Here is a 60,948-nt window from a genome sequence, read left to right on the forward strand (position 1 = left end):
TTAATTTGTGTTCCGAACATGAACGAAGGTCTTACGGGTGTGGAACAACATGAGGGTGAGTGATTAATGTCAGAATTTTTATTTTTATATTTTGCATTATTTTATTATTAAAAATATATTTTGGTAATGTTCAGTAGATTGTATAGCTAATTTTCCTTGCATTTTAGTAAACAAATGGTGCTGTTTCTCTCATGGAAGATGAGTCAGTCTCCATAACTTCATAAAAACGGGAAGACACATTGTGATTTCCTCTCTGATGTTTTTGTTTTGATGGTATCTTGTCATCTAGGACTTTCAAAACATCAAAAATCCTGATGACAAGAACTTCTTAGCTCTTCTGGAGAGCTGTTTAGTTTGTACAATACCTGGACAAGTATTTATTTATTTGAAAAATGCAACTAACTAAATAAAAACTATAACTACTACAAGATATTAGTTGAAATTCTTGAAAGTTGGATCTTGTTTTACTAAATCAAAAAGCATTGTTCCAAAAAGAGCCCATGGCAAATTAGCATTGTGGATTTCCCTAAAAGGGATGTCATGCTTGAACAGTGCTATTGCAGTGAAATAAATTTATAAATTCGCCAATTATTTTTGCATTTGGCACTTGGTGACCAGTTACCAATGGCTGGTAAACATAAATGTATGAAAGTACATTTCCTTTTAAAAATGTTATCCAGAAATCACTAAAACTGTGTGAAGAAAACAAGATGGCAAAAGAGGGCCAAATTGAGAAAGGCAAGAGGAAGAGGGCAGAAGAAAAATGAGCGGAGGAGAGGGGTGTAGAGGAGTGGGTGGGTGAGTGGGAATGAGAGCCGCTCTAGTCAGCTCTTTTGAATAGAGCGAACATGACGGAGTGGACAGGTTATATGGGAAACCCTGAATGGGGCTTCTTCCCCCTAACATGATAACTTTGATCCCTTGTGCCTTACACTGCAGTCAGCAATATTGACTAATGGGTCTGGGTTAATACTTTAACCAACGCACAGCATGGGGCAGCTGGGGATCTCACTGCCCTTAGAGATCTGCATCTCAATCAGTGCAGCATTCCCCAGCATACAGTACACAGAGACCCGGCCCACAGGAACGCACGCTGCTGTTCAAGTGGGTTTAGGAGAATCAATGTGTGTTACATGAAAAGCTTCCTTGTATGATAGCCATATTTCCCTTCAGCCTTCATAATAAGACCTCAGTAGTTGCCAATTCAAGTATAAGTATTAAGTATAACTTTATTTTATTATCTTTTATTAAGCTGTTTTATAATTTCAGCATTCCATTCCATTAGGGAAGACTGAAAGATAAGCCAACAGAAAAAAAAGACAGAGAGGGAGAGCATGACACATCAGCTCTCTGACAGCAGGGGGAAATCCTCACTTCCTGTAGATGACAGGACGCACAATGGTTTCACTGGCCATCCATATAGAACACAGAGCGAGGCAGGTTAATGATTCAGTACCCTCAACTGAGCCAGAAAGAGAGAGAGAGGAAGCTGTGTAAAACATCAATTATCTCCACTTACAACATCATTACATAAGCTCAAGTTAAGCTTTTTCATTTTCAGACCTTTTCTTGGAATCAGTGTAAAATTGCATGTGGTGTACAGCAGGCATTTCGTATAAATGTATAGCCTTCATCATCATATGATTAACTCATTATGTCATATAATTAACTGATTTCATTAGAGCTGTAGTTTGCACTGAGTAATACAGTCCTTTGTTTCACCAGAGGGACAAAGTTAACCATCGTGACAAATTACTGACATCAGCATATTGTCTCGTTCTCTTTCTTTTCCACACACTCGCACACCACCGGGACACTTACAGGCAAACATGCATTTTATTGCTCATTTAAACTGTGCATGGACTAATGACATCCCTGTTCTCAAGTCACTGGACAGTGTCCAACTGACCTTCACCCCCTGAAGTGTGTGAGCCAAAACGCAGGGTTACAGGATAATTTGGACGATCAAGCATTCAATAAGGTCAAAGTCAATCAGTCTGAAAATTAACCTACAATCTCCATTATCCATCAGGAGGATAAGCAAACATTTACACTGGTAAACAATTGCCAAGGGTAGAAAGAAATTTCTATTTATTCCCAGAAAGTACCACTGTACTGACGGCAGTACAATAATATGCTTTGAAGTAACTCCAAGTATAATATATGCATGCCTCAGTATATAAATATGATAATCAAACAGTATGATGGTACATATGAAATGCTGTTTATATCTCATTGGGATTAACTTTGTAAGTACAAAATGACAATTCAAAGATTCAATTCAGAGCTGTTGACATTCTCAAATAAAATTATTAATTTCTGTGACAATGCTTATACCCAACTAACAAAAATATGTTCAAAGAATGTTTTGCTAATGTTGCCAAAACATTATTTCTGAATGCTCTCTGACATCCAGTTTTTTAAATGTTTTAATTTTTTTATTTATTCATTTTTTTTTTCTTGGTGATGCGAACGGTAAGGGAACATTCCATTTTATCATTCTTCAAACATTATGGGAATATTACTTTTGAATGTTCTCTGAAAGTTCTGAAACAAGTAGTAACATTTAAAAAAGTTAGATGAACTAAACGTTTCAGAAAAAAGTTCCATTAACGATGTATAAACAAGGTTTTTGTGCTAACGTTTTGAAAACATGATTAAAGATCAGATAACTTTAGATAAACATTCTATTAACATTACTGGACAAACATTTGTTTATAACTTTGAGAGAACCTTGCCAAAGTTCCCTGTTCCCTGTTAGCTGGGTAACTACAAAATGGATTCATGTGCAGCTTCAGACAACAAAACACAATGACAATACATTAATTTCAATTTGTTTATCTATTTCATTTTATATATATATATGTGTGTGTGTGTGTGTGTGTGTGTGTGTGTGTGTGTGTGTGTGTGTGTGTGTGTGTGTGTGAAGAACATCGATAACCGGGGTGGGGGAATCCTCAGTCTTTTCTCTGTTGATTTGGGTCGTGAGAATTTTCCAGTCTCATCTTTTCCTCTTTTTTTTCTTTTCACATCTGTATTGCCATTTCTTTTTAAACAAGATTCATTCCAACACCCACACAGTCCTGAACCGTAGTTGGTCCAGAAAGGAGGGAAGCCCCCTGTCACTGAGTGTGTTGGCATTCAGGTACACAGAGGTGGGAGGGGGGAGTGAGTGTGTGTGTGACAGAATAGGATGTGCTTCGTCACTCGATGCAAAGAGTAGACGCTTCCTATACATGGCAGCTGCAAGACTCCAGTAATGTATCACGGTCAGCAGAATCATTGATTACTGCTGGGGTTAATCATTGATTGAATGAGGGGGGGGGGGGGGGGGGGGGTTAAGGAAGCCTCCATGGGGACACCGTCAGACCGGTGAGGGGGCGGCAGCCCGGCGAGAGGGCCCGTGGCAGTTCCATTACTGCACTGTGGAATTGTGGGTATATTTTCTATCAATCCTCATTGACTATGATGCGACTGGAGCTGTATGTAAAATAAAGGCCACCCTACATATTGACATAAACTTCCACCTTGTGTGGGTGTATGTCACAAAGCCTGTCAAGAACATGTCCAGGTCATATTTCACTCCAAAATCACCTGTAATGGGGACAAAAAAAAACTCATTAGTGTAATGTGGAAAACAAATACTACTATTATATGTAATCAAAATGTTATAATAAGATTTTCACTACAGTATTATGTCAAATCTAATGAAAACCATTATTGAGAATAATGAGAATTACTTATAGACTCAAAAGTAAAACATTTAAAAATGAGGAATATTGAACTGAATTGAGTCAGCTTTATTGGCTGAGCCAACATAAGTATAAGTATTTCTGAGCCAAGGAATTTGTCGGCATTATAAGGCGTTCCCACATTGCACATTTACACATACAGACACTGCATCGTAGTAATTAACAGCATATGGATACCAAATACAGTGCATAACCAAAAAAAAAAAAAGAAAAAAAAAATGTCCATGTCCAAAAGCCCAGCATACACGATTGGGTGGCCATGCATATATAGTAAACACAGTGATCAGCAACAAAAAGTAGCAAAATAAAGCAATTAGTCTAGAATTAATCTAGTCATTTAAAGGGAACATTAAATAAGTACTCCACCTAAATATTGGCCTTAAATGTAAAAAAGAAAAAGGAGTAATGTAATTATACACAGCAAAATTGCCAGAGTTAATTCAATTCTATGAGAGTTAATTTTAACACTTCACTGGTGTATATATAATCCACACTGGCTCGAGGTAAATTTTCAAAACACTTTCAAAAGTGTTAATAAAGTAACACTGACTCAAGAGTTAAACATTTAATACTTACCTATCATTAATTATTCATACTTATATACAATACGCACTGTTCTAGTCATACATTATAAAACAATTAAAGACTTAATTATTTTAGGTCCAGAGCTAATTAGTTGCATAAAAAACCAATACAAAATAACAACATACTTTCACATTTCATTTTTAATGAAACACTTTTAACTTGTGTACAGAAAAATGTTTTGTTTTTGTTTTAAAAAATGAGTAATTAAAACACTTCCTAGACAAAACAATGGAAAGGCACAACACATGTATCCTCGTTTGGTCCATATGCATTTTGAATGTTAGGGTTAATAATACTTAAGATCATCAGCTTTCACAACAGCATCAAACTCATTTCCATCAACAACTTTGAATGCATAACAATGCTCAATGAAGAGCTCTGTAACAAGTTTTTCAACCACAAAATAAACATTTTCACCCAACACAAGAATGTTGGTGATTTTACAGAATACTGGCAGCTCATCTTTTATCTCTGTGCTTATAGCAAGACCAGTTCTATATTCAGTGCCATCAAGTTTAGTCCAACTGAGTAAATGTCTGTCTGTAATGTGATTTGCAAAGCATTTGCCAAGTCTTCACCATTTTCATAGTCACAGAGAGAAATAGTTCATTGGTCCAAATTCTTTCCGCTGTAAACTGAGCATTTCCCAGTGACTTCCTATTGCCATTTGACGTTTTTTTCACAAGCGACTTTGTGATGTTCTTGAAACTTTTTAGCATGTTTTTGAAAAGTTTGTTTTCCTCAAATCGCATGCTCCAAAAGTGCAAAAGAGGTCCTATTTTCCTTATGCACAAAGGATAATGGACCATAAAATAATGCTTCGGTATTAACCTTTTCTGAGGATACACCAATTTGAAAAGTTGATGGTGCTCACTGATCAAGTGTTTCAAAAAAACAGTCATACCATAAGTAACAACAGGCGAAAAGACACTATTAATAATGTGCAGTAAGATGAGCAACAAGTTCCAGTTTGGATTTCCTGGAGGCTCAAGGTCACCAAAAAGTAAGGGTGTGTTTCGCACCAAACATAGTGTCTGTATAGAATTCAATCCAATGGAATTCTAATCCAGTATGTGATAGATGTCATGTATTTAAAATCTCTCTATAATCCATTCTATATAATGGAGTAGGGTGGAATTTTGCTGCATATAAACAGTTGTAAGACATATTTTTCTCAAGCATGAACACCTCATTAAACCATATATCTGTCCCTTCAGGTTATCAAGTGTACCACAAATCTGCCTTGAGAGCAAAAAGCCATGCACAAAGAACAAAAAGAGTTTCCTGCCATTTGTGTGGATGAGAAATGCTTCCTTTTTCTGAATTGTTTAGACAAAAATTACCTAGAAATTGATGTTCCTCCGGATATATGAGTGCAAGGTTACACTCTCCCCATATAAGTGGAGATGCGTCATTAAACATGATGGGAGACAATAGAGTAAATGAGTGATGACTGATTATACTCACTGTATTTACAATTAATGGCCTGACCTAGATAGATAGATAGATAGATAGATAGATAGATAGATAGATAGAGACAGACAGACAGACAGACAGACAGGCAGACAGATAGAGAGAGGTGTAATGGGTAGAGGGGGTTTCTGCGGGGGACGGTCTACATAATCCTCCTCAGAATGGCCGGACTTCCTAAACAGAGGCAATGTGGAGCCGGATCTTCTCTCTGTCCACTCAGCACAAAGCATTCAGTCCCCTGAGCTGCAGTTAATAATTCAATAGAAGAAAAGTGAAAGGGAGGATGTGTCTGACTGACAGCATGAAGCTGCGCAGAGGAGAGCGTTTACTCAGAAATCTGACAAATATGTTTAACACAGTAAATAAAATGTATATGCTCAAGAGTGTAGATTAAAACAATGTGGATAAAATACTTTTAATAATAATAAAAAGTGAAAACATTTTAGGTAGCATGAAAATATTTTATGATTATGACATTTAGTGGGTGACAACATACAAATGTTTATTGATGAAAACAGATTCTCTGTCAATATAACAGAGAAATAATGGTGACACTTTTAATACAGTGTCCTTGTTATATAGTACTGTGCAAAAGTCTTAGGCACGTTAGTATTTTCACAAAAAAAAGGGTTTATATCTTTATATCTTTATATATATTTATATCTTTTGCTGTATTGTGTCAGTAGGAAATATCAATTTACATTTCCAGACATTCACTTTGCCTTTATTTGTAATATCCAGTGAGATTTATTTATGCACAAGGAGTCTGACAACAGCCGGTATGCTCCACACAGAGATTTGATGGATTCTCCAAGGGTCTTGGAGACATTGCCACAGTTTTTCTGGATTTAGTCTGTCTCAGTTTTTTACTTTTTCTTCATGTAATCCCAGACGAACTCGATGATGATGACATCAGATCTCTGTGTGGAGCATACCAGCCTTATTACAATTAATGGCAAAAGGAATGTTTGGAAATGTAAACTGATATTTCCGATTGACACACTACAGTAAAATATATAAATAACTGGCTTAAAACCATTTATTTATTTGTTTATTTTTTTGGTGAAGATACTAACGTGCCTAAGAGTTTTGCACAGTGCTGTATGTTACATGTACTTACTGTAGTAATAACAGTAAATTATACAAAATTGCATGCAACTAACCCTAAACCAAACCCTAATCCTATCCCTAATGCTATAGTAAGTACATGTAGTTAATTAATATTACTTAGTTCTTAAACTAATAATTACACTGTAACAATGAAACCTTAAAATAAAGTGTAACCGAAATAACATCCACAAAAAAACAAACATCGTATTACTGTGATTTATGGACTGTATTAATACTGTGGTATTCTTTGAAGTACCTTGGAACAAGGCACAGTAAGCAATTCTTGGATTTAGTACAAAACTGTCCCCCTCAATTGAAATAGTGATCATTTTCTGGGCCCACTCTTCACAGTTTAGGCCCCCTCAAGTCTGGAACAAAAGGTCTAGTTGTCCCCCGTTTTTCGGCACCCCTGCCTTGGAGTACAATGTTAATACCATGGTACATGAATATGGTGATCATTCAGTACTACAGTTTAAATCAATGCAACATGGTACTAATATCTGATACAATCAGTTTACCATGGTACCACTGCACTTTAGTACTTTTTTGCAGGGGCAGATCCACAGTCCAAAGGGCAATCTTCTGTTATAGCATTAACCTCAAATGCAGTAAACAAGTCCATTAATCTCTGACACTAATACACACATTAATGAATGAATAAATAAGCCATGTGTAATGGGTAATTACTGTTGCGTGTTGCATGGTGTGTCCTCACATGATGTCCTGACCGTTTCCCTGCTGTCCTCTGACCCAGATCCTGTGCCAGAACTCCTTCCTGTCTTTCTGTCCCTCCGGGAACACGCTTCCCCTCGGCCCGCTCGGCCATTAGGGGAAAACTTTAAAGCTGTGCTTGTTTTCCCCTCTTCTAGAACTCTCCCTGAGAACCCCATGACAGGGAATGTCAAAAATGTGCACATGAGAGACAAGTTTGGGTAAGAAAAGAAAGAATTGTATGAGGGAGGGCTGAAAAACACGGCCATAAAGATGTCAAAGAAAGGAAAGAATTTGCTGATGGTACAAATAAATGCAGGGCAATGAGGAGTGCTCCCCGTTATTGTCCCTCCACCTGGGTAAGGGTGTCCTCCGCCTGGAGGGGCAAGAGCGGTGTTAATGTTTAGCCGGGTACCCCAGCTTAACTGAAAGAGCATGACAGACTCTCATCAAAGCCATGCAGAAAGACAGATTCGAGAGCAGAAATTGTTCATTTCAACTCCAATAACAACTCCCAGTTTTGTTCGTACAAATCGGATTCGGTTTTCAAATCTAATCTTTAGGACTCATAGTGCACATTTGGCAAATCAAATCTGTTTTTTCAGACAGTGTAATCAGAATCCATTTCATCTACACTGGTTGCTATAGTGGTGAAGCATTAGCTTAATGCCAAGAAACCAGTGAGAGTAGCTTCACCTTTATTTATATACTGTAGCTCTTTATACAATACAGATTGTTTCACAGCAGCTTTACAGGGATAAACAGGAAAATAATGATTCACTGATGCAAACGGAATTCAATTCTTCTGTTAAATGATTAGTTCACGTTAAAATGAAAATTACCCTAAGCTTTACTTAGGGGGGGGGTATTCTATTTCATGCATTCTGACTTATTTACACTGTTAAAGAGTTGCATTCTCAAATTAAACATGGCCGAAGTTTCAAAACACGAGCTGGACGTATGACAGAGTATTTCTGTGCCAAATCCACTACTTCCGGTTTCGGTACAGGATTCGAAGAGAGTTTTTTTTCGAGTGTGTCCTGTATGACGTCAAAAGATAGTGGAATTCCTTGTATAGGCACTTTTCCCTGATAAGCGTACGCACACACATCACCCAGAGCAAGAGCATACCCATCAGCGCGCTTCATTTGGGATACAGAAGCCGAGAGATTTTTCAACAATGGCTGTGTCCCAATTCAGGGGTTGCACCCTTTGAAGGCTGCAGACATCATTGAGGCAGTCTCATTTGAGAAAAATAACCGTAAGATTGCAACGTAAGAAAGAAATGACAGTATTTTACACCTCACAATGAATATCAGTCAATTTTATTATGGTTACTTTTCTTAAATATGACATCCTTGATGACGCATGCAGCCTTCAAATGCGACCTCCGGAGGATGCAGCCTCCGAAATGAGACACAGCTCCTGTCACCAAAGGAGTGTGTTTTTGGTTGTGAGGGAAAGATTACCTTTTTCAGCTTCCCAAATAACCCAGCATTAAGGGAACAGAGGATGAAGTTTGTTTTTCCGAGGCAGCAACGGAGTTGTGCATGTATGTTTGTTTGTTCCCGGGATTTCGGTGATGAATGCTTTGTAAACAAGTCCCAGTTCGGCGCTGGATTTGCAGATTGCGGGTGGTGAGTAAAGCTGCATCAGATGTCTGTGTTTTGTTGGCAATCGGCGCGCAAGTGCATATAATGTAAACAACCCAACCTTTTGTTTTGTTCCCTTTTTATTTATAATGATGTCGCAGCTAGCAGACGATCTCTACACAAAAGCTGCGCGCTCGTGACTCTTTAGCTTTGCCCACAGCACTGACGGCAGACACACCTCCAGGATCTCAGCTTTTTTCGGAAAGACTCGGTTTAGCGTATCTATCTTTTATAAATATGACAAAACTAAAGACTTTTCGGAGATATGAATGATGCATTATTACTCTATATGTACTCAAGATTAACATGAGATTGGCAGAAACTGTGTGTGATACCCCCCCTTTAAATATCCTGACGCGTCCAAGCTTTATAATGACAGTGAACGGAACCAACAAGTATAAAGCTGAAGAAAGTGCATCCATCCATTACAAATGCACGTCGCGTCAATTACACTTTTTTCGCAAGTTGAATAGGGAAGATGAAGGATGTAGTGTAAGTGTTTTGAACTGTGAGAGTTTTACACTTAAGTTGAATACGGAAGGCGGTCTGGCAGAAGCTAGATATTTTACTTTATAACTTGTTAAATATGGATATTTTTCTTACACAAATGCATCACTTCGCCTCAGAAGGCCTTTGTTAGGCCCCCGGAGCCGTGTGGAGTACATTTATAATGGATGGATGCACTTTCTTCAGCTTCATACTCGTTGGTTCCATTCGCTGCCATTATAAAGCTTGGATGCGTCAGGATATTTATTAATTAACTCTGATTGTGTTCATCAGAAAGAAGAAAGTCATATACACCTAGGATGGCTTGAGGGTGAGTAATTCTTAGGGTAATTTTCGTTTTAAAGTGAAGTAATCTTTTAAGCAGCTCTGAAAAGAAAATAGTGTTATTGTTCAGTTTAAATCAGTGTTGATTCAGTTCTGTTCAATAACTGTGTAAAGATAATCAAATATGAAATTAATTCAATTCAACTATAAAGCAGCTCTGGAGAAAACAATGATGTCATCATCCAGCTCAGTTCAGTTCTCATCCGATGTCAATGCATTCAAATTAGTAATATTGCTGAATATTAAGTGTCCCCAAAGCCAAAAGGACAGTGGCAAGGAACCCAAACGCTATCAGGTGATATGAATGGAGAGAAAAAAAAAAACGTGAAACCAGGCTCAGTCAGAGGGCCAGTTCTCCTCTGGCTAAACGAAGCAACATGGTGTGGTTGTAATTCCAGGGTGCATCACAAGTCAGATTGTGGATTGACATCATTCAGAATATTTCATCCAGTTCCTTCTGCTTGAAGACTGGTCTAATTGTCAGTGAGGACGAAAAAAATTATCTTCGACAGTTCAGACTGACGTGCACTAAATTGATTTCAAACCACTTATGGATATAGTTTTTGGTTTTCATTTGGATTTCATGTGACGTTCCCAACCCTGGTCCTGAAGTTCCACCAACTCTGCATATTTTGCATATTTCCCTAATTAAATTCAACTAAACTCCTCAGCTTGTTAGTAGAAAATCCAAAACCCGCAATGGATGTGTTAGATAAGAGAGAAGTCTAGAATGTGTACTGTTGGGGATACTCCAGGACAAAGGTTGGGAACCACTGGTCCAGACTAAAAACTAAATGGATTCAGATATGCCAAAAGTCAGATTTTTGCTGCCTGTCTGAAAAAAGCCTATATCTGCTAATGTGACACCCACAATAAAGCGTAATAACGCCCACGTTGATCTTTCCAATGACGGCTCTGTCAAACCGTCAAACTACCTCAATCAAAAATCAACACTCATGCCTACCCTTCTTCAAAGCCGTCTACCCTTGGCCACCCGCACTTCATCTCAACGACTCACTACCTGCCTAGTTAATTATTGAGCAGATACGAGAGGAGGAAGGTGTGTGGCAGCAGTAAAGAAAAGAGGAATGACAGATCTGCCTGCGTCGTCTCTTCTCAAAAGAAGGGAAAGAAGCTCCACCATAGACAGCTGAGCTCAGAGAGAGCGGAATGGAAACGTTCAGTCGAAGTGCTCTGGGGCGGTTCGTTATTGTGACGTGACAGTTTGTTTCACAATTTACACCCTTGAGGGACACCGTTGATCATACCAGCTATTTGTATCTTTCATCAGAATGTAAAGCAGATACACCATTAAAGAAAAGTGCTGTAGAGAAAGTTGCTGCAGTCATGGAACACCGTTGCTTTCTTTTTGTTCTACGACAAATGACATGTAACTGGGATATTCAAGAACTTTTTAACACATTGGTGCTTTGATTAGTTCCTTTTAGATTGATGAAACTGGAGGATTTCATCAATATCACAAGGCCTAAATGACATTTGCAGCCGTACATAAGCGATCTTTGATCACACAACAGTCAAATCTGTCACAATCCTCTGTCAGAATGTCACAGCTGTCACTCAGGATCCAAAACGCCTTACATGACAACTATAGAATGTAATTTAAAAGAAACAAAGATTTGCACAACAAAATTGGCAGTTCAGTTCTTATTGGTATTAGTCTTCAGCACTGTGAAAAATGTTTTGTCAAATTTATAGTTCAGAATTGGCAGCTGCAGTTGCCAGAATGTTACCATAAAGAATAAAGTGACAGTGTTTCAGGCAGTATAGGATGACATTGGGGCGACTGTATATTTTACAGATCATATGTATAAAATAAATTAAATCTGCTTTGTCATAAATATACCCTAAAAAGAAGTACACCTCAGCATACTTTTAAAAAGAATACAGAAATAACACATGTTAAAAGAATATACTTAAAGCTGGTTAAAAATTATCCAAAATAAATTTTTAAGCAAGTACATAACCAGCCAGTGTTCCAAACTATCTCCTTACCTTAGCCTGATTCACAACGGTAAGCTTGTAATAATGTTTTCTAATTCAAGCAGTACTGGTAGGTTTCTGTGGGAAATTCAAGCATGCAGCCGTTCGTCTTTGCGTCATTACGTCACGTCTGTTTACATAAAAAACGAGTCCCAGCTAGTAGGCTATATTATGTGAGGATGCTGCAGGTGACGGATCATTTATATCCTTTCTCACAGCAGCTGGAATAATTAAACTCATCATTTTGATGGTGGATTGTATGGTATGACAAATGGACAATTAGAGATTAGACTGTACAGAAATTGAAATCTACAGGTAACGCTTATACACACTAAATACACGTAGTCACACAATGCTGATGTTGTTAACATTAACAATTTGAGAACAAAATATAACAATAAAAATAATTTGCAAGGTTTGATGTGATATGAGCCATGCTAATGCACAACCCACGATAATTCCGCAAATGACTGCAATTGTAGGTTTCGAACAGAGGTGGCGACAAAGAGGCAAAACTTACAGACTGCAGCTTTAAGTGTGAACTGAATGTAATGTTTTCGGACACATACCTACAAATAAATGAAAATGTATTATAGTTTAAATTTATATTAAATGCAATTAGCTGAACTTAAGGGTGCAATCTCATACTTCTATTGTCTTTCAAATATGGTTCAAGTGTACTGCTGATATACTGAAAAGCATTTATGGTATACTAAAATATACTTGAATGTCATTTCTATTAAAACTTGTATGTTATGTATTTAATATATTTGTAATTACACATTTTTTTACATTTAAAATATATTAACTTTTAATATAATATTAAACACACCACACTTGAAATTATAATTATTACAATCACTTTGGATGTGCTTTAGTATGTTAGTCAACACATCAAAATAAGTTTAATTCTTTTAAGCATGACAAAAGACTATCAAAACATAATGAATAAATATGTACTTTAAAGTAAAACATTAATTTGACATTATTACCATGTGCACTGTGTAGTTAAGTGTTAACAAACATAGTTAAGTACACTTAAATGGACTTTAAGTAATTGATATGTTATTTGCAAGTACAGTTTTTTTTTTTTTTTTTTTTTTTTTTTGAAAATATACTTTTAAGATTTAAAGTTCACTACAAGTGCAGATTCGATACATCTTTTTCACAAGGATAATGATAACCACTAACCCAAAACAGGTGGTAAAATAGAAGTTATAATTAGAAACATATGATACATTGGTATAATATCCATCATCATAATCATTTAATATTTTAAGGTATAGATTTTACATTTAGTCATAAAGAATTTTTTAGAAAACAACAATTTTTCTTTATAATACTTATTATAATATTGATAATTTGGCAATTGGCAGACATGTCCCCCATCTCTCTTGAGTATCTACACCTGCATTTCAACAGTAATGCTGTATGTTGTTGAGAAAGAAGTAAACTTTAGGCTGGCGATTTCATAAATCTCTCTCTTAAATGGTGATATCCCTCTCTCTAATGGCTTGGTAATTGACGTCACACCAGGCAGATTCAAGGTGCTTTCACTGCTTTGACAAGTTAAGTGGGGGGTGGAGGGGGCATGGGGCCATTGTCTTTCAAATGAGCTGTCAAGAGGGGGCGTCCCGTCAGCAGTTTGCCTTAGTACCTGCCCGTTAATAATTGAGCCGTGAGCTTGTGGAGGTGTATGGCGTTTAACAGACAACTTATGTGCTTTGATTGACAGATGAGCTAACTGCGACTTTTTTCCCCTAAAGAATAAAAACAGAGGCAGGAGACACACCAGTGATTGAAATCAAAGAGAAATGGGAGGTCTAAATAGAAATGATGAGAGAGTATTTGTGTGTGTTCAGATGGGTTACTTATTGTGTGGTGTGTGTGTTCTCAAGGCATTGTAAGCAACTTCCTTTTTGGGTTCTTGTTGGTGGTAAGTGTAACTGAATGGGTGCTAGTCCATGACATGCATGTGTGTGTGTGTGTGTGTGTGTGTGTGTGTGTGTGTGTGTGTGTGTGTGTGTGTGTGTGTGTGTGTGTGTGTGTGTGTGTGCGTGCGTGCGTTTATAACTTCTGTTCCATGCAGAAAGAGAATGATGCACCCAATGTACCTAAGGCATAAGTTTCAGAAGCCGGGTGTCATCAATCACTGGTTGCAATGTGTCCGCACTAACCTGGTTTATGACAGCCAGAACAACATTACACTAAACAAACCTGTTTTATGGCAATAGTGATTGATTCCCTCTCTATTTCCACACTGTGCTTTCTCACGTCACACATGCCAGAAATCACTGTCAAAGCAGTAGACTCAACTGGTTCTTATTCAAATCCATTTAAATAAATAAATAAATAGAATAGAATAGAATAGAATAGAATAGAATAGAATAGAATAGAATAGAATAAAAATACTGGAACTGAATGATTTTCATATTCTGTTAACAGACCATGAATGTTTCTTCTCCAGTTTGAATGCAACATCCATACTAAATCATCTGACAGTATTTACTGCACCACTATTGAATCTACAGTGCCACATCAAAAGGAACTATGATTTACAGTTGCTGAGTTGTAAGTCTGACAGTGTAGTCCAATTCACAAACTGATTCCAGTCATGAACTGCAGGGCCGTGCACTTTGGGGGGCAGGTGCCTAAAGGGTTAGCTCACCCAAAAATGAAAATTCTGTCATTAATTACTCATTCTCATGTCATTCCACACCCGAGACCTTTGTTCATCTTTGGAATACAAATTAAGATATTTTTGATAAAATCCGATGGCTCAGTGATGCCAAAAATAATAATAATAATAATAATAATAATAATAATAATAATAAACAATATATAGTGACGCAATTTCAAAACACTGCTTCATGAAGCTTCTAAACATTTTTTTTGCAGTGGTTCAGAGCATGTATCAAACTGCCAAAGTCACGTGATTTCAGTAAACAAGGATTCGTTACGTCGTAAGTGTTTTAAAAAGTCTCGAAATTTCAATGGTCCACCACTGGGGGCGTGACTTTGACAGTTTAATACACGCTCCGAACCACTGATTCGAAACAAAAGATTTGTAAAGCTTCGAAGCTTTTGAAATCACCCTTCACTAGATATTGCCATAAAGTTGTTATTTTGTATTTTTGGCACACAAAAAGTATTTTCACCGCTTCATAACATTAAGGTTGAACCACTGTAGTTACATGAACTGTTTTAAATATGTCTTTAGTATCTTTTTGGGCATTTGAAAGTGTTAATTATCTTGCTGTCAATGGAGGCCTAACTGAGCCATCGGATTTTATCAAAAATATTTTAAATTGTGTTCTGAAGGTGAACGAAGGTCTTATGGGTGTGGAATTACATGAGGATGAGTAATTAATGACAGAATTTTTATTTTTGGGTGAACTAACCCTTTAAGTGAAAAAAGGGCACCCCTCTTATAATTATTTTTAAAAAGTAAAGTTACATATTGTTGATAATATTTTAATTACACTATTTAACACCATACACTATAGGTCTGTTATACCAATTAAATGAAATCAGTATCAACAAAATCCATCTTACCATTTATGAAAATCCATTTACACTGCAATTACAATTGCCTAAATAATGTTATGAGATTAATGTTCTAAATATAACAGTTTACAAATATGAAATGTTGGGAAAAATGAAATTATACTGTTATATATGAAACTTCAACTGCCAGTAGGTGGCTGCAAGTCGTAATAAGTGAATCATAGAATTATTAATTCAACCAATTTTAAACCGGCTGATTCATTCATGTAAGAAGCACATGTCTACAGACTTTTCTACTGATGAATGGGTCATTGAATCATTGACTTCAAAATTTATTCAAAAATGATGAATCATTCAAGAATGAAACACCGCTGTTGTGTTGCTTGGAGATCCAACTTTTTTTTTTTTTCTTCAAAATAACAAAAACAGTACAACAGAGCAAAAACAGTACAAATTGACAAAGTAGTGTCTAAAAATTGTCAATTCAATATAATTAACTTAATGTTTATTGAACTGTTGTTTAAAATGAATATCACATTTGTAATCATGCTGATATTTGAGAAAATATCACTCTTGCTTGTGTGATATTGCTTAACTATATTAAGATATAAACACAATAAACTCTGACTACAATTTCATATCTTGAATTTTGGGGATATTTTTATTAATTTTGGTGGCACTTCCAACCTTGCAGATGCTATTTTACATCAATGCCAGGCTAGCTTGCTTGTTGTTAAGTGTAATGGAGGGCTATTGCCTAAGTTAGGCTGGCTGTATTGAGATATTTTAATAGTGGTTTAATTTCACAGCAGTGACAAACAGTGCCGAAGTTTAATGCAAACACAATCGAAACACCATTACCTGGCTGTCACCAACGAAGGCAAGTCCAGGAGACTTGGATGCTGCACAACTGCCAAGTATTAAGAAAGTATTAAGTAAGTCACTGAAACTATTCGATTCTTGACTCTCTGAACTATAAGTTATTACTCTTATCAGTGTTATTCCTGGCTGATGTATGTTCAGAGTATAATATGATGTGTTTACAGGTTAGTTCACCCAAAAATGAAATTTCTGTCATTAATTACTTACCATCCAATGCAACTACCACTTTCAAGGTCCAGAAAGGTAGGAAAGACTTCATTAAATTACTCCATGTAACGAAAATATTGGTCTGCAATGTGCGTTCAAGACAAAATTAAGTAAATTACGTTTTTTTGCACAAACAAATCACTCACGTCGCTTCATAAATTTGAGGTTAAACCACTGGAGTCACATGAATTACTTTAATGATGTCTTTCCTAACTTCCTGGACCTTTAAAGTGGTAGTTGTGTTAGATCTCTATGGAAAGACAGGATTGACAGAATTTTCATTTTCATTTTGAAGGGTTTGGTGAACTAACCCTTTAAGAAATAGAGTTTTGTCATAAATGAATGAATGAATGAGTGAATGTTTTTTTCAGCATATTTGTTCAGCACTTAAGACCAATTATTCTTCAAGTACAATAAGAATCATTAAAGGAATGGGCCTGCTAACTGGAAATTCCTTATGATTCCCATTACTAATCAGAACAGCAGCATGCAGCGTTTGAAAGATCGAAAAGCACAAATATTTTTATAAAATAGATGTTCTGGTTCCTAATTAACCGGAAGACGTCCAGAGGCGGTGCGGAGGTTGAGGAAGGCTGGGAGGCGGACTGGAGGAGCTGGCAGGCTCGGGGATGAGGGAGGGAGAGAGAGTTTCTCCTTAAACCAGGTTTTATTAGGAGGCAGATGTGAAAGACATAGTTAGATGGTGTTTTGGGAAGTGAAATTGCCTCCCCTGTTGGGCATTAAGGCCTCTGCAGTCCCCTATCACAGAAAGCCTGTAATTCCCTGTGTTCCATCAGCCCCTCCTGAAGTCTTTCCCAGCGAGGCTTGAATTCAAATAGAAAAATTAATGTGGGAATAATAGCCCTGGGCCTCGCCATCCCGAGATGCTTTCATACACTCCCCTTTTACAAATTTTACGAGAGGGAGGTGAAAAAAATTAGCTTCCATCCTTTTTTTCTCTTCCATCTTCCATTCCTCATCCAGCATATACTGTACATGTAGCATGTATTACATGATCAGGAGATGCCAAAATCACACTAATATGCAAATATAAGAGAGCTAATCTTTCAATATATTAAAATGTGTTAAATGTGTTAAAAGGCTGATCTGTGTTCTCTCAGACCATTAATGCTGTATATTACCTAATACTTTCTAAGACAAAAAAAAAAAAAAAAAAATACTATAGTGATTGCTTTTAAAAAAAAAAAAAAAAAAACATGTGAAAGTCACAAAACTTGATGTAATTTTAGTTGGTTTAAAAGAAGTTTAAAATGTTTAAAATAAGTTGTTTGATGAAAAGCATACACACTTAAAGGAGGATAAGCAGTTTGGGGAAAAGGTGTTTACCCATCATTCCAAAAAAATAATTCACTCAAAAATGCAATTTTTCACATTTAATGGCATTTCAAAAATAAGATTTTCTATAGATCAGAAATGGAGATACTTGACAGCATGTCCAGGTTGCTTTATTCATAAAACAACTAGATTGTGACTATCAAGCTTGAAAAAATAAATAAAAAAATCCTAAATAGCCTAAAAATCCTAAATAGCCTAAAAAACCTAAACAGCCTAATCAGTATTTTTATCTTATGTTTCAAGTACAAAATATAAAAATATATATTTAGTTGAGATGACAAAATCAAGATAAGAGAATTTATCTTGAATTAACTTTATTTTTCTTGTTTTATGCAAAATCAAACAAAATTTTATGAGTTTTATGCTTAAAAAAAAACACAATTTGCCAATGGTGTAACAAAAATTAACCAACTATAGGCTATTATCAAGAATATTTTTATTTTGTTTAGATGTTTCTGTCCCTCCATTGAAGTGTCAAAGTGGTAGTTGCATAGCTGTCAATGGAGGGACAAAAAGCTCTTGTTTTTTTTTTTTTTTTTTTTTTTTTTTAAATGATGTGCACAGGTAAATCATTCATAATAAACACTATCAGAATTGTCAGCATTGATGTCATGGCGACTTTGAGAATGAAAATCTGCTTCTGCACTTAGGAAAAATGGCAACAGTCAGCTCAAAAATGTATTGCAAAAATGTCTAGACCAAACAATCACAGAGTGACCATAAACAAATTGCTCTTTGAAATACACCACTGGTGAATCACCAGTGACTTTACCACAGTAAAATACAGACTGGAAAAGATGAACTGAGGAAGATGGAGTGTCGTCAGTAAACGTCATTGCATACAACATGTTTTCCAAAGCCACAGTGTGCTGATCTAATACCTCAGTGAGGTTACTAAAGATGTTTACTGTCGATTTCACCATCATCCACTCTGATGGCCATTCCTCTCTATTTATCTCAGCTTTTCTCCTTCCTGGCAGTGAAACATCTCCTTACGCATCCATACCCAGACTCCTTTGCCACAGAAACCACCATGGCATTTGCAGCCACCACTGCCACAAGTATATTGTAGCAAAAAAGAGGCTGCAATTATAATCAAGCAGATCATTTGTAAGCCAAATTCCAAGGCCCTCAGGCCTGGAGTGGACCAGAATCCCTATGGCTCCATTCATGGACTGCTGATATGTCCTATTCCCACAGAAAAAGAGCATTTACTCAGTGAATTCATCAGGTCACATGATCACTGATTTCAGCTTTGCATGACAATTTTTTTTCTGATTTTTTTCATGACATCAACAGTACAGAGATTAAATGAGGGAAACAGGACTGGAATGATGTGGTCTGGATTTAACCCCACATGAGCCAGACATTGTCTTTGAGACATTGTGTGATAGCTATAGATGCTTGTTTCCGCCACTGAATAAAAAATAAAAAAGTTAATGTCGACTTTTTATCTCACAATTCTGACTTTTTTCTCAGAACGTGATATAAAGTCGCAATTGCGAGATATAAAGTCAGATTTGTGTGATATAAACTCGCAATTGCGAGTTATAAAATCAGTATTGCAAGTTATAAAGTCAGAATTGTGAGATATCGCAATTCTGAGAAAAAAGTCAGTCTTTTCTTCCTCAGAATTGGACTTTATAACTTGCCATTGCGAGTTTATATCTCATAATTCTGAGAAAAGAAGTCAGAATTGCGAGTTTATATCTTGCAATACAATACACCTCAGTGTATTGTAGTACATTATAAAACAGTACGCAGTATACAGCATGTTCAGTATATATGATTTTATTTATTTTAACCATAAATGGATGCTGCTTTAATGGGACATTACCTGTACTTAACATTGCCTCCCAACACCTTAATTCCCACAATTAAATTCCTGTTAGGCACTTTATTTACAAATATTTTTTCTAATATTTTTTTTTTTTTTTTTAAATAAAGCTTCTCTGAGCTGATACACAGTGAGGAAAGGGAGAAGAACGAGCTCAGAAAAAGGCGGATTCAAACTCGGGTCATTCGCATCAAAAGGTAGCGCCACTCGCCATATTCTTCCATACTCTCCATGTCAGTGTTCCTGTTATCAGAGGGATTTCTTTTGTAATTTTGTCTGGCTCAGTCAGACAATGGTGGGTGGAGATAGTTTAAATAGCATCTTTTAATGAGGTGGGCTATTTGCACTTTTTTATTATTTCCTATAGAAATAAAATGATCAAAGATAGCTTTAATTTTTGATGAGAAATGATTGATTTTGAAATCTTGGCATCTTGGCAAATCTGAGACCAGTATGTGACACTGTTGAGAAAATCTCTAGAGGAGTAGCATGTGAGATCATTGGGTCTTTCTCTCAGGTGAAATATTACAAAAGCAGGAGACTTGTAGGGATAGTTCATCCAATCAAAAGGAATCAAAAGCTCCATCTAATCTCTCCTTCCCCCTGAAGACTGCAAAACAATAGATATATTACAGAAATCACATTAGTAATGTCTTTCCTATATGGGCATGCAGTTCCTTCATGAATAGAGGTCACTTTCACAGTCATTTCATGAACTTTGGGCTGAGGAAAGGTGTTGTGGTTTCACAATACAGAGACACGGCATCTCTCTCTTATTTCCTTCCTCTTTCTCTTGCATTTTAAGGCTGGTGTGGAGCACAGGAAGTTAACGAGTGTAAACCTGAAAAGCCTAGTGAGTGGTGGGAGCTGATTCAGTGCCAGGTTGGTTTCAGGCGTTCTAAAATCAAAGTCAAGGCCGCTTCCCACATACAGGCAGCCACACAGGAAGAACTGCAAGTTGGACGGCAGGAGTTTAGCAGCGGAAGAGTCGTGCAGATTGGGTCTTGAAGTCGGGGATGCCCGGTGGCCATTTCTGTTCAAACATTTGAAAGGATTAACCTGCCGTGCTGCGCGCACGTCGCCAGGGCATGTGGCGGGATTCCTGTTTTGGGCTTCCAGTTTCTCCTGACGTTGAGGAATTTTGGCGGTGAGCGAACTCCCCATGCTATGATCAAAACGTACATATATACCTGGATCAGCAAAATATGAAGGAGAGAGACCTTACACTTTCCAGGCACAAATATAAGAAGATAAACAGTACACAGCCGCGAGTGAGTATCATGTTAATGGGAGCACATATTAAGAGGTAACCCATCTGCATGCTGATGTGAAAGAGAGTTCAATGGGTACTGGCAACGGACATTTTTTTGCTAATGTTAAATATACCTTTACATGACAAGGGGACAGTAAAATAGACATTTAACATTTTGTGAAGAAAATGTGTTTTTTTTTCTGTGCAAAACTTGACATCACAATGCCAGAAATTCAACTCAGGCTGGTTGGAAAAATTATATTCAGTTGCTTCGTGCACATTTTGTGACATTTTCAATGCTCAATGTCCAGTGAGTGGCACTAAAAGTGTGTTCAGTTTTACCCAAAACAGATGCAATCCGCCAAAGTTTTATTATGTTGGTTGTTCTATGTATCACATTAGTTGAATGGAAATTAAATGTCCAGTGAGTGCTGCTAAAAGGTTAATGCTCTATTGCATTTGAAAATAACCTACCAAATACACTAAACCCTAAACATACCCAAACGTGAGATTAAACATTTGCTGAAGCAACCATGAGATTTTAGCTTGCTGTAGAAGTCTTTGAGTTCTTTTATTGGGACTTGTGTTTCACGGGACACTACCTGTGCACAGTGTTGGGAAGGTTACTTTGGAAATGTAACAGGTTACAGATTACAAAGTTACCCTATTTAAAATGTAATAAATAGTGTAACTATTTCAATTACTTTATTAAAGTAATGTAACTGATTACATTTGATTACTTTTTGATTACTTTTCTAAATTAAGATTATAATAATTTAATTTTAAAGCACAATCACCACAAAATCAGACTTTAGCACCTCTTTTTACTTTGAGATCGTCGAGGTTAATACAGATTTAAAATCATATTCATAATAAGAAATAGTTTAATAACTATGATACTGTTTTTGAAATCAAATCATTGCATAGCTATGTCAGGAAACACTAGCAGACTAGCTAATTTGTTATGAATGGAGATTAACATCGTTAAATAAACTACTGGACATGCACCAAGCAATACAGAGCTAAAATATGTCTTGAATACACATTAGTAGCATGGTGTGGCAGGTGGGAGTAGGCAATGCCTTTCCTACTTTATTTAATGACTGCTTACAGTTAACTGTAGGCTTACATACCTGCAGATGCTTCCTCAGATTAGATTGAAACCTTCGATGTCGATAGCATAGTTGACAAACATATTTTGCACTGAACTGTTATATTTGTGCCCTTTTCTGGTTTCTGGATGAAGTTATTTTTAAATCTCCAGCACTGGAACGCATTTTTATCACTCGCCATGGTGGCAACTCTCAGACAGGTTGTAGCATAAAGCTTTCAGTGGCAATGTGGATTGATATAATTGGCAGATGCGGTGCGCTGTAAATTCAAACAAGTTAGCAAATCAAAAGAATAGTATCGCTTTACTAAACGCAGGAGGCCATTTAAATGGCAAAAACAGGCAAAGCAACAAATTAATATTATTCAACATATCCTAGCTTTTTACAGAAAATATTCAGATGTAACCCCCTTTGTAATCGTTACCATTTTCTTAAGCAACTGTAATTTAATTACAATTTTTTTTTATCTCAGTAACTGTAACTGATTACAGTTACATTTATTTTGTAATTAAATTACGTAATTACGTTACATGTAACTAGTTACTCCCCAACACTGCCTGTGCATCACATAAGTTTACAGTATCAGAAAAGCAAAAACAACATGGAGCTTTCAGGTTATAACTCAGAAACTGCATGAAAATAAGTCTTTATTAACTGATAATCTACCCCTGTAATCACATTTTTTTTTTTTTTTTTTGTGAAAAGAAATAAAAGTTTACTGGCACTAGTGATCATTTTAGTTGGACACTGCAGTGCATTGTATGTACAGGTACATTTTTTGGAGTTTTGAGGCATGTTTTTCCATGAGCCTAGATTGCAGACATCTCAACAACGTCAAAAAAAAAAAAAAAAAAAAAAAAAAAAAAATCCATTTAATTTATGTACACAAGCTGATAATGTATATACTAATATATAGAAGGTCCACAGTGTCATTCACACAAACACTAAACGCCATCTTGGTAACACACATGACATAAAAAAAATAAAATAAACATTAATTTAACAACATTAGATGTAACATAAAACCCTAATGTACATAACTGATTAGAAAAAACTAAGAAAGAACAGTTATTTCTACTAAAATACATCAATTGTGAAGTGTAACAGTGAATCCTGGAAATGTCAATTTACGTTTTTTTTTTTTTTTTTTACTGTAAATTATACAATGATGTTCTTTTTCACTTCCAAAAACTGTCAATTTAACAGTATTTTACTGTAAAATTACATTAAATGTATGTTACAGTCTATTACAGCTATTATAGTATGGAAACTTTCTATTAACCAATTAACAATTTTTCACTGTAGCATTTTTACAGTCTTTTACCATTAAAATCACGATCATTTTTTTTTTTTTTTTTTTTACACTATATGTCTCTAGTCGCCATGCTCAGAACCCTCCTTTAATAAAGTGTATTGTTCATTTTATCTTCTGCATGGGTAAAATTGTAAGTTTAATCTCTTAGAAAAGTAATCGCACAGCTCTCCTCAACAAGCTACAATATTATTCACATTTATGGCACAAACAATATCTATACCACAGTTCAATAATTAAATATGAGCATTAGTAATGATTCATACATGCAAAGCACTGACATGCCAAGAGTGTCAAACCAAGCTGGCACTATGCTCTTTTTTGTATCTGAAATCATTATAAGACAAGCAAAAGTAAAAGGAAGTATATAAATGTATGAATTTGTGAAAGACAGCCATTCTTTTGCAATTCTGTAAAAAATTGCAGATTTTTTGTAGGCACAGGTGTGTGCCTAGTCAAAATGTCTGTTTAGTCAGTTGCAGTTCTACTTCCCTGCCAGAGATGATGATGATGATGATGATGATGATGAGTGCTTTTCATCAAGTCCACTTCCAACAGGTGATGATTTCTGAGACTACACCAGCGACTGAAGGAAACATAAGAAAATAAGGTATGAGAGCGAATCTGGGCATGACACATCTGAGGAAAACAAAACCCTCGTCTCTCTCACGGCACAAGCCTGCAGGAGGAACATGTAAAGCTAATTGCCGCTTTTACACAGCCTTGAGACTTAACACCATTTCACATTCTCTCATCAAAGAAACCACATGCTCAACTTTATGAAATTTTCATTCAGTATGTTCACTTTCTTCTTTTTTTTTTTTTACCTCTATCTTCCCTTAAAAAACTGCCACCAAAAAGCAGGGGGTGGGGTTGGGGAGACAAGGAGACAGTGAGAGCGAGAGAGAGTGTTTTGCAGGACCATTTCCTTCCTGCCTGGAAGCCCTACTGTAACTTGTTAGATCAAACTTGAAGAACTTCTACTGATGCCAGAAGCAAAAGAATAAAAAACACCAGGAAAGAAGAAAGAAGAAATCTTTAAAAAAGAAAAACACGTAGCAGGTTAGAGAATTTACTGTGTAGAGGCAGGAGCCTGATGGAGATCTGGAAACTAATTACTGAAACAGTGTGTGGGAAGGAAAGACAACAAACGTTGTTGAAGCATCTTCTGTCCCTGTGGACAGTGTAAATAAACTTGCTGTTCGCCACTGATTGCCGGGAAGAGTTTCATCATAAATTCCCCTGTCACTCACAAAGAAGTGCAATTAACACTTTATCTGCACAAACCCCAAATAAATGGGTTTAAAAAGCAATATTAAGGCATAGTGAGAGCTCCTCTTAAAATAAAAGGTCCTACACATTACCTTAGGTTCATTATCAAGAAACATTGTTCTTGTTTTTGTGAGTTTAGCTACTGTATATGAAATAGAACTTACAAAGGATCTTTTGTGGTTTCATAAGAAACTTAGTAAAAAGGTTCTCTTATGCAGAACTTAAAAGTGTTCTCCAGTGGCATCATTTGACTTAGTACTAAAAATTAACACTGCATGCGACTTGCAGAAGAATATTGTTTTGGTCGTTCTTCGATTCTGCTCCTGTGCTCGGATGAACATGATTCGAGGCATAGGTGTACTCATGGATGCAGGACATCTTATCAGAGTGGATGAACGAATAAATAACCTTTTTGTTGCTGTTGCTGTGTTTACAACATGTTTTTTTTTAGCAAAGTGTTAATTTATAGTTTTATATATATAAATATATTTATATATATATGTGTGTGTGTGTGTGTACACACACACACACGTGCACTCACTGGCCACTTTATTAGGTACACCTCCCTAGTATTGGGTTGGACCCCATTTGGTCCATATTGTCATGAGAGCATCACGCAGTTGCTGCAGATTTGTTGGCTGCACATCCATTATGAGAATCTCCCGTTCCACCACATTCCTCTATTGGTTTGAGATCTGGTGACTGTGGAGGTCATTTGAGTTTAGTGAACTCATTGTCATGCTCAAGAAACCAGTTTGAGATGATTTGAGCTTTGTAACATGGAGCGTTATCCTGCTGGAAGTAGCCATCAGAAGATGGGTACCCTGTGGTCAAAAAGAGATGGACATGGTCAGCAACAATACTCGGGTAGGCTGTGGCATTTAAACAATGCTCAGTTGGTACTAAGAGGCCCAAAGTGTGCCAAGAAAATATCCCTCAAACCATTACACCACCAGCAGCCTGAACTGTTGATACAAAGCAGGATGGATCCATGCTTTCATGTTGTTTATGTGAAATTCTGATCCTACCATCTGAATGTTGCAGCAGAAATAGAGTCTCATCAGACCAGGCAACGTTTTTCCAATCTTCTATTGTCCAGTTTTGGTGTCCCGCGTGAGTTCTAGCCTCAGTTTGCTGTTCTCAGCTGACAGGAGTGGCACTGGTGTGATCTTCTGCTGCTGTAACCCATCTGCTTCAAGGTTTGATGTGTTGTGCGTTCAGAGATGCTCTTCTGTAGACCTTGGTTGTAATGAGTGCTTATTTGAGTTACTGGGTTTGGTTTACTCAGGTTTGGTTTAAAAAGCAATTTCTCTGTTAGTGTGGTTCATTTGAATAAGTGTGAACAAGCTGCCATCCTAACCTTGGTGCGCACCAAACAAGTGGAGAGTGACCCAACTTTTCAGGGGGTCCATTTCCAAATACACTATGGTGAGGTTCGACTGTGGTTCGCAAAACATACGTCACAAAAGCTGTCCAAACAGGTTGTGACCTTATCCTTATGTCTTTTTGTTTTGTATATTTAAGTTTGACGTTGAATGCTAAGCAACCAAGAGAACCAAACTACAAATATGAACACACAATCATCCACGGAATACAGTCCATACCGGGAACCAGGTCCAAAGTCTCTACTCTGCTTCAAGTGAGAATACTATCTCAACATCCATTTCTGAGCACTATACATTTATAACACACTCGCTAAAAACTCACAGTGTACACTACAGTCTCTGGGCTCACAGCGTCCCGGGCAACAGTATTTCAGCGATTCATAAAAGATGAATCACTGTCTGTCCAATAGAGATTTCAGTAAAGTTGGAATCAGGATTTTTCTTATCATACACTGTGTGCATATATTAGCACTGTTTTTGTTTGCTTTTGAGATCTGAAGGAACATTTGGACCCGGAAACTGTGATGTGTGATGTCAGACAAAACAAGTGGATAAGAACTGAAAATGGTTCACTTACGGCATCAAATAAAACTTCCTATCAGAATTTAAGACATTTATTTTATATCAGGCTGTAAGACCATTTTTGGAGACTTTATTTTTAAGAATGATGAGCAGGTTTTTGTGATGGGCATCTTTTTAAATGTGAAAAAAGGTTTCTGGGAAAGGGCCTTTAACTGTTACAGCATGTAGTGTTTGCTCCCCCTTCCATTTAGTCATCCATCAGAGAGGTGGGTGTTGTTTCTGGCCCAACATGTCTAACACACCAGTATAAATCACTCACAGTGATTTCAGGGTCCAGTGTTTAAATAATTAAAGAGCTTTAATTTATCAGGATTTAGCACCTTCAGACATGAGAGCTGACAGTCGTTGGGGGACAGGAAATGAACAACAGTAATGGAGTTAGAGCGGACGGGAGGGAGAGAGATTCACACTGTAACGAAAATTGAATGCACATGCATTAAATGGGGGGGGGGGGGGGGGGGGAGCAATATGTGAGGGGATAAAGTAATAAAGTGTGTTTTTGAACATGCTTACAATAACACAATCAAAGACTGAGAAAAGATAACATTAAAGCAGTTTCATTTGAAACACATTTAAAAGGTTTCTGAAGAAAAAAAAAAAAAAGTTTATTAACTATACACAAGCAATTCACCCAGGAATCTTACAGGTTAATGAATCATTAAGCACTAACAATAACACATGAATAAAACAAGCAGAGGATATGATTTATCTGCATCAAACAACATGCAACAATTTAAAGTTTTACAAGTTTTACTTTATAGACTGCAATATTATAATTTTGTTCAATATATTTTAGGATTTCAAACTACTGCCAATTAAACAGACAAAATTTTTACAGAACATACTATAAAACTGCTATCTACAGTATGACTGCTATACATACATATATATATATATATATATACACACCATAAAAACATGGAGGAAAAAAAAAAAAGTGTAGAGTGCAAGTGTAGAGTGCCTCTACTGGGTTACATATATGCATTATGAGCTTAAAGAGATTACCCAAAAATGAAAATTCTGTCATCATTTACACATCCTCATATTGTTCCAAACCTGAATGACATTTAATCCTGTGGAACACAAAAGAAGATATTTTGAAGAAATGTTTTTGTCCACACAATAAAAGTCAGCATGTTTGGGACAGTAATTTCTTCTGTGTTCCATTTGGGTGAGGAATGACATGAGGGTGAATAATGGCAGTGTTTTCATTTTTGGGTGAACTATCCCTTTAAGCACAGATTCTAGCAGTAAATACCTTTTGATAAATCAAATCAAGCCATGTACTTGCCTGTAGCTGCACTACACTTAGAGAGCACTTCTTAGGTCAGAGTACAGAGACGATAAACATTACAGTGGATTAATGATACAATACTGCCCCCTATTGGATTGAACAAACTCATCTCAATACACATCTCAAGACTAATCTCAAAGTGAAACATACCTCCAACAAGTGTTAAACTGAACTACTTCTCAAAACAATAAAATAATACAAAACAAACTGACATAAAAAAGCTTATTCCTTTGTTTCCTCTAAATTGCCTTTGAATTAGATGGCCCAATCTCAGGATCAAAAGACTAATCTGATTCAATATCAGTATTTCTACCCTATAAGCTTCTGAAAAGACTCACCTCAATATAGAGGAGGTTTCAAAATAATCCATAAAAGAAAAACCTTTAAGAATCCATATATCGGCCGTTCTGTTCCAGTGCAACAAAATCTGACAATCAGCAGAAAATCTAACAAACGTTACTCTATAAACAAAAATCTGTTATAAAATTTGAATTATAGATTGGCAGAATATATTTATATATTTTGACAGCTAAAATTGTATATGGTAATGTCTTATATATGAATATATAAGATATATGACTGAGTGTGAATAAGCAAATCACCAAAATTACACCAACAGGAACTTTGGCATTACCAAAATTAGTGTATGTATAATGATAAATCAGCCCTGAATCCCCTTATAGTTTGTTGATTTGTTTAAGCATAAACAGTAGTTTTTGGTTGTGTTAAAGGGTAGTTCACCCAAAAATGAAAATTATACCATGATTTACTCACCCTCAAGCCATCCTAGGTGTATATGACTATCTTCTTTCAGACGGACACAGTCAGAGATATATTTAAAAATATCCTGGCTCTTCCAAGGTTTATAATGGTTGTGAATGGGGGGCCGTGTTTTGAAGCCAAGAATAATGCATCCATCCATAAAAAAAGTAATCCATACGACTCCAGTGGGTTAATAAAGGCTTTCTGAAGTGAAGCGATGCGTTTTTGATAAGAAAAATATCAATATTTAAAACTTTATAAATTCAAATAACTAGCTTCTGGTGGACGACCATATGCAGAATATGCAGAACTAGCCAGAAGCTAGTTATTTGAATTTATAAAGTTGTAAATATGGATATTTTTCTTCCAAAAACACATTGCTTCTCTTCATAAGGCCTTAATTAACACCCTGAGTTGTATGGATTACTTTTTTTCATGGATGGATGCATTATTTTTGGCTTCAAAATGCAGCCCCCCATTCATAACCATTATAAACCTTGTAGGACTAAGGATATTTTTTAAAAATATCTCCGATTGTGTCCGTCTGAAAGAAGATAGTCATATATACTTAGGATGGCTTGAGGGTGAGTAAATCATGGGATAATTTTAATTTTTGGGTGATCTATCCCTTTAAGTTTAGCTGGGGGTCCATATGTCCCTCACATCAGTTTTCCATGAGAGAGCGCTGTAGAGCTTCTTGGATCATGGCTTGCTCATCTGTAGCATAATCCTAATAAAAACAGAAAAATATACATGTATTTAAGATTGGTTACAAGCAGTCTAAGCTCTGCTCACATACCACCAGCATTTCATTCATTTAAAAGTTGACTGAACTATTTAAGGTAGGAAAAAAACTGAATTTACATAGAAATTAAATAGTGAACGTTTATACAATTTAGTCAAAGCAACTTAAATTATTGAACAGCAAGAACTCATACTGTCAAGTCAACTAAATTTGATCAGTGATGGAAGCCATTTAGAGCAGAATCAATTCTGAATCATTTATTTTTTGGTCAATGCATGGGGATTTATAGGGATGTGGAAATATTTGTTATTCAAAATATTTAAAATAAGTAGATGTTTTAGCTCTCTTTAGTGTTTTGGATACTATTTTAAGTTGCTTTGTTTCAAGTCACAGTTAGGGTGATTAGTGTTCCCTTTGGTGAAGTTTAAAGGGATAGTTCACCCTATATAAATAAATAAATAAATAAATAAATAAAATAAAAATAATAATAATAATAATAATAATAATAATAAAGTTGTTCTAAACCTGTATGACATAAAAGAAGATATTTTGAAGAATGTTGATAACAGTCTCTAAACAGTTTCTGGTCACTACTGACTTCCATCGTGTGTGTGTGTGTGTGTGTGTGTGTGTGTGTGTGTGTGTGTGTGTGTGCTTGTCCCCACAATACAATTAATAATGGGGATAAGCAACTGTTTGGTTACCCACATTTTTGAAAATATCTTCTTTTGCATTCAACAGAACAAAGACACTTGAGGGTGAGTAAATGATGATAGATTTTTCATTTTTTCCTGAACTTTACATTTACATTTCTTCAGTTTAAATTCGACTTGTTTTGGTGCACAGAGGTAACTCTAAACAGTTTCATGAGTTTGCCCAGTTACATGATACATGATTAGACAAACAAATTGTTTAGTACAAGGCTCTGCTAAACTAAAAGGCTTTATATCAGTAATATGCAATATTAATTCCCAGCTTAAATAAGACCAACTATGTATACCAAATGTAATATGTAAGTTAAGGTAAAATCTTTATTTACTAGGAGAACCCATGTTAAATCATTGAAAAAGAAAATAGCAAGACTGATCTGTGTTGATAGCTGGATATAAAAAAAAAAGAATATGAATACGATTTATTGTATCAACAGTATGACATTTTTCTTTTAACAATGGAAAACCAGAGCATGGAACCGTTTTAACCTACTTACCACAAAAGTATCATAAGAAAAAGCATGTCTTATTCTGAGGTGCTGAAAGAAGTCAGCGCTCCTGTAATTCGGGTCGCCCCAGGGCATTGAGGCACATATTGGACACACCTGCAGGAGTGGAGAGGAGGTTTACAAACTTAGAAAGAACGACTCCTGACTCCACAGGAACTATTTCTATTAAGGGTGGGTGATAGCGCTAAAAAAGGTAAATCCTGACATGTATAACTCTGAGATGGCCACTTCTTTCTGGTAAATTGTTCAGTACATACATGCAATTTACAATAAACATAACTGGTTGCAGTAAAGCCTGCTGTGGCCAGTTGCATAAAAATAGCCTCTATGTTAACACTCCTCCTCTTTTTGTCATTTTGACTGGAAATAATTTTTTTACCAAAAAAAAAAAAAAAAGATGTTCATCTGAATGGTCTAAGAGCTTGCTCTAAACTATCACATTTGAAATGGAAATACACACACACACACACACACACACACACACATTCTTGTACACCTATCTTTGTGAAGATATTCATTGACACAATGAAATACACAAAATACACAAAAGGTTGGTACCTTTTAACTTGTTACTCTTTACTGTGTAAAGCACTTTGAGAATAACATTTAAAAGGCACTATATAAAATAAAGTTTATTATTATTACTATTACAATACTCCATCTCTAGCTCCTTACCCTAACCCTACCCATCACAAACCTGAATCCTTACCCTAAACCTACGCTTAACCTAATAACCTTATCCCTAAAACCAAGTTTTGACCATCAAACAGGCCTTTAAATGGGTCTCAGAAAGTGAGGACCGAATAAATTAAGAAATTAGAGGTAAATAAAATAAAAATAACAAAAAAGAGCATAAATATAAAGATAAAATGTTTTATAATAATAGACTGATACAAGATTTATGGACAAAAAAAGTGGTGTAATTTTTAGCCTCCGTAGGTTTTTGAGCCGTAGATTTAAGTCTTAACAACCATTCAACCAGCAGTTAGGAGTAACCAATGTTACTTTTCAGATTCAATTTAAATCAATTTAAATTCAACTTTAAAATATACTTTTAAAAGTTATGACCACTCCTGAAGAAAAAGAAAAAAAAAAAAAAAATTATATATATATATATATATATATATATATATATAAACTAACTTGTAAAACTAGTCTAAGCAGTTTATGCAACCAGCCATTACCAGTTCAGTCTCCCAAACCTATGGCCATGTAAATAATAATAATAATAATAATAATAATAATAATAATAATAATAATAATAAGTACATCCAGTGGAAATGTTTGGCTTTTTAACATATTTCCAACAGCAAAGATTTGATCCTCTTTGAAACAATGCCTATTAATAAAATTGATACACACTCTATGATAAATAGAATGGATATTTTGTAGTAATTTTAACAATTTAAATGAAAAAAAAGAAAAAAAAAAAAAAAGAAAAAAAAAAGATCAGTCAGATCAGTCACATGGAAAAGGTAAGTGCACTCTTACATTTATCACACATTCAAAAATCCAAAAAATTAGAATCAGCTGTTCAAGATTCTAATTCTGTTGCCAGTGATAAGAACCTGCTTAGGAAGTGCAGGTAGAATCTAACGATCTAAAGAGTTTTATGAGGCTTTCAGAAAAAAGAGGTTATGGATGCTTTTGAGACTGGCAAATTATTTGAAATTATTAATTATTTGAATTATTACACCATTCCACTGTAAGCAAAGTCATCTACAAGTGGCACAGGTTTCAAACGACTGCAAATTTGTCCAGGACTGGCCGGCCCAACAAATTCAGCCCAAGAAAAGGGACCAAAAAAAAAAAAAGAAAAAGAAAACAAAAAAAAGAAAAGATTTCTCCAAGAACCCCAAATTTTCATGGCCTTTTAGGTGCAAGTCGTGCAACTGTTGGTAAGCCTTTGCCATCTAAAAAGAACATTAGAGCAAGACTACAGTTTGTGAATGAACACATAGGCAGTAAAAAAAAACAAAACATCAAACATCTTGCAACTGAAAGAATATTGCATGGGGGAGTGGTAAGGAAATTCTAGCAAGCCGATGTCAGAGACTGGTGGACAATTATGCAAAATGCTTACAAAATGCTGCAGCCTCTGTACTGTAGCTACTGAAGCCAAGGATGTACTTGCTTTTTCCACAAAAGATTTATTGATATTTCTGTTGAATAAATTATTGAAAAAGTTATTTTTTTTCCTGTGGTTTTGTTCAAGTATATCAACTTTATATAGGCAACTAATCATATCATAATATCAACTAATAGGCACTGTTTCAAAGAGTTTTGCTTGTCCAAATATGTCAAAAAATCCAACAATTTCCAATTTTCACATGACTGTAACTACAACAAACTATGCTTCAATTTCTTTGTATCAAGACTGCATTTACATTTTCAAAAAATAATTTGAAAACTACACTAAGGACATTAAAGAGGGAATCAGGAAGAGGGCTAATGTATTTAAGACACAAGCCTTACCACTGGACGTGGGTCGTGTGCGTGCTGTGAGGTGCAGTGCTCCACTAGACCATCCTGGTCAAAGTTCTGCTGGTTACAGTAAGGACAGGTGAACGTATAACGGTTCGGCACTGAGCTAAGGAACAAGAAACCAAGCAGTGTGTATAAATCAGGATGAATAAGTAAATAAATAAACAGGTGATTCTTCAATCAGGGGCACTTTTGACTAATTTAAATGTTTTGGAAAAAAGGAATAAAGATCTGATTGTGTCCTTGATCAATCTTCAAGTGGATTTTGGTGTAATTTAATGTAAGGATTGTGTTAAGTTTTTATATTCTTTGTGGAAACGGTAATGGTGTGTGACGGTAATTACTTTTTTTCACATTTCACAAGTTTGGACAAGCCTTAAACTTGCTAACAAAAAAATGTTAACTAGCAAATAATTTACTTTAAAGAGATTAACTTAAATAAAAAAATAAATAAATAAAAAAAAAAAAAAAAGATTAGTTGTTATATAAGTAAAATATATTTTTTGAATGACAAAAAAAGTTTCAATTAAGTATTTCCTAGCTGAAAAATCACCCACATATATGTACAGTTTTAAAAGCTGAAGAACGTTATATTACCTGACAATGGCAGGCTGGTTCTTTGAAATGGACTTCAAACCATCCTTGATATAGTCTTGATATTTGGAGCACATTCCTGTGTGGGTTCTCATGTCAGACAAAAGAACCTGAGTAGTGGATACAAATTTTAGTTCAAGCTCTCCGACCACCCACAGTCTGTTTAGGGACCATCTAATGCATACCACGCACTAAACTGAAAAGCACTTGTGAAAATCCAAAGCTCCAATCTGATAGGCTAGTACACAATTTCCTCAAGTCAGGGTCCAGAGGTTTTATTTATGTATGTATGTATGTATGTATGTTTTCATTTTTTTTTTTTTTTTCTTTAGGGCACTGTGTTGACTTATTAATTTGGTAAAACTTAGTACTTATTAATTTTGGTAAAGCAGAACTTCTGATCACAAAGTCTATTACCAGGGGTGTACTATATCTATTGTCTACGACTATGATAATGATGTGCCATCTGACATTTGATGATCTTTGATCTGGCCCTCCTAAGCAGCTCACAGCAGCGCTCTTTGTCCGACAGGTGTTTTGGCCAAAAAGCCAGGATTGTCATCACTAACACTGCCTGTGTGTGGAACTGGGAACGATTTTAGTTATAGGAACACCTTTTGGGGGACTAAATTAGCTCCTACTTCAAAGTAGGGTCTAACCCAGCACAATCCACCTTTTTCTTCATGAGTCTACTGAGTTTTAGATTATGGGAGGCACTTACAGTTGGGTAAGTTCCACTCAAAAACACTGAAACAAATCGTTTCAAATCATAAGGTTGCGCTACAAATAATAATCATTATCCGTCAGTTTGACTAAATTAGCTGTTAAATTTCCTTCATGTTCTCATGTTCAGACTTCAAGAGAATAATGTAACGCTTGGTATTTTAATGTGACATGGTATAACAAGAATATCTGTGGCATGAGCTCTTTCCAGTTGCTGCATTCTTTTACTTCTGGTTATTTTCTTTTTTTTTCTTTTGTATTCTGCTGTAACAGTACGAAAAAAGACAACATTCTGTGCATTTGTGGTCTGCTCTTTTTTTCTCCATAATTCCTCTTGTCTCTTTTCAGGTTTGTTTTCACACAAATGCTTTAAAACGTACTTGTCTCCCCTTTTCACTTCTAATCCCTATTAGCAGTATTTACAGAGATGTTTCTACAGCAATAACGTTACAACATTTATTGTCTGTCAAAATGAGGAAATCACTTTGAAATATTATCACTCGATGTTCCAGTTAATGAACATTTTTGATTGAATCAACTTGTTATATACAGACATATATTACTACAGTGATTAACGCGTCCATAATATTGCTGCGGAAATAATTGGGGGTTATTCATGGTCTGTAATTTGTTAATGCTTTTACACTTCTAAATGTCATTTTAGATGTCTTCTGCATATTTTATTGATAACAAATCAGTCTTCAAAATTCACAAACAGTTTCTTCAAACACACAAAAAATAAAGCTTTAGAATCTCTTTCCATTGTTTGTCTCTTTCTTTCAAGTTGTCTCATTTAACCTGTTTAAACATTCAACAACCTTTTATTTATGCTTTCTCATTGATCAACACTAAGCATTAACAATAGCATTAAATTACTAGATTTAGAGTATACATTAGGTGCAAGTTTTAAATCTGTTTCACCTTTTTTAACGGCTCTGGCCAAACATGCGGAACACAGACACCCGCCATTTTTAAAAAGCTGTGTAAACACACAGTTTATAGCCTATATATTTACTCCACAAACAAACAGCGATAGATGGACCGACGCCAAAGTCCAGGCATATCTTAACCTTTACGCTAAGGAGGAAATCCAGCGCGACTTTGAAAATAAAAAGCGAAACATGATTATGTATTTATGCTCAGCTAGCGACATTGGGAATTAACCACATGGCAAACACTGTAATACTTTTTCGTATACCGTCTACTTTCTTATTTTAACAGTTCTATCCAATATTGTATTAGATAGTACAGGAAAATGGGAGCAATGTGTGCTAAGGGCTGGCATTCTCAGCGGCATCAAAATAAAAGTCCTGCGCAACAACCAGAGCTGCGCCCTGCAGTTTACGTCACTTCAGAGTCCCTACTAGCGGTAAGAATGCAACCAGAAAAATGGCCCTAAAGGAAAATTTAGTTCTCGGGGGACCCTATAACTGAGTTTCTATAACTACATGGTGTGAAAGCCCCTTATCTCTGGCCAGGTGCGCAACTGCACATTTGCTGAGGGGTACGCAAGATCAGTGTTGGCGCCCGATTTTAAAATTTTTAGGTAGGCCTATATCTAGTATTCAGGTACAGAAATTGAATAATCATATGTAAAATAACACTGCATTGTCTTCACGCTATAAATAAGTTATTTAGTCAAGAGCAGTGAGTGATTTTGACTCTTTGTCTTTTTAGTTGTTTGACTGACATTTTGGTGTCACTTTAAGACCTAATGCGCGGATCCATTATATTGCACAACAGATTTCTTTCGGTTTACATTCGCTTAAAGGGGACATATAATGTCACTTTTACAAGATGTAAAATAAGTCTCTGATGTCCCCAGAGTGTGTATGTGAATTTTTGGCTCAAAATACCCCATCATTTTTTACAGCATATTAAATTTGTCACTTTTTGAGGGTGAGCAAAAACGCTCCGTTTTTGTGTGTCCCTATAAATGCAAATTAGCTGTTGCTCTCAAGAAGTGGGCGGAGTTTCAAGAGCTCATGTTAGCAGCACCGATTACCTCACACACTCACTTAAAATGTTCAGCCTTTTATGTTCAAAATGGAGTCGGACAATGATGGAGAGACTCAAGAAGAAGAAGTGACAACATGTAGAATGCAACAGGACATTTCTGAATGGTTAGTTGGTTAATTTATGTAGTTGATGTGGAGTTAACTATCTTAAAGTCATTGATTAGCATATTCTGTCATGATAATCTATAAATCGCTCATGTGGGAACTGTTGTAAGATCCTACAGAGCCAGAGAATATATGCTGCATGAAGAAAGAACAGGTATAGTTTAGTTTAATTACGGTTATAACTTGTCACGTTGTCATCTTGACATGCTATTGCATTTGTGTTACATATTGTAATGCAGTAACATGGCCTCACCCCCTTTGTTGCGTGTTCTTGGGGGCAGGGTTTATGTAAATTTTAGGGTTAGTGATGTCACCAACCCAGGGGGAAGCTCGTTGTAGTCCCTACCAGCCGTTTGTTTTAGTCCTTAAACAGAGAATTCTTTAAAAGAAAATATCTCCCTTTGCTTTAAACTTTGAGCATCGTATCTTTGCAGATGTTGTTTATGCTCAAACAGCAACATTACACACTAACTAAAGTTAAAAAAGTGAAATCATAATCAACCACCCCTTTAAGACAAAAACAACTTTTTATGGGAATACTCGCCAAGACTGGCATTTTGAGAAAATTGTGTGTTCCAGTGCAAGAAGACGTGAAAGAGAACTCAATTCGGTGCTGAGATGCGGCTATACCAAATATACCGCAAATATAAAATCACAAATATGCCACAACTTATTTTTTTGAGCGCCGGAGACATTTGGAAATTAACTGATATCAACATGAATCACTTTTCCCTCTCAGACAACAACGTTAAATGTTGATTAATTTAAAGACATTTAAAGAAAGCTTATTTTGCCTTTTTTTCTGTTCTGCGCCCCAGAACACTTCCCATTTTGGTCATGGGACAGATTCAAAGTAATGTCGGAAGGTGAGTGGTTGATATTGATATAATAAAATTAAATTTTGAACTCATTTAAAATGTAAAAAAAACGTTTCCTTTCATCATTTTTTTAACAAATAATTTTTGATTATTTATAAAGTTTTATTAAAAGAGATTTTCAAAATGATTTTGACACAAACTCCCCAAAGAGGGTATATGTGTTAAATTGAATGTTAAATTAAAGTAATACTGTTTGTAAGTGTTTTATAACAGGGCTTCAATAGGGTGCGGGACTGTTTTGAACAATTTTAAACGTCACCAAAAGTTGCGCAGTCACAATGCAGCAATTTCTCAGATATGAATAAAAAAAAATAAATTAAAAAATAAAATAAATAATAATACACTTGTAACTTACTTTGTGCTTAAAATGTGTCTAAATTCTAAAATGTAAAATAATAGCCTAGTGCTTTTGTAAAGTCATACTTTTGTTATAACATAATAGGCTTATTGTTTTGAACTGCTTTTACAATGGTTACTATTAATTATGTAATAGGTTTTTTGGTGAATTGTAAACCTGACCAAAAATCAAAATAAATCAAACTAAATCATAATAATTATTAATGTAATAATATTACATAAAAAATAAAAAACAATAAAAAAAACAAAAAGATTAAAAAATGTATTGTACCCGTTTTTTAATTAACAGATAATAACAAATGAGATTCTGAAGATATTTTGACCACTCAAATAGGAAATGTCCCTGGTTTCCATTTCAGAAATCTGGTCACCTTATTATATTACATCTTGTAAAAAGGGGCATAATAGGTCCCTAATAAGGACCATTAGTTTCTGTAACTAATATGAACTAATCACCACAAAGAATATGAAGAATACAGAAACCTCCAGGAGTCAATGGTCCACAACAGGCCTAAATCTTCCAAGGTACTAGCACAAAAACACACTCAGCAAAATAATTTTTTGTCAATATTGCACCCCTAATTCTCACTAATTTCTTCAGTATTTCCTGTACAACCATTAAATGTTCCCTACTGTGATTGATCAACTTACATATCGGTCTGACAGTCTCTTCCTGACTAAGTGGGGGGTTTTTGGCCAGAATAAGCACTTATGAATATGAATGCACACCATTTAAACGTAACATATACAGTTTAACTCGCATACATGCACCCACACACCTCATTTGTACAGCCTTTGCACCTCCCAACTGATCTTTGCATCAAGTCTTGTAAATGATTTGCTTTATGCCACTTGCGCAGATCAGTCCTGCAGACTGCACACACAGGTTTCTGAGGCCGCAAGCACTCCTGAAGGCAGCTGTCACAAAATCTGACAAGACAAAAGGGACATATTTACATTAAAACATTTATGTTACATGCAAATATGCAGATTTGGCTGACAAACAAAACAATCCCACTTTGCAACAAGATACATGACTCTGTATATCACTATGTATATATTTTTATTTGACATAATGTACACTTGAAGGTTTCATCAACACGGTTACCAAATTTCCCCCTCCATTAATTAAAATACTTTTCAATGTATTCCTCTTTTTATTGCATTTACTCGTGTTTTGTTATGATTGTCAGTATTGTCTGAGCCTTACAATTCATATAAAAGTATTTTACAAATCACCTCATCAAAATGGAAAAGACCCCATTTTATAAAAGGACACTGTGGGTGTTGTAGTTTGTTCATGCAAAAGCATAATTAAGCGAATACTACAACTCCCAGAATCCCACACTGCAAAGTTTTCTACACAAGAAGCAAAACTGAAAGTAACCAATTTCTGTCTTCCAAGAAAATATTACCACAACTGTAGTTATTGGTTATTATTAGGCACAATCATATTAAGTTTAAATTACATGACATGAAGGCTGTGCATCGGTTTCACGTGATAACGAAATGAGCATTAAACTAATCAACATGTCAATCGAGAAGTTACTGCTGTAAACACTAGACCTCATGGATACTCACGTATGTCCGCACTGTGTGGTCATCGGACAGATGTATATCTCCAAACACACAGGACATAGGAAGTCATCGTCTTCAGCATCGTTCACATCAGTTTGAGGTACTGTTTTGAGCATAGCCATGTCTGCTGCGCTGTGTTCCGTGTTCTTGAACTCCGGTGAGATTCACTGTTGGGATGGGAGGAGCAAAAACTCAGCTGATCTCATGCACACGCATGAGAAATTACATTATTACACACTTATTAATTTGACTAATGACAAAAAGCCGCAGAGTTTAACCAGATAAGTGAAAGATAGTACATATGTAGTGTGTGTGTGTCGTCGATGTCTTTTAATGAAGAGTTACGAGCGTGATATATTTCTATTGGTATCCGATTCATGAATGAATCACTTGATCCGGTTCTTATAAATGATTCGAAAGTGAAATGTGAAAATGAATCACTCGAGTGGTATAACATTTTTAGAGTGAAACTGATGGGTGAGAAACGTCAACAACGTAACATTTGGCAGAAGAAGAAAAAAACAAGGGTCTCAACTGGAATGACAGCAACAAAATGGAACACATACATTGTCACTAAATGTATACAATTACAAACCTGCGTTAACTGAAAACAGCACAGTGTTTGAGCAACATTTATTAAAGTACAAAAAAAGAAGACGTGAAATGCAGCGCAGGGACTTCTGGGAACTATTTTTAGCGACGACTCAAATGAATCGAATCATGTTGCAGAACCGATTCGCTGAATGAATTGGACAGTCCAACGCTAGTCCTAGCTGCATCCTGCAGCCTCGGGAGCGCGCAGGGGAGGTAGTCTGGCGCATGCGCAGTGCGGCTGTGGGGATTTCCAGCGGAACATGAAGGTAAGAGGCGCTGAATGATGGAGAGTAGGGCGGCTCATTAATGGTGCCCAGCACTACACGACACTGAACGGGCATGTTTACATTAAAGTCGTGTTCTTACTCAGGTAATTTAAAAGTAATTGTAGGATGGTGTATGGTTACATTGTGTGGTGTGTGGGTTTACAGGGCCCTGCAACTGCGCTAATGTTAGCAGTTGTGTGCTAACTGCATCTGATATATGTCATAGATGGGGTTGAAACTAAATAGAGTAGAGTGACGACTTCATTACTGTCTATCCCTTTAATAAACACTATTTGAGAGATCAGATCGGACTGTCTGTTGCTTTGACATTTATTTACTATATGTAAACGAGACTGTAATATTAGCTATGTGGCTAAAACACGTCACTGTTTATGTCACTGTAGCAATGCAATGTAGGCAGAAGTAATCATTTGTTAATACTTAACTGTGTTCTCTGCGAACCCTGATTTTTTTAAGTGGATTTTTTCCACCTTTTCCATATTCAATATGATGTTTTGATTATGATAGGATGATATCCTGATGGTGGTGATGAGAATAATGATAGATAGATAGATAGATAGATAGATAGATAGATGTACAGCTTGGTGTTTAGTGTTGGTATGTATTCAGCAGCTTGAATGACATCCTGCATCATCAGTTTTTGTTGAGGGTAAAAGCTGGAAATACTGTGTTGGCACCCTAACCAATAAGGAATGAAGTGGTTTGTGTGGCCATATTGCACACAGTCCACATTTACTAATAGAAACAGAGTGGTTTTGAGCTCTCATATAGGCAGGTTTACATGGAAATCTGTGTCTGCAGAGCTCTTGTCCCCTATCCCTTATCAGTTTTTGTTTATTAAACACTTTAGCTAATTTGCTGATAACTTCATTCAGTGACATCTATTACCTGGAGAAAGCTATCCATTAGAATTCCCATTAATCTCACTAAATGCAGGACACCCCGGAAGTACTCTTTTATATGACCGGCATGCTGCCATCTTTGGGGACATACATTTTTCTGAGTCGATCACCTGAGCAGTAAATCCTGATTGGCTGATGAAACTACATTCCAAAACCCTTCACTGCTGGCTATTCTGTTGGTTACAGGAGCTGATATGTAAAAGGCAGCAGACAGGTCAAACGTTTAGTCCATTTTGCATTAATCATTTTTTTTTTTTAAATGCCTTACAATAAAAATCAGACAAATCATCTACATTAAAATAAAATATTTACAGTGTATATGTTGCTTGCAAAAACTGCATTTTGTTGGAGTACAAAACTACATTTTAAGGGCAGTCAGTGGATGAGGATTCCTTTTGTATCCAAAATGGTGTCGTTATGGCATCTACCATTAGGAGCTAACTGGTCATGCTAACTTTCAACTTTTCATTTTACTCAGTTTAACCAATATTTAAGTCTGTTCCACAGAAATACACAAATATCCATAACTATAAATTAGACCACATCACAAATATGTAATTAATTTCATTCTAATGGTCTGCTTTGGTCTTTCTGTGATGCATGCCTGCATTATGAATAGGGTTGGGTATCGAGAACCGGTTCCATTTTAGAACCGGTTCTAAATTTCCAACAACCTGGGATTCGATAAGATGCATTTTTCGATTCCACTAAACGATTCTTGTGTTTGCATTTAAGTGTGATTTTAAACCATTCAAGCAAAAGAAAACGTGAAAGAGAAGTGCTTTGCACACATCTAAAGCACGCACAGAGAGCTGCCTCTTGTATATTTGTGCTATTGCTGATTTATTTATTTTTTCTTATATTATTACTTTTTACTTGTCTTTAATTATGTTTAAAATTTATATTATTTAGGTTACTGAATTTTGTTCATGGTATTCAGCTGCAAAATAATGTTTTGCAAAAAAAATATATGTTTGATATCTAAAGGTTTTTTTCACCTCATTGGAATTGAAACTGGGAATCGATAAGCAGAATCAGAATCTCTATAATTCAAATGATACCCAACCCTAAATATGATCTAGCTCTGTGATTGCAGGCAAAGGGACTGAGGCAATCCCCCCACTTATTACACTGCCACCTGAGTGGTATTATTCAAAAAGATTTTGTTCTTCTGTCATTGCAGCAGCTGGCAGCATTGGGCATGGTGTTTTTAATGTATGCTTCTCTCTGCAAGCCCTGACCTTCAACCTACTGCAGGGGGAAAACCTGACAGTGAGGGCTTAAAAAGGTGAGGAGTCTCCTATCAACCACCTTCTCATGTCATGTTGCTTCTTTTGAGGTGTTTTGGCTAATGAAGCACCCAGAGATGCCTATAACAATAGGAAAGAGCCCTGGGCAAGGTGTACGCCCAAATTAAACCAAGCACATCTTCACTTTCATTATTCCATGTCGCTCCTTTGGAGGAAGATTGCAGCTTGCTGATTTCCCCCACCACACTGCACTGTTGTTCCAGTGGGAGAGAGGCCTTAAGATGGCAAGAGGTCCCATTTAAAGAAACTCCTGGATTGTGGGATTTGCAAGCTACGCAGCCCACTGCCACCAATGGATGCCAAGTTGCGAGAAGATCTGTTCCGCAGGTATGTGGCATCACTGGAGAATAGGCTTGAGGAGGGAACTGGTGAAGGAAGAGGAGATAAGCAAGGGGCTAAGACTGAGGAAGCACTGATTTCTACTGCAACAGCACTGCTAGGTTCATACCAGCCTGATCCAGGGCAGCGCTTTCGCATGGTTCGGTTCTATGACATAGCTGAGAACTCATTGAGGACTCAGAGAGGAGCAAACTTGCGGACATTGGAGACAGCCTTTACAACGCTGGAAACCATTTGTACCAACTTGCTGCTCTTTCCGTGGAAGAAGGAGTTTCGTTGCATTAAGGTGAGTCAAGAGAATAAAGGTGTACTCACACTAGGCGATCGGAGCCTTGTCCGAGCGTGTTTGACCCCCTAAATCTGGTTCAGAGCACGGTTCAGTTGGGCGCAGTACACATGTACACATGTAGTGTGATCGCTAACTGCGTCGGAGCACAGAACAGCTACTACTCTTGTGTCCGCTACTGTCATCATTACGACAGTAAACATCTATAACTACTTGGATAGTACACATTTCAATTAATTTAATTAGAGTATATTTAGGGTTTATACCGGGTCTGGTTCTCATGCCTAGTGTGAGTACATCCTAAAGGATTTATTTGCCCAAATATTCAAATTATGCAGTTCTTGACTTCCATGGAGCACAAAAGGAAAGCTGTTTATTTTTGGGTGAACTACGATATATCAGAAGAAACAAGTTAAACAGATGTGTGAGGAGCTAAGGTTGTAGATTAAGTGAGACTGCATTGCACTTTGGGGTTAATTATTGAGCCTTCTATTAAAACCGTACATTTTTTTTTGTTTGTGAATGTGAAAAATATGAGAAGACAGTGTGAAAGTCATAATTCACTTTGTTTTTGACAGTGTAATGACTTTTCTTTCACTCTTACAGACCTTCACAGGGCCATACGTGTACCAGTTGCAGTCGGTGATATGCGACGCAGACCTGCGTTCACTTCTGCGTTCCATGGGCTATTCAAGAGACCAGGAATTGCAGTACCACGTTAGGGACCATCCAGGCGGAGCCTCCCACCTTCGACAGCTTGCCTTTGAACTGCTTCTTGCCCAGGCTGAATGCCGTCTGCTCAGCGAGGTGGTGTCCATGTCTCGGGGTTTTGCCTCAGAGCTGGAGGCCGTGGAGGTGAGAAGGAACACCAGAGAAGATGCAGCAGGGTGTGCTGACGCCCTCCGCCGACGAGACAGCCTTACGGGAGACTTGTCCCGCCTGTCGGTGCGGCCAGTGGATATCGACCGTGCCCACCTAAGGCGAAGCGGTCGGCCGTCCAAGTCAGTGGATGTAACAGACAGCGCAGGACACTGGCACCAAGCCAGCAAGCCAGTGTTAAAGGCTTCGCTCAGTCTGCGCAAAGAGCCACTGTTCGTTGACACAGAGGAAGATGTGAAGGATGAAATCATCCGACCTAGCCCCTCGCTTTACCCTGTCGCGGCACCGCCCTCTTACAGCCCAGTGGCTGACTTCTTTCCTATTCAGTCACCCCCATCTGAGCCATACTCCTACCACTTGTCCTCCTTGGATGAGGTGGACTTGTACACTGAGCGGGGATTGGGTGGCCACCAGATGCCCTCTAGACCACCGAGCCGGGAGCCTCGAGAAGCCCGGGACAGTTGGGTTCTGAAGGGGCACATGATGAAGTGCCAGGGCTGCGGCATGGGCTACCCTTCGCTGTCCTCTTGCCAGAGGTGCGACATGATCTTGTGTTCATCCTGCCATGCAGTGGAACCGACGCCTTGTTGCGGCTTCCAGGATTACACTAAAACTTCCCGACCTCTGGATGGCTACATGCCCATCAAGGAGAAGTTGTCCGTCTACTCCAATGCCCACTCACACACTCACCCTCACCCTCATCCACTCCCCCATGCTCAGTCCCACTCGCTGTTGCTGGACAAAGCTGTGATGAGTGCCAAGCTGTTTCCCAGTAAACCCGTGGGTTCGGGCAGCAGTCCAGTGGTCAGCTCCATCAGCAGTGGCAGCAGCAGCAGTGGGGGTGAGCGGCTGAGTGTGGGTGGCTCCCGCTGTGGCTTTTGCAACAAGCCAGGGGCCTCTCACACCTGTGTGAACTGCTCCAAGGTGTCATGTGACATGTGCATAAGCCTTTACGCCAATGATGTGTGCACCCGCAAAAATCCTCATCATAACTTTGTGCCCAATCATCAACTCAATTTCAAATCCAGCACCATATCCCACCTCGTATATCGATAGACCAGGAACACAGCCACGCTACAGTTGTGCACTACACCTCTATTGCTCCTTTATCTCTGTTTGTTTTTTCACCTTTGATTTTTTTTTTTTTTTTTTAATGAATATTTATTTAACTCTTCCTACTTCCTCTCTCAGTTGGCAATTGTTTGGTTTTGGTCATGTGATCTTGCAGTGCATTTCCTGTCCCTCAGTAGCTCTACTTTATCAAGGACAAAAAAAAAAGGTGTTTGACCAGAGAAATCCATTCAGTATCAATGTTTGTTAACTTTAAAATAACCATGCAGCATAAAGGAACTGTGAAAGTTTAGCAGAGACTTCACCCTGGAATTGAATCAACTTGATTGAACTTCTCAAACTTGAACAAAAGAAAAAACAAAATATTACACTGGACGTATATAGTATATATTTTGAATTGTGAAGCTATAGATCTATGTAAGACTTTTTCAGTTGAATGGGGTTTCAGTTGTGAATTTATCAGAACTTCTAGTTGCTGTTAAGTCACTATATTGAGTCCTCTGACAAGAAATGCCTTGTGGGTTTACCCCTAAGAAGTCAGCCTACGCTTTTCAAAAATGCTGCTGTTGAAAGTAAAACCATGAGGGGGCACTCCTGGCCTCAACATGTTTTGCAAGTACCATGAATCTCTTCTTGGCAAAGTTTATGCACATACTGTATGGTTATGTTAGTATAAATACTTTTTTCCTCTGTCCAGTTTACCTTTACATTGTTGTAACCTGTTAAGATTTGAATTCATTGAAATGGAATATAATTTAATATTTTGATATGTTGACTTATTAGAAACAGTTTTAAGTTTGAGTTATTTTTGTTAATTCATTGTACAATAAATTTATGATGGTGTGTACACATACCATGACAAACTAAAGTGTTACTACTGGGTGAATGTCACAAAGGATTGTATGGGTCATATTTCACCTCAAAATAATTAATTCCCTTGTTTTAGTTAAATCAAAATGAGGTAACAAATTAGTTCAATGTGTCCATGATTTACTAAAATGAGGTAACACATTTTTAAAGGTCATGGGAATGAAAATATATATATATATATATATATATATATATTTGTCCGCATGTCACGTGTGGGTCTCCGTATTTATGGTCCAGAATGATTTTTTTAAATGTATTTATTTTTCTCAGTTAAAAAAAAGAAGAAGCATAAACTAAATTGAGTACAACAATACTGCCACAATGTTTTCTTACAGTAGTACTTTACAAGTGTTGTTTTCACAGTACGGTTATGAGAATTACATTTTTCTTCTGAAATATATTTTATGGGGAATTGTAATAGTGCCACAAAGACAAAAAATGGGCCAACACAGGCTTCATTTTCTTTATGCAGAATATCATTCTTTTTTTTTTTTTTTTTTTTTTTAAATTCTGAAGTAAAATATGACTTGGACATGTTTTTTGTGAAATTCACCCTAATACGAAATTTCTAGTCATTATATTAGCACAATATTGTGCTAAAAGTTGGCCTGATTTATATTATTCCCTGAAGATAACACTAATTAAAAATGTTATGTATAATTTCTTTTTCTTTTTTCCCCTTTTCTGCAGCTTCTGCTGCTGTTTTTGTTTGTTAATTGTGTGTGTCTGTACCAACAGAACAAAGTCAATATATCATTCTGGGGTCACTCTTAAGTTTGGGGAACACATATTCACTATTAACTACAACTTTTGTCTCAATAATCTCTTAATTTACTGTGTATTAATAGTTAGTAAGGTAGTTGTTGTAGCGTTTAAGTTTAGGTAATGGGTAGGACTTAGGGATGTAGAATATGGTCATGCAGATTAAGGTATTAATATGTGCTTTATAAATACTAATAAACAGCCAATATGCAAAGCTAATAAGCAACTAGGTAAAAGTGAGAATTGTTCCCCATACTAAAGTGTTACCCATTCTGGTTACATATCATTAATTTCAGAGACCTTTCAACCTGCTCTCCTTGCTGCCTTAGGTAACCTGAAGGCTGCACTCAATGCAGGACTCAATGCTTAATGTCTGTACGCAGCATAAAGCGAGGGCCAAAAAACCTGTCAGGGAAACAGAAACTAGCACAAGACATGAAGATGACATGTTCTGACAAAGTAACTTCAGTATGTATTTTTGATTTAGTGAAACAAGTGTTAGTGGATGCGGTCAGTCCTCTAGCTCTTCTTGCCTTTGACTCTCTGTTGAATGAAACTGCTGCCTCCTTAAATTCTGCAGTTGTTTCCAGTACAAAACAGCAGCCAAGTATATTGTGATTGGATTTTACACTCAAATGACAGCATGATTAACCAATCAGAACTGCTATGTGCCAAACATCCACGAGCTGTAAAGGTAGAACCATAACTTACTGCTGATCTGCATGGACGGTAACTGAGCCATTTGAAAGTGTTTTAACCTTTGGTGATACATAACACTTTCTCTCACACACGAGTCAATTCTCATCTTAACCTGTTAATCTTTTTGTGTGGTCATTTCACTGGAGATGAACTGATAGTGATGAGTGAATTGACCCCGACATGCCCCTCAACAGACACAGACACACACTCCTCTGCTCTTTTTTTTTTTTTTTTTTTCTGACATCTACAGAGGTCAGATCTCTTTCTGGCAAACCAGTTTTATCTTCAATGGAGGCGTGGTGGAGTGAAGGAGCTGGGTGGGTCGGGTGTGAGGAGTTAGCCAATATGTTTGTCAGTAAAAGTATAATCCTATAATTATATAAATTAATTAAAAGCGATGATTTTATAAAATAATTTCGAAAATAAAATTCTACAAAAAAGCACTGCCTTTGGTGTCTGAGTTTTGGGTAAAACATGAGCTTAAACTCAGAGGATTTTTCAATAAATAAGTGGTTTCAGTAGAAAACTCATTAAACAAATGTTCACAAAAACAACAACATTGAACCATATTGCACTGTGTACAATTGCTCAACAATTTACTTGTGTTGAGGGGCTGTAGTCTGTAATGGTTTAAAATCCTCTTACAAACACTAGTGAAATAAAGACATTCATATCCAAATCTAACGGTTTCAATTACTAAAGCCAAATACACACATTTGCAGCTGTGTCTTAGAATTATTCATATACACTGAAATTGTTTCTCAGTCACTACTGAAATCCCTAACATACGAAAATGTCTTGCATTAACCGGCTCATTCTCCACCTTATTTTCAACATATGTTTGTAATTTGAAAGTGGCAGGCTTCCGGTATCATCTCATTCCAGCTTTTTTTTTTTTTTTTTTTTTTTTCAGCTTGTTATGCTGCTTGATATTGCAGACTGGCATTTCTTATTATGTTATTTAATGTATTGTCATAATTATAAATACACTGGTTTGTACCTCAGAAAGGTTTACCATCTACTGCACTCTGTTATTCTTCTAGTTATTTACCTAAACTGGCTAATAAATCAGAAGTTTTGTACATCCACAGAAAATAGCTTACTTGTTGAAAAATAAGGTGGATAATTGGGGGTACATTTTACATCAACAAAAAGTGCAGAAACAATATGCTTTCTCAATAAAATGTTTCATCAATGTAACATATCTGAGGCCTTTTTACACTTGGTATTAAGATGTGTTTTGGTTTAAAATGTTTTAAGCTTGGCCAATTTCAACCACATCTAGAGGTAGTCAAAAACACATTTGACCAGATTGTTTTCATAGTGTAAATGCTCATGTGGTCAAATGCTTTCGCACAGACAAAAAAGATCACCTACTGACCTAATGCATAAACATTATGGAAAGCGTGGTAGCCAGACGGGTTTTAAACTTTGTCGGTTGAAGACCCAAGTTTGGTTTGAAGATGAAAAACGTACCAAGCACAATGTTCTCTCACCATTCCTGATTTCCATTGCCACAAACATAACAACTGCACTGAAATAAAATCAATATAAATAAGCACACTAGGTTGTTGTCAACAAATCCAAGTCAAACAAGTCAAAAGTACACAAAAATCGGTATACAAAATCAGTGAAAACCAAGTATAAAATATTTTTTTATCTATAAATAAATTATACAATTTAATAATTTAAATAGGGCTTACACATTTAGGACCTGCATATAAAATAAACTTAACAGAAGACTATATATTATATATCACAGAGAGCAGATCTTGACAGGTTAATGTACAGATTAATTGCACAGATTTTTACTCATTTTTTTTTTTTACATCTTTATGTTGACAGTTCTTGAATTTATTGCACAGGTTATTCTTGGGAAAATGTGACAAGCCTTTGTCAACGAAATAAATATTTTGACCACAGAAAACGTCTCAATTATCCACAAAGTACAGAACAAGTTGTACAGCATACTGTGTGACCGGTGTGACTACATTTCTTCGGTGGAGAACAATGAATGTGTATTTGACAGTAACTGTCTTAAAACCTTGCCACTTGGCCCCCAAGCATGTTGAGGCCACAGGATACCGTACCTAATTAGTGAAACAATTAATGGTAACCAGTCATGGCACATAAAATATACACTGTTCCTTACACATTCACATAGATTTTAACTTTATAATGAAAAAAAAAAAGTTTGACTTGGACATCTTATTTGTTGACAACCTACAGTGTGCTTATTTGTATTGATTTTATTTCAGTGCAGTTGTCATGTTTGTAGTGGTAATATACTTTTTAATATTATGTTAATATAGGTGGGGCCTATTTTTATGTTCTTGTGTGGGGCCCCACAAACCCATGGGCCGGCCCTGCATCCTCATCATGAAGTTATTTCTCACTTCATCCTACAGCATTTCTCATTTAGAATTTAATGCAGAATTAATTTGGAGTATGAGCCAATTCTATCTATCTACAGTGTGTATATATATATATATATATATATATATATAAAGGTAACAATGAAATAAGAATCCACTAAAAGCAGCTATTACTGGTGTTTCATTGGAGCACAGACAATAAGAGAACGATTATTGCAAGGAAATGCAACACTAGCTGTGAATAAAGCACTGTTTCCATCCCATGTGTTCAAGATAACAAAATCGTCACTTCTTGGGAAATGTGCACAAAATAAAAATGGAAGTTGCTGCATCAAGGGAAGAAATCGTGGCTCTTTTTTACTCCATCGTAAATGACTTAGAATGTCTCAGAGTGTGCAGACGAAATGCAATAAATGGTGTCATGTTATCTTGTGTTTGGATGCTGGTGTTTGGGAACAGACTCTCGAACCAACATTTGAGAAGCTGTGCGATAAACTTGGTCCACTGATTAGTCCAGCTATCCAATCACATCCACTGTTCAGGCAAAGACATTTTTTTTTTTTTTTTTTTTTTTTTTTGCGCATCGAGGGATTCATTCTGTAAATGTGTTTCCATTGCCAGATTACTTTTTTCAATTAACTAGTAAGGTAATGCATTACTTTTAAATTTACAAGAAAATATGAGTTACTTTTTCAAATAAGTAACACAAGGCACTTTGTTTTCCCATTTATTGCCTGACAGCTCTCCTGTCCCCATGTTGAGATAAATCGGGAGTAAGTGCAGAGGTGTTGTGTGCGCTGTGTAAACATGATGGTTATTGTAGTTCTAGACTAAAATGCATTTACTCATCTCACTCGCACAAAAACAGATTCAGTATTCCACAAAATTAATTGTGATCGCTACCAAATGAGTTAAAGACCCATCAGCCTGCATCGTCAGAGCTTCAAGCCAGGTAATAAAAACAATGAAACGCAAACTCGGCATATTACGCAAACCTGCAATAAATATGAAAAATTACACTTTATGTATTTAATATACTTTATGTATTAAATCTCACTTTATTAACCAATGTCTTTGCTGTTGACCTTAGATGATCCAATTCAATCATACTAAGCAAAAATGACTTTAGATAAACATCACATTTGTGTTTCAGCATTCTATTCTTCTGCAATCCAGAATGGAAGCACAGCTGAAAGGATTGTTTGAGCTGCGCCCTCTACTGTACAGGCATGAATTTGCATTTCCTTCAGACTGAGGCTTATTCATTTCACTTATGGTGTGAAAGAGCCTTTACATTTGTCAAAAATAAAACATTTTGTTGTTAACCCTCTGGAGTCTGAGGCTGATTTGGGGCCCTGGAGAAGTTTTGACATGCCCTGGCATTTGTGCTTTTTTCAGTTGTTCATAAACATATTAATGGAAAAGGTGTCATTACACTGTATTCAGCACGAACTAGGCTACCATAATATGTGAGTATTTGTGTGTATTTTTGAAGGAATAACGTTTATGCGTGGTTATTGAAAAAACAAAAAACTTAGGTCACTGAAATAAGGCCAAAAAGCAAATATTACATATGTGTTCACAAGACTTCTGGGTATTGGAGGTTGTAGACTAGAATTTTTGCTTCAAAATGATGTAAAAATTATCCTGCCTACTTGTTCATGTAAAACAATAAAGAGATTTAAATTTTCTAAGACACTTTTTGTCAAAAAACACAGTATGCATGGAGGCGTGAATCTTCATGAATAATGCTGTGATTCTCACCTGAGAAGACAAAAGATCTGCATAATGACCTGCATAATGACCCGCATAATGAGCCCTTTCAGTCAGGTAGGCTATGTGAAAAAACCCTCTGATAACAGGATCACATCAGCTATTGTATTAAAGTTAATATAATGTCCACTCTTGACAAAAAACAACATGATTTTTGTGATCTCATGCATGCACGAATTATTGCACATCATGTGAAGAAAATTTTGTATAGGCCTATTATAGTTTAAATTAAAGTACCAGTCAAAAGATTGGACACATTACTATTATAATGTTTTTAAAAGAAGTCTCAAGTCTCAAACCAAATGATGGTTTTCTATTTCAATATACTTTAAAATATAATATATTTCTGTGATGCAAAGCATCTGAACATTCATGTTACCTCATTTACAAATTCATGTTATGGCATTTCATATAGGCTTTTAGCTTAAAAGCATGCACATTTGGAGAAATGATGGATTCTCATATGTTTATGTCAATTTTCTATACAGAGGAGTAATATTTATTCAATATTTATTGTCATCACTATGAGCGCTGGATACTGTGTTTTCAACTTGCAGCCGGAGGGCGCTCTGTACACATTTAGTCCACAAATTACTCTAATGAAGAACAGGCATACCATGTGACATTCCAGGAACTAACATAGGCTTCCAGAGATCGCTATAATCATGGCTATAACATGCAGATAGACACTTTTGAAGATAATAAATACACGATTGTGACAACGTATACATGTATTGCCTCAGAATTTGCGTCTGAATAGCGCTCGCTCTGTGGGTGTGGCCAAATTAGCGGATAATGAGCTGACTCACGGACGTCTGACATGTCTCTGTTTTCATACAGATTACATAAACAGATAATTTTTGTTTTCGATTTGACTTACACGATTTAAAACCTGACATTTCAACATTTCTTTAGACATAAGTCTTATTTTTGTGTCATTAGTATTCACTAAGTTACAGTTCATTTTCTGAGAACTATCAGATTGGACTTTGTTCAGAGGGAGACGACAGATCACGCATCATGTTAGTTTTCTTTATTTTGCAAAAAGCACAACATTTTGTTTTTACTCTGAGTATACACAAATAAAAGAAGACATTCTATAGTTTCAATTGATATACTACTTATGTCTCTATGACAAAAAATGACGGAGTATTTTAAGTCTGTTTTGCTGCAATGTGAAAAAAATCCTGCAAAACGCGCCAGCGTGTTACCCGACTCCAGAGTGTTAAAATATAAAACAAGCAAGCCCAGCCAAAATGAGAAAAAAGTAGTGCAAAGTAACTAAGTACATTACTTTCTGGTATTTCCTAAGTATTTCCAAAGTATTTCCAAAAGTACTGGATTTTACATTCAAATGACCCCAGGTGAAAAAAAAAAAAAAAAGTATACTTGATCACTACATGATCGTTGATCGATTGCTCCCTTCTGCCCCTGTCTGCCTCGCTGCTCAGAGTGGTTTGCGTCTGTAGCTCCGTATAGCTTTGTTTTGAACTCTGTACATTGTACATTCCAGCTGTAGAGCCTGTGCAGCATTCATGATCGTCCTTGCCAATGGTGGGGGCTTTTTCAATCAGAAGACCTCTCGGAATCCGTCCACATCGATAATATTCACTCAAAGTTTTTGCACGAAGCTCAAAACACATTTCTTTTTGATGTAATCGTACAAGTCTTTCTTTTGAAGAATCAACTGATTCCATACTTCGGGTTTCGAGGTCAGCTGCATTGCTTGGATATAGAATTCTAGTGAAGGGGTGGATTCTGGAATCCACTGGCGCTTCAATATATATCTTTTAAGTTATTAATCAACATTTATCTTTCTGTTAAATTATTTGAATGACTTTTTCAACATATGTTAAAGCATTTATTTCTCCTTTTCAAACACTAGAAAATAATTTTGAATATGGTCTGTACCTCTCACTGAGAGAAAAGAACATGTTATCAGTATGTTTTGGGGAAAGTTTCCTGCTCAGAGCAGAGCTCAGATCAACTTCAACCTTGAAAAAGCTGTGAATCATGTGTATCTGTGTATGTGTGCTAAGTGTACTGTGCAGGTCCTTTGTACTGGTGGACAACTGGCACTCTGCTGGAGACCAGCAGACACCATGTCATGACCCCAAAAGGACATCCAGTACCTAAATCCAGAGTCCCCTCGTCAGCATCCTGACGAATGGAGATATGCTTCTGCCTATCTGTCCATGTGTGGAAGATTACCAAATTTGTCTATTTTTCTTAGCCAATCAGAATCATTCGACCTGAAGTAATGACGTAGTTAGTTGACTCTGTTAGAGTATAATTGTTGTGGAAATGTGAATGTACGCGGAGCGGCCTACGAACTCCTTGTGAGAATTGAAGCTGGTTTCTGCTGATGAAACTGCAAACTATTCTTCAGTAAAATTTTCTTCAATTTATTATTTTCTTTTAAACTTTGACTCCGGGTCTTTATTCATCATATCTGGTCTTTTGGGTCTTTAACTGTAAAATTCCCCTACACTAGCTTTATCTCCTGTGTTAAAAGTGAAAGTTTTCGCTCTCACGTCTGTGAGTTTGGCGATAGCTTCAAATGACATGCTGGTGGCTGCAGGTGTAGATCCTAACTCCAATCAAAGCAATCAGTGCGCTCTCCCAGCTAATTAGGTGCTGAGACCTATATATCAATATAAGAATACAAAAAAGGTCTGCACTCTGAAGCACTTTAATCATGGTACACAGGAGATAAGATGACAGAAAATGGCTCGTTATTTAATAATTTACTTCTTTTGGAATTTTTAACTTTAGCGAACGCTGATTTAAACCAAGTATGTGGGTATCCTCTTGAGCTAAAGTGATTGCTGAGAATTTAAGATTGTTCATCAAATTCTTCTTCTGAAGCGCAAATGCGTCTTAATCTATAGAGTTGGCTTAAAGGCAAACCTTTTTTCAACAGTAATGGATGATGACTATTAGCGGAAAGTAAAGTATTCTTATCTGTTGGTTTTCGAAATACCGTGGTGGAGACAGTATTGTTGATTTTGGATAACAAAACATCTGAAAAATGAATAGAAAACAAATCTTTTTCAACTGAAAATGTGATAGAGTCTAATCTGGGGTTCAAAAACAAAACAAAATTATGCAGCTCCTCTTCACTTCCCCTTCAAATGAGGAAACAATCATCAATGTACCTGTCAATGCAGAAAACGTTTCCTCAATATTAGGCAGTGCGTAGGCATCTTTGAATGTCTGATTATTTAGTTTTCTGTAATCTACGCACAGGCGGATAGCACCGTTTTTTCTTCTTTACAATGACTATTGGCGAAGCGAAAGGGCTTTCCGACTCACGGATGATGTTTGCATCTTTAAGCTAACACCTTCATAATCTGAGGGATGGATGGGCCTCACTCTCTGTTTAAAAGGATTCTGTGTTTGACGGCTGTAGTGTACCTGTAGTCAAGGTCGCCCATTGCAAATACTTCAGGAATGGAGTTAAGTTTTGTTGTGAGTCTTTCTTTCCATTCTTCTGAGAGAGATGAGTCTGTGAAGTTGAATTGTTTTTAGGATTGGTGGAACATACAGTGTTGCAGCCGATTATAGTAGTGGAAGACACAACACTTGGCTCTTTCTCTTTAGCTGCGGTGTTCTTTAGTGAAGACAGAGCTGATGGAGCATAGAGCTCAGCTAAACAACAGTTAGCTGGGAGTATGATTTCATGTGCCATTTCATTCTGGAGGGTAATGGGGACATTAAATTAGGTCCTCCTGGGGCTGGTCAGGACGTAGCTGCACAAAAGCAGACCACCAGGGAGGCTGGAGTGAGTGGATGGCTCTACTACAAGCGGAGCGTCGGCAACCATAGACACACCCGGGTAGTGTGTGTATGCTTAGCTCTCAGTTCAACGGATCCGTGTGGAATCACGATGACTCTTTTGAATCACAGATCAGGCTCTGGCTCGCCGTTCAACTGTGGATCAAGCAGAATCGGCATTAAAAAAACAAAAAAACAATCAGAGATCTCGTAAACGAAAAAACTCACAATCAAAAGCATTGACTGGTTCAGAGACAGGATGAAACGACAACCTCATTCCAACCTCGTGTGAGCAAGTTGAGCTGGCTTCTTTATCTGAATTTTACATTGAATGACTCACTCAACATACTGCAGTGTTTACTGACCTCTAGAGGTTAGCCGTAGTATTGCAACAAATATACAAGCATTGCTTTGTGGTATACAAATGAAAAGGAGTTACAAACAAACAAAAAGAAAAATTTAAATGTTACATCACGTTATGTAAAGTAAGCGACAAATCCCATTTGACATTTGTGCTGGCTACTGTATACAGGCCACCAGGGCACCATACAGACTTTATCAAAGAATTTGCTGATTTTCTATCAGAGTTAGTACTGGCTGCGGACACACAGCACCCCATATTGACAGAAAACAACAGAATTGTTGACATTTTTGCAGATTTATTTAAAAAAGAAAAACTGAAATATCACATGGTCCTAAGTATTCAGACCCTTTGCTGTGACACTCGTATATTTAACTCAGGTGCTGTCCATTTCTTCTGATCATCCTTGAGATGGTTCTACACCTTCATTTGAGTCCAGCTGTGTTTGATTATACTGATTGGACTTGATTAAAAAGTGAAAGCCACACACCTGTCTATATAAGACCTTACAGCTCACAGTGCATGTCAGAGCAAATGAGAATCATGAGGTCAAAGGAACTGCCTGAAGAGCTCAGAGACAGAATTGTGGCAATGTACAGATCTGGCTAAGGTTACAAAAAAATTTCTGCTGCACTTAAGGTTCCTAAGAGCACAGTGGCCTCCATAATCCTTAAACGGAAGACGTCTGGGATGACCAGAACCCTTCCTAGAGCTGGCTGTCCGGCCAAACTGAGCTATTGGGGGAGAAGAGCCTTGGTGAGAGAGGTAAAGAAGAACCCAAAGATCACTGTGGCTGAGCTCCAGAGATGCAGTCGGGAGATGGGAGAAAGTTGTAGAAAGTCAACCATCACTGCAGCCCTCCACCAGTCGGGGCTTTATGGCAGAGTGGCCCGACGGAAGCCTCTCCTCAGTGCAAGACACATGAAAGCCCGCATGGAGGACTCCAAGATGGTGAGAAATAAGATTCTCTGGTCTGATGAGACCAAGATAGAACTTTTTGGCCTTAATTCTAAGCGGTATGTGTGGAGAAAACCAGGCACTGCTCATCACCTGTCCAATACAGTCCCAACAGTGAAGCATGGTGGTGGCAGCATCATGCTGTGGGGGTGTTTTTCAGCTGCAGGGACAGGACGACTGGTTGCAACCGAGGGAAAGATGAATGCGGCCAAGTACAGGGATATCCTGGACGAAAACCTTCTCCAGAGTGGGGTGGGGTGGGGTATTTTGGGGGCTCGGGCCCTTGCCCTTTTTCGAAATTAATCAAAAATGCCCCTCTCAGACAAATAGCAATGATAATATTGTGGTCAGGACCTCAGACTGGTCCGAAGGTTTACCTTCCAACAAGACAATGACCCTAAGCACACAGCTAAAATAACGAAGGAGTGGCTTCACAACAATGTTTGATTAACATTAAAAACATAGACAGCAGGAATATTAGGCTGCTGTCACTTTAAGACATAATGCAAAAAACTGACATTTATACACATGCAGAGAGGGGTGGGGTGGGGTGGGGTGGGGTGGGGTATTTTGGGGGCTCGGGCCCTTGCCCTTTTTCGAAATTAATCAAAAATGCCCCTCTCAGACAAATAGCAATGATAATATTGTGCTCAGGACCTCAGACTGGTCCGAAGGTTTACCTTCCAACAAGACAATGACCCTAAGCACACAGCTAAAATAACGAAGGAGTGGCTTCACAACAACTCCGTGACTGTTCTTGAATGGCCCAGCCAGAGCCCTGACTTAAACCCAATTGAGCATCTCTGGAGAGACCTAAAAATGGCTGTCCACCAACGTTTACCATCCAACCTGACAGAACTGGAGAGGATCTGCAAGGAGGAATGGCAGAGGATCCCCAAATCCAGGTGTGAAAAACTTGTTGCATCTTTCCCAAAAAGACTCATGGCTGTATTAGATCAAAAGGGTGCTTCTACTAAATACTGAGCAAAGGGTCTGAATACTTAGGACCATGTGATATTTCAGTTTTTCTTTTTTAATAAATCTGCAAAAATGTCAACAATTCTGTGTTTTTCTGTCAATATGGGGTGCTGTGTGTACATTAATGAGGAAAAAAAAAAGAACTTAAATGATTTTAGCAAATGGCTGCAATATAACAAAGAGTGAAAAATTTAAGGGGGTCTGAATACTTTCCGTACCCACTGTATGAGTAGTTTTCAGGAACAGAAATTGAATAAAGTAATAAAATGTAAAATAGCATTCCATATACCGTAATCTTCACTGTATATATTAAATAAAGATTAATCATTATTAAAGTTACAAAAGCAATGAGTGTTTTCCTTGTCTTTTGTTTGATTAACATTAAAAACATAGACAGCAGGAATATTAGGCTGCTGTCACTTTAAGACATAATGCAAAAAACTGACATTTATACACATGCAGGAGAGGGGTGGGGTGGGGTATTTTGGGGGCTCGGGCCCTTGCCCTTTTTCGAAATTAATCAAAAATGCCCCTCTCAGACAAATAGCAATGATAATATTGTGGTCAAGCCAGAAAATTCCTGTTTATTTTTAAATATCCGTCAATCTGAGGCATTGCCATAATGCGTTGCTATGGGTTGCGTGTGTTTTAATTGGCTGACTGATTTTCCAGTCTGTTCGAAACCTAGGCTCTTGAGTCATATATGGTGAGTGCCTGTATGGCTCGATGGAAGAAAAAAAAAATATATAAAAACATTTTTTTTTGTTACTTTTTTTTTCATCAATAATCAAAGCTAGTGTGTTGATTTAATTAAAAATCTATATGTTAAATATTTTAAAATATTACATAATTTATCAATGCCCGTTTGTCATGTATAATACACCAACCAATCGTGATATGGCAGACGAAGTTCAAATTTCATTGGACAAGAAGTAGAGCGGTAATTTTCCACTCTAATTCATTAATCAGTTGAAAATTACATGGACAGATGAGCTTGCATTTGTGGAACGATATCTGCGGTTTGTCTCATTTTATAAATCAAATTGCATCGCTGACAAAATGGATGTTAACTGACTACAACACACTGCACAAATCCATGCAGCACCAAAAGTCGCATTAATGGTAAGTAAGTCGTGTTCAATTCATTTAGTGTATTTATAAACTATCATAGTTAATGAAGCCAAAGTGCCACCTATAGGCCTATTATGTAAAGTGTATGCCATTATGTAAATGGTGACGTGAAAGGACTTTATTATATTACCATTTTTGATAATTATGCAGCATTATGAAAAAAGTCTCTTAAGCTCATCCTGCATTTATTTGATCAAAAACAGCAATATTGTGAAATATTATTATAATTTAAAATAATGGTTTTCTATTTTAATATGCTTTAAAATATAATTTATTCATATAATTTATGCTATTCTTTTTTAACATTTTATCATCAGATAATCCTGAAAAAAGTATCACAGGTTATAAAAAATATTAAGCAGCACAACTGTTTCCAACACTGATAATAAATCAGCATATTAGAATGATTTCTGAAGGCTCATGTGACACTGAATATTAGAGTTATGATGCTAAAAAAATCAGTTTTGCTTCACAGAAATAAATTATATTTTGAAGTATATTAAGATAAAAATTATATTAAAATGTTTGCTAGGATACTTGCCAAGACAGCATGTTGACATAATTTTTGTGTGAATTTATCTGTTCAAGAGTAAGACTTGAAAGAGAACTCAATATTTGCACGCTGTCTGAGATGCGGCTTTCCGTGTACACGCTTCGGATAAGTGCACACACAAATCTACTCAAAGCACACGCGCAAGTTCTCTTTCGCTTCTTAAATGAGTTTAGTTCAAACACAGGTAGCAACGTGTGCTGTTAAGGTCATCACCTGCACTCACGCACTATCAACACCCTGGTGATGACTGTGTAAATGACAGGTCATATATTAGAGCAGGGGTGTCCAAACTTTTTTTTTAAAGGGGGCCAGATTCGATGTTGTGGACACACGGTTCCTTTTATATATATATATATATATATATATATATATTACATGTTTTGTTTCTTGAAATTTTTGATTTGACAAAAGCTTGAGCTGACAGTAGCTTGAGATGTTGACACAGATGTAAATTTAATACTCTAACAATATCTGTAAAACTTTTAACAACCTTGTTTTTAAAGGGTAAAATTTAAATATTATTACTGAGTTAGAACTCTAGTTTTATTAAAATTAACAAGTACTCTATTCAGATCACCGCAAGTAAAACCACACATGGCACCTTACAACATGGTAAAAAGCAAAAATATTGTCATATCTAGAATGGCTTTATGGTATTTAGTCTATAAAAACAAATGCACAAAACTGCAAGTTTAACCTTTTTCATCTTTCAACGTAGTCAGCGTGAAACTGAGTGTTCTTGATTTGTTTTGTGGGGAGCACCAGATCAATGGGGAGAACTGGCTCTCGACCAAAGAGGAGAAAGAACGGAGAAAATCCAGTTGACTCGTGCACCGTAGAATTATAGGCATGGACAACTTTGTTAAGGTGGTCTGCCCAATTCGACTTCCCTGTCTCTTCTAGGGTCCTCAACATCCCCAACAGTGTACTATTGAACCTCTCTGCCGGGTTAGCTTGGGGATGGTAGGGAGTTGAATGTTAATGCCTAATCCCACAGTAACTCTGTCGCTTTTGGAACAGGCTGTTCTCGAACTCCCTCCCCTGGTCATGGTGGATCTTTGCGGGAAAACCGAAGCGCATGATGAAACCTTCAAAGATCTTCTGGGCTGCTGTCTTTCCAGACTTGTTTCTGGTGGCATATGCCTGGGCAAAACATTGAAAAATGGTCTGTGACCATGAGAATATACTCTGCTCCCCCTCTACTTTTCTCCAGGTGCAGGTAATTGATCAAGATCATTTCAAGCGGAGCTGTTGTCTCAATGCTCTGGATTGGGGTTCTGGTGATCCGTTTTGGTTTCTTCTGTCTAAGGCATCGACACACTCTTGTGACATAAGAGTGTGACATCTCATTCTCAGCCAAAAGAAACATGCACGAGCTGCTGCCATCATACGATCGGCACCAAGGTGAGCCTTATTCAAGTGCTTGTATATTATCCTTTTCAAGTTTTCTGGGACAACTAACTGAGTT

General features: G+C 36.7%; 2 protein-coding genes across 9 annotated transcripts; one reads left to right on the top strand and one right to left on the bottom strand.

Annotated features, from left to right (window-relative positions):
• Positions 1-29,410: 29,410 nt before the first annotated feature.
• rnf114 (ring finger protein 114) lies at positions 29,411-39,820 on the bottom strand. The gene is made up of 6 exons (XM_051880579.1): positions 39,580-39,820; positions 38,778-38,928; positions 33,921-34,027; positions 33,315-33,429; positions 30,828-30,935; positions 29,411-29,605 (listed from the first exon to the last, which is right to left on the bottom strand). The coding sequence occupies exons 1-6, from the start codon at positions 39,696-39,698 to the stop codon at positions 29,540-29,542; spliced, it is 666 nt and encodes a 221-aa protein (XP_051736539.1). The 5' UTR covers positions 39,699-39,820; the 3' UTR covers positions 29,411-29,539.
• A 476-nt stretch (positions 39,821-40,296) lies between these two features.
• On the top strand, positions 40,297-48,020 carry spata2 (spermatogenesis associated 2). Of its 8 annotated transcripts, none has more exons than XM_051880538.1 (4): positions 40,300-40,436; positions 42,543-42,647; positions 42,827-43,294; positions 43,901-48,020. In XM_051880538.1, exons 3-4 carry the CDS (start codon positions 42,962-42,964, stop codon positions 45,227-45,229), a joined length of 1,662 nt encoding a protein of 553 aa, XP_051736498.1. In that variant the 5' UTR covers positions 40,300-40,436; positions 42,543-42,647; positions 42,827-42,961; the 3' UTR covers positions 45,230-48,020. The 8 variants fall into 8 exon arrangements, with proteins under 8 accessions (XP_051736503.1, XP_051736498.1, XP_051736497.1 ...); XM_051880537.1 differs by having other exon boundaries at positions 40,389-40,540; XM_051880541.1 differs by lacking the exon at positions 40,300-40,436 and adding an exon at positions 40,519-40,540 and having other exon boundaries at positions 42,546-42,647.
• Positions 48,021-60,948: the final 12,928 nt, after the last annotated feature.

This window comes from Ctenopharyngodon idella, chromosome 22, assembly GCF_019924925.1.
Source record: "Ctenopharyngodon idella isolate HZGC_01 chromosome 22, HZGC01, whole genome shotgun sequence".
Classification (NCBI taxonomy): domain Eukaryota; kingdom Metazoa; phylum Chordata; class Actinopteri; order Cypriniformes; family Xenocyprididae; genus Ctenopharyngodon; species Ctenopharyngodon idella.

Coding starts and splice junctions, on each gene's coding strand:
- rnf114 (XM_051880579.1), bottom strand. CDS start 39,698: ATGGCTATGCTCAAAACAGTACCTCAAACTGATGTGAACGATGCTGAA. Junction 34,028..38,777: donor GCAAAGGCTGTACAAATGAG/GTGTGTGGGTGC, acceptor TCCACTACTCAG/GTTCTTTTGTCTGACATGAG. Junction 29,606..30,827: donor TTTCTTATGATACTTTTGTG/GTAAGTAGGTTA, acceptor TGTTTTTATTAG/GATTATGCTACAGATGAGCA.
- spata2 (XM_051880538.1), top strand. CDS start 42,962: ATGGATGCCAAGTTGCGAGAAGATCTGTTCCGCAGGTATGTGGCATCA. Junction 43,295..43,900: donor AGGAGTTTCGTTGCATTAAG/GTGAGTCAAGAG, acceptor TCACTCTTACAG/ACCTTCACAGGGCCATACGT.